The 72,089-nt window shown below is 33.4% G+C and overlaps 3 protein-coding genes across 11 annotated transcripts; all 3 read left to right on the top strand.

The window, feature by feature from the left end:
- The first annotated feature begins 4,524 nt into the window (after positions 1-4,524).
- Positions 4,525-11,189, top strand: LOC143247062 (uncharacterized). The gene is made up of 6 exons (XM_076494443.1): positions 4,525-4,721; positions 5,525-5,577; positions 8,985-9,098; positions 9,349-9,390; positions 9,801-9,827; positions 11,040-11,189. Exons 1-6 carry the CDS (start codon positions 4,616-4,618, stop codon positions 11,079-11,081), a joined length of 384 nt encoding a protein of 127 aa, XP_076350558.1. The 5' UTR covers positions 4,525-4,615; the 3' UTR covers positions 11,082-11,189.
- Positions 11,190-26,261: 15,072 nt separating this feature from the next.
- LOC143247063 (queuosine 5'-phosphate N-glycosylase/hydrolase) lies at positions 26,262-49,343 on the top strand. Of its 8 annotated transcripts, none has more exons than XM_076494450.1 (10): positions 26,279-26,401; positions 26,614-26,651; positions 28,609-28,714; positions 29,491-29,718; positions 36,771-36,920; positions 38,247-38,370; positions 42,418-42,532; positions 43,380-43,450; positions 48,002-48,069; positions 49,048-49,343. In XM_076494450.1, the coding sequence occupies exons 3-10, from the start codon at positions 28,655-28,657 to the stop codon at positions 49,210-49,212; spliced, it is 981 nt and encodes a 326-aa protein (XP_076350565.1). In that variant the 5' UTR covers positions 26,279-26,401; positions 26,614-26,651; positions 28,609-28,654; the 3' UTR covers positions 49,213-49,343. The 8 variants fall into 8 exon arrangements, with proteins under 8 accessions (XP_076350564.1, XP_076350561.1, XP_076350567.1 ...); XM_076494445.1 differs by having other exon boundaries at positions 26,280-26,401; positions 28,609-28,707; XM_076494449.1 differs by lacking the exon at positions 26,614-26,651 and having other exon boundaries at positions 26,262-26,401.
- Positions 49,344-64,538: 15,195 nt separating this feature from the next.
- On the top strand, positions 64,539-68,866 carry LOC143246091 (serine/threonine-protein kinase pak-1-like). 2 transcript variants are annotated; one of them, XM_076492307.1, is made up of 3 exons: positions 64,539-64,689; positions 64,931-65,120; positions 68,305-68,866. In XM_076492307.1, exons 1-3 carry the CDS (start codon positions 64,686-64,688, stop codon positions 68,321-68,323), a joined length of 213 nt encoding a protein of 70 aa, XP_076348422.1. In that variant the 5' UTR covers positions 64,539-64,685; the 3' UTR covers positions 68,324-68,866. The 2 variants fall into 2 exon arrangements, 1 of the variants encoding a protein (XP_076348422.1); XR_013025780.1 differs by having other exon boundaries at positions 64,574-64,750.
- The last annotated feature ends 3,223 nt before the right edge of the window (positions 68,867-72,089 follow it).

A 72,089-nucleotide genomic window follows, 5' to 3' on the forward strand; every position in this document is an offset into this window, starting at 1 on the left:
TCGTTTCTTGTATGGTGTTGTTGTTTTCATCTGGCTTTTGTGTTTGTGTTAAAGTGTTCTTATTCTGAGTAATAGTGTTCTGTTCTTGCTGTTTGTGGGGTTCTTTTCCTTTTAACATTTTTGCATATGTGGTTTTTGTTGTTTTATTGAATTATGTTGATATGTCTGTTTTTGGTAGGCTGTTTGTATTAGGCTGATTCTGTTCTGATGGTGTTCTTATCTGATAAATACGTTGTTTTATTTGTTTGTATTTATCACATCCTTTATAATTGGCTGTGTGGGTTTGACCACAGTTACAACATTTAGGCGTTTCCTTATCTTTTTTACATTGATTGATATGGTGTTCCCCGCCACAGCCGCAGCACCTCGGTGTTGCTAAGCAGGCTGCAGAAACATGTCCATATCTTTGGCAATTGTAACATTGTGTTACTACAATTGCCGGAGTTTTTAATTGTTCTACTTGGTATTTTTTATACAAAAGCGTTATTCCGTTATTTATTAATTTTAGTGTGTTGTAACTGTCGTCTATGTCAATATGTATAAGATTCGTGGGTGCCTGTGTTTTCTTTGAGATTATACGTTCTATATTATTATGTGGAATGCCTTGTTCGTTTAAAGCTTGTGTGATTAGTTCTAGGCTTATGGTCTGGTGAACCCCTCTTACAACAATGGCTTTAGGCTGCGGCTTACTTCCTGGAAGGTGTATTTTAATTTTTCTTTTTACTTTTCTTCTTTTTCTTACATTATTTTCGTTTGTTTTTTCAGCTGTACTAAGTTCCTTTTTTGCTATAGTACATAACGCTAACAATGGATAATTTGTTAAATTATTTTTTAATTTGCCACCAACAAGACTTGACTTACTTGACTTCTGTATTTCCTGATCGGTATCACTTTGTTTTTCGTCAGCCATGGCTTGTCCTTGTCTGATTCCGGTTTCCAAGTGAGATCTGGGCCGCGGTTTCCCGCTCTGTTGTCGTTGATTTCTTCAGGTGGTCTGTGTGGTCTATCGCACTTGTAATAAGATATATATTATTGAACTGTACTGGTTGGGGAAGCCTATCTATTCAAACTTTTTCCTTTTTTTTGCGTGGAGAGAGCACGTCTTATTTGTCTCACACTCGCCAACCTTCGATTCATCGCAATCATCCGCGAGAGGAGAGTTTCGAGTTTCACCGTGTGGGTATTTGGGTATTAATGTTAAATACCCAGGAGGGTCAGGTACATTAGACCTCTTCCTCCGAGAGGAGAGGGATTGTTTGTTTGTTTGTTTTGAATTTCACGCCGAGCTACGCGAGGGCTATCTCATTAGCCGTCGCTAATTTAGAAGTGTAAGACTAGAGGGAAGGCAGCTAGTCATCACCACCCATCGCCAACTCTTGGACTACTATTTTACAAACGAATAGTGAGATTGACCGTTCCATTATAATACCCCCACAGCTGAAAGGGCAAACATGTTTGGTGCGACGGGGACGTTTACGCAGTGTATCTATTTTAATACAGTTTAGGTGATGTTGTTTGCTAAGTACTATACTTTATTTTGGAAGAGTATCTGATTTATTATGTTTCGCACGTTACATATTATGACACAAATACACGGACATTTTAGTTTTAATTTAGAATCTAATTAAATGTTAATATGTATCAAACTTATGATATTTGTCAACAAGATTGATACACACATTTATCTTTCTTAACAAAATATATTTGAATATACAAATAATAATAATATAGTTAATAATAACGCTTACTATAAACAGTTATTACAAATATTGGTTTATATACAAGGGTTTCACAAACTTACAAATTATATTGAGTTTTCTATCTGGTCTGGAACCAAATATTTTATCGACGATCCAGGTTCACGAAGAGCAAATTAATTCTGATTTGATACTGTTACACCACTTTTATGCTAGCTAGCTCGATTGGCCTCAAACCGCTTATAAGTTGACTTTTAACAGGCGAAGATGTGTAATGTCCTCTTAGAAATACCAATGTCCGAATTTAATTCAGTGAAGTTTATCGGTTTCTAATGTTTCAAATCTATAAATCCTCCTGACCAATTATCTGTAGTTTTTCGATTAATAAGCGTTAATCACAATTCCGAAACTTATAGTGTACTGGCTGTAGCTAATCAGCAATATAGAATTGTCTCTTGGCGTCTTGTGATGGCTTGCTTTTATATACGAATAACGCGAGATTCTCGAACGTTCATCAATGTTCGAAGACACTCCAGTATTTTCGTAAATAACATTATTAATTCTTCCTCTCGAGAATATTCTATGAACAGGCGGTACTTGCTCAATACACATTCAACAATATACGTGACATGCATAAAAAACTATACTGAAACAAACATAGGTATTAAAGTAAATGTATAGCAGCAAATTTGTTACAGGTCTTATGATAGTTAGAAATCTATTGTGTTAATCTCAGGCATATAAGGAATTTTCTGAGGCTTGATACCGATTTCAGTAAATTTAACTCCCCTCTTTCATATGATAAACTTTATTTATATTTTTTAGCTTTATCTACATTGCATGTTTCTTTTAATAGGCCTTTTAAAGTCACTTCATATTTTACACGACTTCAATCTTTTTTTCCAATTAATGTACCCACACCACGTAAAACAGTTACACTTCATCAATATCTTTATTTGGCACCTCGTATTCATAATTTTATTCCTTATAGTATAAGATCTTCTATTAATCGTGTTAATCAAAAGAAATACTTAAAACAATGGATCTTAAATACTGATGATAATATTCTGGGAACTTTATATTGATTTTGTAAGTTTTGATTTTACATTATTATGTGTTTAACCATCACAGGACGAGTTAACTCTTTGTTGATGGTTTTATATTGATATTTGATTTTTTGTGTCTAATTTATTGCTTAATAAATTTATTATTATTATTATTATTATATTAAAATTTGGCATGCCTTGTAATCGAAATTACCTCAGAATGACTAAATCGATTAACTTAAGAATTAGTCGTATAAAAAAGCGATGCGCAAGTCTTTGAGGTACAATATACTGCTAAACATACAAGTCTCATATTTATGTTGTGAGATTAACTCCATTTGGCATTGTTTTACAAAATCATAACTGAAAAAGTTTTATGCATCATACACAATGTCATTCTTCCTTATAAAGCAAAGATATTAGCATATTTACTTTAGAGATGTATCAGGTCATCCCATAAGACGATTTAGACTGATTTCACTGCATATGGTAAACCTTCTTCTGTCAAAAGTGAAAAGAAGTCTTTTTTTCATTTTCTTTATTCATGGCATCCTATTTATTTGATTCAAAACAGAACACGTCTGCTCTATTTAATCACCTGGAAAACTGAAATCACTTTAAATAATGGCGTTTAATTACTCTAAAGTCTGAAGATAAGTCATCAGATATCATCTAGGCTAGATAGAGGATCAATTTTTGAATAAAATTGTTGAGTTACCCAATAAGTAAAATCTAAGTTCTAGTGGTTGAAGAGAAATCATGAGCCACATGTTGTATATGCCACAGAGAATCTTCCTAGGAATGGCCAAAATGCCGTCTGCAACTTAGTCTTAAAGAGAACCACACTCACTTGAAATATGAGCATTTATCATGACTTTGTTAAAAAAAATACGTTTTATTTAGTGCTTTTATGTCCATCCCAGATTTGTACTATCCACAGGGATCCTGGATTCACTTTGATGCAGTTCAAAATACAAGAGGCAAAAAACATCAACACAGTTTCCTGTACATTGATGATGAACGAAGTGTACATCTAAAACCATGTTCAATGGGATGTTACAAAGTATCGAAACTATGTGGACATAGGAAATGACAATTTTGATAATGTCACACTAGCTGTCAGATGGGTTTTTGTTTTAATGGCAGTAGCTACCGTTGATTAGTTGAAGGCTTCCCCTCTATATTCTTTTTTATGGATTGATTAGACAATGCAAAAAGTAAAATTGGTGAAAGAATGTTTTTAATGCCTTTGGGAGACTGAAATACAAATTGATATGTGATGAAACTTCTTGCCAATTTATTAAAATGAAACCTCTGGGAGTCATTCTCACCGTGAATAACATTAACACGTCACTTTCCAACCACCAAAAACATGATACTCTATAACCAGAGCGCTTTCGAAGGGTGAACACTTCTTTTTGAGGGGAAAATTGTTTGCTGATGAAAGCGCTTGATTTATACAGTATCGTGTTTTCAAATTGAATTAAATAAGTTCAATTATTTTCTGGGAAACTAGGTTTAGTTAAAATTTCAGGTCACAACTTCAAACAACTTCATTTTGTTTGTTTGAACAGCTGATGTACTGTGGCTTAGTCATTAATTCTCTGTGTTTCCAGTAACCATCAAGTAATTTTCCCAAATAACGGAACTTAAGCAGCTGTGACTACAAACAGTTATGTTTGTTTTCCTGAATAAACTTCCTGTTCACAACGAAATAAAACCACAATGTTCTAAAATACATGATGATTTTTGATTGGGTATGTTGATTCTATTCGCATAAAAGTATTTAAAAAGCTTAACTTTGTTTTCTATGTGATTCAGAGTGTACAAGTACTCGTACAGTGCATCAAGATTTGCTCACAAACTATCACCATGAATATAAACTTGGTTGGTCTTTTTTTAGCTAGTCTTATGCTAGAGATTGCTACTTCTACTGAAGAGGACGAACGAGCAGCTACTTGTATGCTATATACAAGTGGTAAGTTTAAGTTTTAGGATATGCATACTGGCTTGCTTGGTGAGAGCTAACTTAAATTTCATGTCACATACTTCAAGCAGCTAGAGAATGAAACAGGCATCCATACTATTCCAAACGAAGAAATATTAAGTGTCACAAGATGCAGCACTTATGAATTTCTGTGCAATCTGACTGTTGAAAAACTGTCATTATCTTAGACTAGGAGAAATCTGACAAATAAGCAGTGAGGAAAGGCTTACTTTGAACATAAGGATAGAAATATTGTTGCAATAATACTAGATAGAGCATGAATTGTTGAAATGACGTTTCAAAGTAGTTTTAATACAGTGCACTCACACTTTGTATATGTGCGTAACTATTCAAATTAAAAATTTTTACCGGTTAATTCGTGTCTAACTACATGTATTTCTATTTTTTCGTGTCGATCAGAAACATATGTTTCACTACGTCTTTCAATACATTAAATCGATAGCAGAAAATTGATTCTCCGGATTTTTTGTGGTGTAAGTCGTTTAACTTATTTCTGGCCAATCGAAGAATTAATTTCAAAAAGCCACACCTCATTGAAAACATTCTTTACAGACAAAGGTTTTAAGAAAGAAAAAATCATGGGATTTATTTGTGTGTTTTTTTTAGTTTATAGAAATTTGGCTTGGATGCAAGATTATCTTCAAATGACTTTATAAATTAATATTTATATAACCATTAATTTCTTTCGAAATGGGAAGGTTCGCATATACCGTGTTTAGCTCAAATTTTTCATACCGGAAATGAAATGCCAACCTCTATTGTTTTATTTTCAGAAAATGAAGCTGTTAAGAAGGAGATAAAAAGATGTGAGAGTCTTATACCAAAGGTAAGTGTATATACATTATTGTAACGAGACCAATATTCTGGTGAGGTTAAACTTAAGTTCGAAGCTATAACTCCCAATTATATACATATATTTGTGCGTGTTTATGTAAGAGAGAGATACTGTAAAGGAAAGACTATTCTTGGCTGAAACCATGCAGAAACTCTTCATTTCTAGGGCCCGGCATGGCCAAGCGTGTTAAGGCGTGCGATTCGTAATCTCAGGGTCGCGGGTTCGCATCCCCCTCGCGCCAAACATGCTCGCCCTCCCAGCCGTGGGGGCGTTATAATGTTATGGTCAATCCCACTGTTGGTAAAAGAGTAGCCCAAGAGTTGGCGGTGGGTGGTGATGACTAGCTGCCTTCCTTCTAGTCTTACACTGCTAAATTAGGGACGGCTAGCACAGATAACCCTCGAGTAGCTTTGTGTGAAGTTCAAAAAACAAACAAAACAAACAAACAAACCCATAAGTAATGTCCGAAAATTTAATACAGAAAGTGCATCATCATTTCTGTCGTTGTAGAAGGCTTTAACGACTAAAATACGTAGTAGGACGTGTATAAAAATGTTCAGACAAATGAAAGAAACTAACCCAACTCCACTTTTTCAGATCATTAATTAAATAAACCCTTATGAAGATGGATGTGTCTGAGAAGCACATGAGGCATATAATGCTTTATGAGTTTAAAAAAGGCAATAGTGCAGAAGAAACTACACGAAACATTCAAGGTGTTTATGATGTAGTGTCTCTCAATGAAAGAAAATGTCGAAGGCGGTTTCAGAAGTTCAGATCAGGTGACTACAGCTTAAGTGATGCGCCACTTTCAGGTCGTCCTGTTAAGTTTAATGATGACTTGCTGCTGGCTGCACTTGATGAAGATTGTGCTGTAACAGTTGAAGAACTAGCACATAATCTTAATTCAACCCATTCAACAGTTCACTGTCATCTGCAACAGCTTGGAAAGATATCAAACTTTGGAAAATGGGTCCCATGATTTGACAGAAGTCAATCTTGGAGCAAGAGTGGACATTTGCACTTTTCTGCACTATTGTGAACGTAACTCACCTTTTTTGGACAGGTTAGTGACTGGAGATGAAAAATGGATATATTATAAAAAATGTTAAGCGCCGCAGACAATGGCTCAGTGCAGGTAAACTAGCTAAAGCAAAGCCCAGAATGGATCTCCACCCTAGGAAAGTCTTGTATAGCGTTTAGTGGGATATTGTTGAGTTGATCCACATTGAGTTACTGCCACGCAATGAAACGATTATACCGCAAGGATCACATCTGCAAAAACAAACTTCATTTCTAGCTGCATAGAAGTCCAAGTGATTTGATTAACCACTGTTGCCTGAGAGATAGCTAAAGATCGGTATTTACTTAAATGAAATCCAGGAACGTTTTAACATTTTTTGCTCATTTTATACACTATATGGCCAAAAGTATGTGGACTCAGGCAGGTAGCATTCTCCTGACATCCGCCAAACCCAGATTCGTCAGTCAGACTGCCAGAGAACGCGTCTCCACTGATCCAGAGTCAAATGGCGATATGTTTTACACCACTCAAGCCGATGCTTGGCATTGCGCATGGTGATATGAGGCTTGCGTGTGGTTACTCGGCCACGAAAACCCATTTCTTGAAGCTTCCGACGAACAGTTCTTGTGCTGACGTTGCTCCAAGAGGCATTTTGGACTCGGTAGTGAGAGTTGAAACTGTGGATAAACGATTTTTACGCGCTTCAGCACTTGGCAGTCCTGCTCTGTGAGCTTGTATGGCCTACCGCTTCGTGGCTGAGTTGTTGTTGCTCCTAGACGTTTCCACTTCACGATAACAACACTTACAGTCTACCGGAGTAGCTCTAGCAAGGCAGAAATTTGACGAAATGAGTTGTTGGAAAGATGACGTCCTATGACAGTGCCACGTTGAAAGTCACTGAGCTCTTCAGTACGACCCATTCTACTGATAATGTTTGTCTATAGAGATTGCATGGCTGTATGCTTGAGTTTATGCACCTGTTAGCAATGGGTATGACTGAAATAGCCGAACCCACTAATTAAAAGGGGTGTCCAGATAATTTTGGCTATGTAATGTATATATATCTTCTATGTGTGAAAGTGGGTTTTTTGTGAGTCAAACCAACTCACTGAAAAGTTAAAATTTTACTTCGAATTTAATCTGAACAATTCATTTTCTACGACTTATGATCATACCGCATGGTATTTTTAAATATTCAGGTATAATAAACACTGTCGTTTCTTTAATTCGTTCGCTTGCGGTGTACATGGTGGAAGTATGGTTACATTTGACGTAATCGATTTTGATAGGCTTGTTTACAGAATGAAACATATAAAATCAGTGCTATGTTTGGAAGTCAAGAGTTACACTTACGATCCTAGCGTTATATGGAGGAACTTGTGAACTTGAATAATAATAATAATTTAATTATTTTCTCTAGTGCGGAAATATCAGACGCGTTACTTTGAGGGTAAATTCATAAAGAGCTTATGTAAATTGATTTAAGTTAATACCAATTTAGTATCGATGTTATTCCTTTCAATATTAATGTTGTACAGTTATTTGTTTTACAGTGTATGTTTAATACGTCATCTACACGTCTAAGCAAATTATAGGAAGCTATTCATGCTTTCTGTTGTCTTGTAAATAAAAAAAATAACTGTAAATTATAAAGTAGCTCACTGCATAATAAAGTTCCAAATCTCACCTATCATATGTATGTGGTGAGTTCACACGATTATTTAGTGAGGTCTGGCGATTGTGAATACCATCCAAATACTATAATTAAATGTTTGACAAACCAATCTGCTACAAACTTTTATCGTGAGAAAATGTTGCCGTGCCTTTTAGTTTTAATAAAAGGCTTATAAAAACAGAACCACGTAGCTGGAACAAAGTGATCTGGCTCTGTAGGCTGTATTCACCCATTCATCTGTTGTGGTTAAGAGTTGTTTCATTTGAACACATACCCGAGTTTTCATTTTCAAATGCAGTTCATGAAGTATGAACACTGTTAGAGTTTCCAATAGTTTTTCAACCCTGAGCATATTATGGGTTAAGTTTTATTTTAAAGATGGATGTACTTATTGCATCAATAATCTATACAGTTTTCGTTATAGGTGTCCTACAAGGTGTCCACTTCTGAAATCTGTTACATATTTTCTAAAATACATTTGGAAATAAGTCTAATTTTTTATCACACTTTAGCCATCTGATAATGAAATTACACGAGGTTTGCACACTCAGTGTGAACGCTCTTATGAGAACTTTAAAACACCCACTAAACGTGATAGATGTTTCAGTTTTGTCTTCATTTATGCTTTTTGTTATGTGTGTAACCAAAGAGAGAGAGACAAATAACGTTACGTTATCCCTGCTTTTTTTCCTTAAACAGCCTCAGTTCGACGAATGGGACAACTGCAAAAAGAAACATTTATCTGGCAATAAGGATGACGCACTGGCTTTTAAAGAGATGTGTGCAGACACTCCAACTGAAATTGGCAATTTGGTATGTGTTTCATAGATACCTTACATAGCGGCAGTGTAGTTCTTTATACTTTGATTGGCTTATTTTAATAAAATGTATATATTTAAATTATGTGTAATAAAAATCGTTATACAGGATATAGAATTTAGAAAATCATTTAACAGTGTAAGACTGTCCGAATAACCCATGTAAATCTTTTTAACTAATCATGATGATTCGAAATTAGAAGAAGGTGTTCTCAGTGTGTTTTTTTTGTTTTCATTTAAACCAGCTGTGGTATTGTGTAGAAAGTAAAGGAGATAAGTCATTTCAGGTAAGAGCATTCTGTTATTTTTGCACATTAATATATATATATATATATATTTGTATATTATTCACTAAATCATTTTAGAAGTTCGTTTTTTCAATGTTTTAGGAGTTTAATGTTGAGAGGAAAATGTCTGCAAATATGTTATGCACGTCTAAACGTATCTTTAGTATCCTAAAACTGATTATGGTAAAGAAGGAGAAATATATTTATTATAATTTTTATGATGTTACATGAATACACTATTTTGAGTATGTATATTCTAGGTAAACAATGACATGTAGAAATGTCTCTACTTGTTTGCATTTAGGACATTTATGTCTGGTGATTATTTTCTGTCCAATGTTTTCAGTTATTCTAAAAAAATGAAATGCAGTTTTACAACTTTGTAACATTACGTTTTTATCTGTACACAGACTGAAGAAAGTGTTAAACAGGAAATAGTAAGTACACATCTTTTTAAAAGCTTAAAAGATTTTAAGGTGATAGTATGAGAGAATTCTATAAATTTAACATCACATAACCTTTAGTAGATTCTTTTTTATAAGACAATATCACAGTTTTGTATTCTGATGTTCTATTTATAGAGATACATGCATAAGTTAATTTTAGAATCTGAAGAAACTCGCAGGATTTGATTTATAAGCACGTGTGCTAGTTAAAAAGTTATTTCTGTGACTAGACAATTGGAAATGCATGGCCTTTAGTTTACGTTAATTTACTTTGTGAGCTTTTATTAAGGCCAACTTGGCCCGGCATGGCCAAGCGTGTTAAGGCGTGCGACTCGTAATTTGAGGGTCGCGGGTTCGCATCCCGCTCGCATTAAACATGCTCTCCCTTTCAACCGTGAGGGCGTTATAATGTAACGGTCAATCCCACTATTCGTTGGTAAAAGAGTAGCCCAAGAGTTGGCGGTGGGTGGTGATGACTAGCTGCCTTCCCTCTAGTCTTACACTGCTAAATTAGGGACGGCTAGCACAGATAGCCCTCGAGTAGCTTTGTGCGAAATTCAAAAAAACAAACAAACAAAATAAACAATTAAGGCCAACTTAACATTTGCACCCATTCATGTGTATGGGCATTTTTTTGTGAATTCACATCACCTGAAAGGTCGAAACACCTTGATCTGCTTTGTTTATGATGAGTAAATTAGATAGTAGCTTGTCTACATAATAGTTTTTGTTGTTGTTGATTTTGTAAAGAAAGTAAGATACGCTGTCTTAAAAAGAAAACACGTTTTTAAAACCATCACTTTACTGCATGTTGACTCTTTTCATAAAACTACGCTACTTCATCGACACAGCCCCCCAGTGGCACAGCGGACGCACACGTTAAAAGTCGGGTTTCGATGTCCTCGATTGGCAGAGCACAGATAACTCATTATGTAGCTTCGTGCTGAATTATTAACAAACAAACAAATCATTGAAACAATGTTAGCAGTGATTGAATAAGAGAAAGGTAGAACTCAGAGATAGACCATTGCAAACTTGGTGGTTCTTTGAAAGTTCTGAAAATTCGTGCTTATAGTTTAATAGGATTAAACTGTACGTTACTGATATGAAGATGACAAAACTACATTAAAGTGGTAACCGTTTCTCTCTCTTTTTCTATATATTTGTATAGATACATATCTTATGGTGATTTGTTTTCAACAGGAACAATGTTACGGTGAAGCCTTTAAAATGTTATTTCAATAGATGAAGAATGGCCTTGGTATTCATTAGACGTACACGTTTCCTCTACAATGGTTTGCATTTGTGTATCTTTTTCTTTTATTTCATAAATAAAATACTTCACCTAAGCAATACTCTCTGAGTGTTTTTCATTTTTATGTTCATTGTAATGCCTCTAAATCAAAACATTGGTGAATACCTCCCGTTTAATCGTCATAAAGAGGTGATGGAGAATGAAACATATTCCATATGATGAAACACAGTCAGTTAAGTTAATATAATGATACTTAAGAGATTCCATAACAAGAACAATGCAGAACTTATGTTTACTAAAGAATCGGGCTTGAAATATCTTATTATTTTTGTATTTCATTATAACATTACAATTATTCATATATTCAATCTATAATGAGTAAGGTAAAGCTTGCTGCTGAGTATTCTTCTGTCTCCATCATTATCCATTGAACACAAACGCGGGATCATATTTGTAACATTGAAACTGACAAAAATATCTGAGGGTTGAATAAAGAAGGTTTAGAAATTTATACAAACACTTCTGTATTGTTGCTTCTCATTTGTGAGTTAACTTCTAAATCTAGAGGTTTCACAAGAAACTCGGCTGTATTTTTCCAAAGTGAGTTTACGGCACTGATAACATAATGGGTCTAAGAGGAACGTCAAGTTTATGTATCTTGAGTAAACAGTACGATTGAGATGAAATCTGAGGCAGAGAGAGTTTTCAGGATCCAATCTATAATTTTATTCATTTGGTCAGTAAGATCGTTTTTCAATTCTTTGTATAGTACTATTCGTATAATAAACTGAAGTTCAACCTTACAGGTCACCTTGTTGAGTAGACTGTCCTTACATAATATAATGACATCATTCAGCTATTGGACCACATAAACCAAAAATAGCTCTATTAAATATAGTATCTTTCTGAAGATACAGGCCAGACTTTCTTAAATGTCCATTTTACAATTGGAAAATGTTGAAAGAAATATTCTCCTATAAGTATCATTGATACATATCTTTAAAATATAACTATTGAAAAACCTTGGGTCAAAAACCTTTGGCATTTAGTTCAAATAATTGATCACTGTATATCCGACTAATCGCACACTAATGAAACACTAGTTCAGTAAAATTAAACTGTTTAAAGTATACAAAAACAGGGATTTAGACATAAAGACTGAATCGTGCAGGTGAGATGTATTCTAGCTACTGTCCAAATTCTATCTTCTTGTATTTACTACAAGATTAAGGCTGACTATCGATAGTGTTTAAATTTTATTTATCGTGTTGCCTGAACTGTATATGCACTGGCATACGGAGAAACAGAGGCGGAGTCTGTTTTGACTTTGTGTTCTGAACAGTGTCGAGTAGCACCATATCAATTCGAACCTACTCTGAACGAACCTAGAACAGTTACTTTTGACACAGATCTGACAAGTTCTGGTGATGAGGACAGTTCCACGAGCAAGAGTGGAAGAATGGTAAACCTAAGTCATGACAACAAATATGGTCTGTATTATTTCACGTGCAATTTTAAGCATCTCGAAACCTGTCTGGTGTTTATAAATTATTGGTATCACAGACCGGGTTTTATTTGTTTATACTTTGTCGACTATGGTAACTAATACTCAGCCCTTCCACAATCATTGTACCGGGTATTTATGACTCGTAACAAAATGAATTTATATTATACTTCATAATTCTGTCTATAAAATCAAACTACATGTAGCAGTATGAATAGTAAATTTAATATTTACCATAAATGTATAACTTATATTACATATTTTGCATGTTTGTGCAAGGTATAGGCGTGGTTTATGCAAGCAGATGCCAACCAGGAGAGAGTGCGTTTGTTGTCGCTCATACGACAAGGTATCAAACCGACTAAAAAATGAAGAGTGCATTACTCAGACTTGAGGTTTTGATGTAAATTGCCTGAATATCGATGTCTTGGAAGCATTTTTGTTGTTTTTTTTTAAATTTCGCACAAAACTACTCGAGGGCAATCTGTGCTAGCCGTGCCTAATTTAGCAGTGTAAGACTAGAGGGAAGGCAGCTAGTCATCACCACCCACCGCCAACTCTTGGGCTACTCTTTTACCAACGAATAGTGAGATTGACCGTCACATTATAACGCCCCCACGGCTGAAAGGGCGAGCATGTTTGGCGCGAGGGGGATGCGAACCCGCGACTCTCAGATTACGAGTCGCACGCCTTAACGCGCTTGGCCATGTCTTGGAAGCATCATACTATGAATTTGTTGACTTGAATAATGATGAGCCAAGTCACGAGTGTGTGTTTTTCAAGATGCAGTTAAACCTAAAATAGTATATTTGAGTTTGCCTCCGGAGTTACAACGCTAAAATCAGGGGTTCGATTCTCCGCGGTGGGCTGAGCAGATAGCCCGATGTGGCTTTGCTATAAGAAAAACACACACACACACACACATATTTGAGTTTAACCTACAATTAACGATACTGTTATCCAAAACTATGGTCCTACTTGAAACCCACGGAATCCAAAACGGTGGGATCCGACACAAAACATGAGCGTTCAAAGTGATCTTGACAAAGCTTTGCATGGTGTGAAGGAGTCCAGTTCTTCCTATTGACCATCTGCACCCACAGTCGCCACCTTGCCAGTTCCTTCTCCTTGAACAGAAACGAAAAGAAGCTTTTGCCCTAAGGCCCGGCATGGCCTAGCGCGTAAGGCGTGCGACTCGTAATCCGAGGGTCGCGGGTTCGCGCCCGCGTCGCGCTAAACATGCTCGCCCTCCCAGCCGTGGGGGTGTATAATGTGACGGTCAATCCCACTATTCGTTGGTAAAAGAGTAGCCCAAGAGTTGACGGTGGGTGGTGATGACTAGCTGCCTTCCCTCTAGTCTTACACTGCTAAATTAGGGACGGCTAGCACAGATAGCCCTCGAGTAGCTTTGTGCGAAATTTCCAAACAAAACAAAGCTTTTGCCCAATGTAGAACCGTTTTTTACAACCATAAGCAACGCAGTAAACCATATTATCATAAAACAAACATAAAGTAGCAATATCAAGACAAAAATAGTCTCATAAATTATGTAATCCGAAAAAAGCACCGATAGATTTACATAAAACACCAGTACTGAAACGAATAAAATGGTCGGTGCGCAACGAAGCGTATTTGGCAACTATTACGTTATAGTTGTAAAAAGTCACGGAAACAGCCGAGCGACCGAGAGGAACTTGAGTTCAAGGACCCGCATATTTTGTTTAATTTTTTACCCAAAAACTAAAGTGTTTAAAAATATGGCAACCACACAGGAATTATGTCTAACCAAAGTACAGTTTCTAAGGCAATTATTAAATTTGTTGGAAATTCACCTTTAAGACACAAACAACACTTTATAAAGATTATTTCAGTTTTGAAATTAGTTAAAATGGGCGAGTTTATAGGAATTTGGCCAGATTGTACACGTAGCAACCGTCCAAATTTCATAACCACCACTAGTAGTCTAACGCTTATTAATACTAGAAACAAGGAACCTTATAACAAAATATTGTTTTTATTTAATCGTTTAAGTTGAGTTGGGTGTACATATTTATTATACTATGTAACACAAATTTTGTTCCTGGATAGTATGTGTTATTTCTTAATTGCTTATGTTGTAAAAATACAGAAAATGGCTATTATTCCCTTCAGACTGGCCCGGCATGGCCAAGCGTGTTAAGGCGTGCGACTCGTAATCATGCTCGCCCTTTCAGCCGTGGGGGCGTTATAAAGTTACGGTCAATCCCACTATTCGTTGGTAAAATGGCCAAGAGATGGCGGGGGGTGGTGATGACTAGCTGCCTTTCCTCTAGTCTTACACTGCTAAATTAGGGACAGCTAGCGCAGATAGCCCTCGAGTAGCTTTGTGCGAAATTCAAAAACAAACAAACAAACCCTTCAGACTTTGCTTTTGTGAGCTGGATAATGAAATTTAGAAATTAACCTATTTTCTATGTAAAAACGGGAACATTTGCACATTTTCATTTACATAAGGTCTGAATAAAACAACATATGAATCAAGACTTACATGTATTTATACTAAAGTTATACAGAAAGGAATAAAAATGCTTAGAAGTGAGTAGTTTTTCGAGATTTGCGACTGCAATGTAAATCATTTTAAAGTATTAGCTCCCAAATATAGTCTCCCATCATGTTTTTGTTATACTCTCCCAGGTCACAAAAGCAAAGTTTGAAAAAAAAAAGGTCTCTTCCATTTACTTTAGGCACAAGTAATTGGGAAATAATACTTTTTGCCCAGGAACAAGAAAAAGTAAACATTTTGTTACATAGTGTTATAAGTTTGATATATGTTAAAGGCACGTTAAAATTTCAGTATATTGTAGAATAGGCTTACTCGGTTGAGCCACATTACCAGTACAAGAAATGCTGTTATTAAAATTAAATTTGGCATGTATATTATTTTCTTCATTATGAATAATTTGCTCTGAATGCTTTTTAGATTTCGCCATACAATTTTTGTCATGTACAAAACATTGTGAATTTGTAAACTTAGATGTACAGTTGTTTGCTTATAGTTTAGGATAAATGAATATGGTTACTTTTTATCATTTTTATTTCCTTACGTTTGAAATTAAATAAAAATGTGAAAAATGTACAGATTCCTGACTGCAAAATGGGGCTCGGCATGGCCGGTGGGTTAAGGCGTTCGACTCGTAATCTGAGGGTCTCGGGTTCGAATCCCGGTCGCACCAAACATACTCGCCCTTTCAGCCGTGGGGGCGTTGTAATGTGACGGTAAATCCCGCTATTCGTTGGTAAAAAAGAAGCCAAAGAGTTGGCGGTGGGTGATGATGACTAGCTGCCTTCCCTCTGGTCTTGCACTACTAAATTAGGGACGGCTAGCGCAGATAGCTCTTGAGTAGCTTTGTGCGAAATTCAAAACAAACCAAACCAAACTGCAAAATGGAACGTGTTGGACTCTGCTGTTAGGGGTTGTAGTGGTTGCCAAACAGGTATAATACACATCTTATCATGCGTATGTAAGCCTTTTAGTAGATATGGATATAACTACAAATTTAAGAATAAATAGCTAAATACTGGCTAAAATTTTGTCACCTTAGAAGTATTTTTATAGCGACTTCAATCACACAACTTTTGGTGTCATTTGATATGATATGAAGTTGTGTAATTTATTTTTATAAATCTTTATAAAAATTAATATTTTCACTGTTATACTTATCCCCTAACGATTTTTATGGCGAAAACGTGATGACTACTGTTGACCTTTTTAAGTTAATACCTCAGCTATAGAAACGGCAACACATATGCAATTTTTTTACAGTTACTTATAAAATTATATTTACAACAAACATTGAGTGTAATTAATTCTGCAATTCAAGAAATAAAGAAAGTCCTTGTAACTGATTGGATGTGTATAATAAGAAACAAAATATTGAGTAACGATGTTTGCGGTCTTGATCTTTCAAAGACTAGTTTGTCCCAACAAATTCACATCACACAATTCTGTCAACTTTCTTTTTTTAATCCTCTCTAAGGATATGCATAAAATCTACCCATTTGCAGACTTACTTACCAGCATTTTAAAATTACAAACCTCCTTTTATTTACTTCCTTTTGTATGACACGTGCTAGCTAATGGTCCCAAACCAGTGCGGCATAAAACATTCTCTAACAATAATATGGTTCATAACGATGCACTTCTAACACACCCACTGGGTCAAATGCATGTCTAATTTAAACTTAATCTGAGTATATTTAATGTGTACCATTTATTGAATACAGAGACTAAAATTTATTAAAAGTGATAGTATATTTAATTACAAACATTATTCATGTAAATGACAACACTGAAGCAGAAGAACAATGGTTCAAACAATTACAGGTAACAAAAAATGTAACTATGAATGTATAAACATGTAAGTCCTGTATTCAGTGATATGTAAATATTAGACAAATGATGACTAACATTTCATGAAAGTATGTAATTTGTATTACATACTTTATCAATTGAAGTCAATACATACGTATTTGAAAATGTACTGCTTACACCTTTGTTAATTTAGATAGCTAATCTTTTCAATTTGTATGAACCTCAGTCCTGTTAACAATACTCTTCTTGTAAGAAAGGAGTCCACAGTTAATGATAACCTTGTCTTTAGGACTTTTCTTTCCACAGAGGCACATGTGGCATGCAAACAATTAAAGAAGAAAAAATAATACTCCGCTTTGTTATATATTTTTGTACATTTTGTAGAAATACTATATACATATATTTTCATAAAATGCTCTGCATATTTCCAATGTATTTTAACAATTTGTCTATCGATTATACGTATATAGCTTCCAAATGGATTTTCTAAAGTTGTAATATTCACATGAATTATGACATTGCGTAAACAATATTTAGGATTAAAGTAGACCTATTTCAAATGTAGCGGTTTTGGAAATTGTAATTTATCATCAAAACTGAATGAAATAATTATTTTGTAAGTTTTTGGTCCTCAAATTGGCTTTACTCTCAGTTACCATATAAGTTAAGATATATCCTTAGATTCCTGTAAATAAACATTGACTGACAAATGTGCTTTTGTAAATAAACAATACATGTTTATAAAGATAAGTTATTTTCTATCTAAGCCTAAATAGATAGTATATGGAGCCTATGGTTTTGGCGGTTACATTTACATATACTATGCCTATAACTTTATTTCACTTAGAGACAAGGGACACTTGTTTAGGGACACGACAGCCATGCCAACTTTGAAAATCAACCTTTCTTCATAAAAATTTTATAAATGAAAAAATACTTCTAAATGTACTAGAAACCTTAGGTCACAGCCTTAAGTGAAGAGTTTTCTAGAATATTTAAGTTTGTTACTTAAACCTTTCCATCTTAATGCTACCATTATAAAAGCTGGTCAACATTTCTTATAACTATACTGTACTGTACGGGCATCAACCTAACACCAACAACTCTAGATGATAATTGTCTAGTTTTCATATTGAATATCTGGTTTACGTGACATTAACATTCTTGCCTGTATATTACATCAAACTCATTAAACATAACCCTCAATTCATCTGAAGAAAAATAGTGAATTATTCGAAAACTCTCGAGTTTTGAGTCTCTTCTGAAAACCATTACAACCTTTCTACGCGATTTTCTGTGATAACTTATTAACCAGAATTTATATTCTATTCATGGACCACGGACCCAGTTTACTGAAGATATGCTACCTCTTCTTTCACCTCATATTGCCATATTTAGAGATTCAGTTATTACAGTTGTAACGGATTTACTATTATACATGTATTTTAATATGTACATTTGTTACAGTGTAATACATGTAACGTATATTGTTAAGTCTGCATTGCGTTAAGTCCCGCCTGTTGTTTAAGTTTGTATAAGATTCTCGAGTGTGAGAATCGACAATGTATATATTTACGTAAATACTAGTAGTGTTAAGGTCACCGAAATTTCTAGAACCTCGCCATAAAGTTTATAAATCGCAACATGCGGAGAGACAGTTTAGTGATATTGTTGGTTCGCTACTTTCAATATACTGTAAACCTTGGAAATTATAATTGTGATTAACACTTATTAATCAGAAAATTACAGATATTTGGCCAGAAAAGTTTATACATTTCTAACATCACAAACTTCAATGAATTAATTTTGGGTGTTAGTATTTCTACGAGGAAATTAGATGTTGTCGTCGGCAAAACCTCGCGTATGAAGAATAGAGCTAGCTAGCTTTCTTCTCAAGAGAAGTGTACAATGTATTAATTTAAAGTTAATTCACTCATCGTGAACCTGGACTGTCCATAAAATATTCAGTTACAGACCAGACAAAAGACTGAATATTGTCTGCAAGTTTCTAAAACTTTTGTGGATAAGTCATTATTTGTAATAACCGTTGTTATAAAATGCATTTTTGTTTGTATATTGAAATATATTTGTGTTAAGAAAGGAAACTGTGTGTATCAGCCTTGTTGGCAAATATAAATTTGATACGTATTGAAATTCAGTTAGCTTCTATATTCATATTCAAATTTCCGGTTATTTGAAATCGTAATAAGTAACGTACGTAACACAAATTGGAAACTTGTCCAAGATAAATTACAATACGTAACACAGACCTCTGTCAAAGACTTTCTTACATTAACGACAACTATATTTTAAACAAATTAATTAGTGGAGCCACCTTACTTGATCAGTTATGCACTAACTTTATTGCTACAGTCTGTAAAATATTCAATCCCTCACGTCGGAACTAACGACATAAAACGATATGAGACGATGGCTTATGACTGTTTTAATTACTTACAAACCTTATTACTTCATATTTTGACTCGCCGTACTGACCTTCGTGTCTGTTTCTCTAGCGTCATCTACCGCCATGGCAACAAACATACTGATTTACTCTTTAAATAAGTAAACAGACAAACTTAATACCCTCACACATGACCTCTGCCAAGCTTATCTCACGTTTATCCTCCCTCTACTTCACCAACTTTAAACTTTAAAACAGTTTGTTTATTTTTAATTTCGCGTAAAGCTACACGAGAGCTATCTGCGTTAACGGTCCCTAATTTAGCATTGTAAGACTAGAAGGAAGACAGCTGGTCATCACCACTCATCATCTACTTTTGACGTCAGATTAAGAGTAGAGCGTCCTAACTACCCTTTAAAACAGAGCTCATTTGATAGCAAAGGCTGGTTTATATATTCTCTCTAAACAAATCACTTCCCTATCCTATAATTTGCTATTATTTATCCATAATGATATTCTCTCTCGTCTTCAAACAACTACTGAATAATCCACTCTTGCTCCCCAAGCATTCCTAGTAATATATATATTCCCAAACCTATTATATTCCCCATACCCAATTCACAACGCCTTCTCATGTCTAATACACTTCAAAATCTCATTTCTATAACTGCTTGTCTCGGTACTAGATGTGTCCATCCTTCTAAACGTTGCACTTATGCAGAAGTTACAGCTTCTACTCCTGTTTTTAAACTTTAAATATGACAAACGACCCAAGAATCCTGCTCTATAGATCACACTTCTACACTTATAAACTTTTTTCTTCCACTACTTTCTATTTTCCGAAATGCAGTAGTTATGGAGATTTTAAGGCTTTCACTTTCATTCCTAGCAACTTTCTCTAAACTCTTGTTTTGACAACCTTCTAAACTTCACAACCTCTGAGGTTTTTCTTCTTCTGTGTATAGAATCTTCTACAACCTTTCAAGGAAGCCAACTTTAAGAAGTCTCCACACCTGAAAACTTTCTAAACCTAACAGACTCTGAGTTTTCTTCCTGTCACGAAGCCAAATTCTGTATAATCCTTAAAGTAAACACTCCCATTAACGCAGCTACCCAACTGCACTCTGATTTAAACTCTTTCAACCTACTCAGAAAAATGAACGAAGAAACCAAAAAATTGAGGTACATGCACCATGCTGATTTGTTAGTATAGTATTTAAGAAATCAAACTATACCTAAATTCCCTTAATTTGAATCCACTATTTGCCATCTACTGAAAAATGTTTTATTCGAAATGGAAGCAAATCCTTCATTCCATCTCATTTACACTTTCAAAACTCATACAAGACATCTGCAGATACATAACAGAACAAGAAAAAGTAAAGATTTTGTTACATAGTGTTATTCTCGTGTTACACTGACTATCACCCAAAACTGAAACACCTTTCTGGATACCAAAAAAATGAAAAAATAAAAACACTTTTATCCCTGTCGACTTAATGATCGACTAAATCTCTCTTTACAGAAATTCCTGTCGTTTTTGTCAGAAAAAATAAAACTTTGCATTTACGTCTAGTTCACTGCAATAACAAGTGAGCCAAATATGCAAGTTCACACAAGAAACAAACAAACGTTCCCATAAAGACAACCAGAAGCACAAAATCACCCATAACATTCTCTACTTCCCGTCACACCAAACATGTTGGCCCTTTCAGCCGTAGGGACGTTATATGTGACAGTCAACCCCGCTATTCAGTCAACCCCAAGAGTTGGCGGTGGGTGGTGATGAGTAGTTGCCTCCCTTGTAGTCTTACACTGCAAAATTAGGAACGGCTAACACAGATAGCCCTCGAGTAGCTTTGCGCGAAATTCACAAACAAACAATTTATTTTTATATTTCAAAAATTAGTATTTTTTTAAGATTAATTCAAGCATACTTTAGTATCATTTCCAAATGCTTCGTTCACATTTACAGGACTTCTGGTATCTACAAAATATATCTCCACCCTCGTTTTATTTACACAACTTCTGAAATACATGTTTTTTGTGTTATAGTGTTTTAAGGAATTTATAATATATGTTATTCGAGTATAAATAAACATATTTGAAATAAAATTAAATGCAAAAGCAGCTGTAGATTCCTTTTTAGAAATTCGTGAATTTTTTTTTGGAGGGAACAGTTGCACAAATGAATAAACAGACCTTCTAGAAAAGGGAAACGTTTACCAAAACAAAACACAGCTCATTTTAATTTATATGGTTAAGCCTAGAAGTTAGTATACTGCTATGAGACTACATTACTAACTCTAAAATGTGTTTGTTTTTGATTAAGCACAAAGCTACACAGCAGGCTATCTGTGCTCTGCCCACCACAGGTGTCGAAACCCGGTCCACAGACATACACTATCCTACTGGAAAGACCCTCGCTGGTACAGCGGTATGTCTTCGGATTTATAACACTAAAATCAGGGGTTTGATTCCCCTCGGTGGGCTCAGCAGATAGCCCGATATGGCTTTGCTGTAAGAAAACACACACACACACTGGAAAGCACCTCTTGCAAGGCATAACGTCTGGTAAAATAAATAATGAAGTTCAGCTGTACAGTTTGTTAAATCCTAAGACATTAAACTCAACACATATATTTGAATAACACGTTAAAGAATGTAATGTTTAAAAATGTAATAAGTATAGGCTTAAGACAAGTATACTTGTAATCATTTTCAATAAAGTTGACAAACAACTTCATATAAGTGTTTATTTATTCAACCCGAGGTTTTGGTTCGGCTTTCGCCTTTTTCAAAGATTTATAAACGTCACAGGCTACGAAAATGATATTAAATTATAGTAACCGAAAATAATATAAAATTAAAACATTATAATTTAACGGTGCACGGTGAAGTATTATTCAAGAGCTTGAGTTATAAATTATAAAAAAAATATTAATCGCACTATAGTATTATTATTACAATGTTATAGGGTATTCTATCTTTCTTTATGCCATGGTTACTACGGTATGTTACAAACTATGTGTTAAAAGCATTATTCTACATTATGACTCACGCCATGTATTAACGACCAAACGGGATGTCATTGTCACTTAAGATTGGAAAAATCTCTGACATCGTGGACGGAAATATGCAAGCCAGAAGGAAACTTCAAAAGCTGCTGTTGTCTAGCTATTAATTCAGCTGTAAGGGAAATTTTAAACTAGAACTAGACAGTGTGAGAGCCAGGAAAACATGCAAAAAATAAAAGTTTAGTATAGAAAATTAGTATTGAAGTAGTGTGGGATCCCGGGAAGTTGTCCAGTTTGCCTAATAGGTAGAATCGCCTATGTCTATGTCTATCTGGTTAGTTACATTACTAAGACATTCCATAACTTTGACACCCAAGGTTTTAACAAACAGCAAGGAAAGAAATAATCCACTACATTACAACACTGTATCACGGATTATGCCCTTCATGGATTTACCTTTAACTACTCGTCTTCGTCAAGCGCTTAGATTGGTTTGATTATCCATATAACAGAAAAACCAGGTTAAAAACTAAAGGACAAATTCATTCGTTCACCCTTCGATAAAAAAATTCATGCAACTCCAAAAAGTGCTTCGTAACGTCCAATGGCTTAGAGAAATTCTGCGCACTTAGAAACACCTTATATAAAATGAAACGTATACTATATCCAGTAACATACCTAAGTTAAGCCAATTGTCCTATACATGAACATACGCGACTAAAGAGGGAGGGAAGTTAAGCTTTTATAGATTTCTGAAAGTTATTTATTATCAATATTGTAATTTTTAGAAATTTGGATTAAATAATTAGATAAAGTAAGATTGACAAATAAAATTAAGACGGCCAAACTTCTAACTTTGAATTTAGTGTTGAAAATTAAAAGAGACTTAAGTGTATTTTAACTTACTGGTAAATCGTAAAAGGAGATAAACGCATTAATTCATTGAATAAATACGATCTACTAACTAGTTTATTGTCTCATTGTGGTTTGAGAATTACCTTGTTTACTTGAACTTAGGTCCATTAGTTTAAATTTTATTGTTAACGTTATTTATCATCGTCATCTACCACTCGATTCCGTCAAGGAACATATAGCCGCAATCACTTGCGGTTTCATGAACAGGTATTTAAGTGAGTAGGTTGTTAGCCCACTGCACCGAGCCGTCTCTAATTTAGTAGTGTAGAGTTAGTGTGACTAGAGGGAAGGCAGCTAGTCATCACCACCCACCGCCAACTCTTGGGCTACTCTTTTACCAGCGAAAAGTGGGATTGACCATCACATTATAACGCCCCCACGGCTGGGAGGGCGAGCATGTTTAGCGCGACTCGGGCGCGAACCCGCGACCCTCAGATTACGAAGTGCACGCCTTAACGCGTTAGGCCATGCCAGGCCATAACGTTATGACATATTGTTCTAATATGTCATTACGTTCTATATAGTTAATGATAACCTCATTACTTTAGTGTGAAGATTAAGTAATTATAACATAATTAGTTCTTAAACGTTAGGCTTCACAAAACAGTAGTAAGGATAGGCTACAAGTAATTGTTATTTGATATTTATTTTCAGGCTATACGTATAAATAAAATGGTTAAAATCAGTGTAGGAGTCAAGTGTTCACAGTTTTTTAGGTGTAGTGGGTACAATAAATGTCTTTTATTTAGGAACTCGGGACTGGCATGTACTTTTAAGGAAGCAAGTAATAATGATGTGTAATTTGTATGTTGAATTTATAGGTTGGAATGCGAATGATAAGATAGACATATTCCTCACAGGGTAGCTACAGATAAAAAAATATGGTTGGCTTACAAAGAAAATAAGAGATAAAATTATAAAGAACATGATAAATTTTTAAAACGTACATTGACTGGTATGACAGATTTGGGAGATCAGAAAGTTAGTCAAACAGAAAATGAGGACATCCATAATGTTATATTAGAAAAGTTTGGCTGAAAATGCAAAAAATTAACAATAAGGCTTTTTAAAAATACATTAAGCATAAACAGAATGTTAGGATGGGGATAGGATCCTTGAGAGATTATAAAGGAATATAATATCTGACGATTATGATAATTCTGAGGGAGATTAGTCACTAACTTATGTGCCCCGGTGGAAGATGGAACATGCAGCTGGCTATCTTTTACTCCTCTCTTGAAATTTGATTTTGCTGTTATTAGTTTTTATACTCTTAATAGCTGAATGGATGCAGTAACAGATTTTATTGTCCAAGTAGTTGTTCGATCCTAAAAACCTCGACAGATTTACCATTGTATCTTCAATTATGGTGGAACCCTGACTACCGCTGGAAATAGAAGCCTCAGAAATGTGACTTCTAAGCTTGTTTAAAGTTCTGTTCAAGAGATACCTAGTCTTAAATCTAATTCTGCATCAAGCTATTTCCTTCTGTAAATATTTTAATAAATTAGAAATAAATTCAAGTATTAGTAGGAACTGTGAAATAAGGAAAGTAAAAATTACACCATTATGAAAATTTTCTCGTGAAATCCTAGGGGTTCATGTACAACTTGTACAATAGGTACAAGTTTCTACCTATTATCTTACTACTTAAACATTGAAATTGTGTTTAAGTAGAAATATATTTATTTGAAAATTTTATTTCTTACTGTGTGTGTTTATAATTACATTGTTTTATGGAAATAATGTTGTTGTAGTTACAACATAGCTAACTAAATAATTTGAACTTGTCTCAGTAAAATTTTACTTTGCTATAGAAATGCTGTATTTTAGTTGATTGTGTACATGAAAATAGAAAAACTCGTAAAAGCGTGTGATAGTACTATTCATTTTAGATGTTAAAAAACTTGTGATTCGGTGTGGTATAATGCCAATAGATACCATCTATATTTCATGAATGTTAACAACAAAATAATCAAAATGATATCCAACCTTTTAACTAATCGAACTGCGACGCCTGAAATAGATAACACTCCATTCAAAACATTTAACAGTACTGCAGGAATACAACAAGTGTTTTATCACCACCACTTTATACACTGTAAATAACATATCTTTCTCGACCTGACATACACTTAACTTTTCCCAGTCGCAAGCAATACAGCCGTATGGAGTGTATCACGTAACCAACTCATAGCAACCAATAGAGTTAAAAAATGCTTGGACGCAATTTTAAACTGACGTAATAACTGGTGAATCCTCCTGAACTTCACAGAAGCCATTGGAGATGCATTTAAACACAGCCTAAACGAACACTATAAAAACATCACAAAAGTAAAACTTAAACTAGGTAACAACGAAATAAAGCTATGCCCCCATGTGAAATTTCTACGTATAATATTTGGCACACGACTCAACTGGACGCAACACTTCTAAAACATTAATAACTCCATTAGCAAAAGTATGAACTATTTGAAACTCATAAGAATGCAGATTTAATACCATCATAAGAATCTAAAGAGCATATATACGCCCTTTAATGGAATACAGGTCTCAAATTACCTACAATGTATAAAAAAAAAACTATCGCTAAATTATTAAAACTCCATCAAAACAGAGATTTAAGATTAGCCTTCATAGTGCTAAAATTTACCCCGATCAATTTACGCAAAGAACCAGCAAAATCCCATTACTCAAAGACAGACTAACAACGTTAGTCCACAAATATTACCAGTCAACAGAAACAAAAAAACTATTACTACCAAGGTATACAACGTGACTAGTGACCTTCACAAAACAATATCGACGTACAACACATATGTGGCCTCCAAAACACCCTAGATATAGACAACAATATCTGATGAAGACGTAATACTAAATTCTCTATAAAAATTAATCATTTCTTGTGTTTATCTTTCTTCAGCACAGGTTGTTTTTGAATTAAGCACAAAGCTACACAATGGGCTGTCTGTCTACCGGTTTTTAGCGTTGTAAGTCCGCAGACATACCCAGTGGCTCCACTGGGGAACCTGGGCACAGGACAAGTAGAACATTCTGCACCCGTCTTGTGAAATTGAGTTTTCGCGAGGTATTTCCCTCTCCGCTCAGCAAATTCAAAGGTAATAATCTCAGCTGTGGCTGAGATTTACAGATTAACCCGGGATATCACTAGACAATGTTGAACCAACCTCTCCAGCAAAATTTTAAAATTCTAAGATAATTAACATTATCGTGAACGGAGTTAATAATGTTTCTAAACCTGAGTAAAAACTTCTTTCCTTTAAAAACTAAATTCCTTTAAGGAAATTTTCGTTTTTATTTTTTTTCATAGGATTACAAGAACGAGAGCACTGAAAGGAGGCAAGGAAGGTGAAAATGTTGGATATGAAATGAAAAAAAAAAACTAAATAATTTTAAGAATATTTATTTGAATTAAGGAAATCGTACGGGAATTTTTTAATCTTAACAAATTGTAATTTTTGATAATATTGGAAAAAGAGAATCAGTTTTATACGGTGAAACATATTTTCATGCAGGCTATGTAGAAGTAGGGTTAATGGACCAAACGTAATCTTTATGAATAATCTTTATAAACTAAACTAAATTTATAACAACATATCGTTTTACCGTATGAGGATTATAATTTTAACATATTTCTCTGACAGTCGGTTTCTCCCCTTCGCTCACTAAGCGTTGTTGTTTTCGTTGTACCCTGAATGCTGAATTACATACACATTATACACATAACGTATATGTGTATATATGTATATGAAGAATGCTGTCTTCATTCGTTGCATTTTAAAGAAGGAGCACAACTGTTGGTGCAACATAAGATTTTTAAAGAACTTTATTTTTTGTAAAGGGTTTAAAATTGCCAAAGTGGTCACATAACTTTACATCACTAATAAGCATACCTTTCACTTTAAAGAATGTTAGGCATGACAATAACTCATCAAATTTTGGGTCTTTTTGGCTTTTGGAAACCATGCAATCAAAACATCTATACTCTTCAAAAGGTTTTACACACATCTCCAAGTAACCAATGCAATTTTAGTACACCATTTGAGCCTCATCATAAAAATTATGACATATTTTATCCATAACATTTCCTTGATGTAGATTGTTTGTTTTGGAATTTTGCACAAAGCTACTCGAGGGCTATCTGTGCTAGCCGTCCCAAATTTAGCAGTGTAAGACTAGAGGGAAGGCAGTTAGTCATCACCACCCACCGCCAACTCTTGGGCTACTCTTTTACCAATGAATAGTGGGATTGACCGTCACATTATAACGCCCCCACAGCTGGGAGGGCGAGCATGTTTGGCGCAACTCGAGCGCAAACCCAAGACCCTTAGATTACGAAGCGCACACCTTAACGCGCTAGGCCATGCCAGGCTCTTGATGTAGATATTTCACAATTTTTGTAACTTTCATTGGGAAAAAAAAATCACCTAATTCAGCTTTCAAAGATGCCAGCATTGATTAGAGTAAGTTTATAATTTCTAAGAAAGAATTTTCTCACTGTGTGGCTTCGATTTTGAACTGGGAAACAGACATTGGTCAATGCATAAACCAGAGATACATTTCTGCAAAGTCAGTTTCAAGAAAGATTTTGATCATGGTATTTCTTTAAGTGATAAAAATATTCCTTCAGAACAGTAAGCAATTTTAAAATTCTTTCTATTGTTGGAAACAAGTCATCTGGTTCTGCTTTGGTTCAGCAGCTATTGATAGTTACTGTCTGTATGTTTGCAAATACCTTCGTAAAACTTCATTCTTATGTTTCTAAGGAAAATGTTGGTTAATATCAACATGTTTAAAATGCCTGACTGACATAGGACATAAGATTAAAAAGGAGGTTATATCATGTCTGTTTTTGTCAGATGTTTGGTCATCCTAGTGTGTCATGGCAAATAAATACTATTACTGTTCACTAAAATATTAAAACATTTGCAAATAGTAAGAGTCTAAAACTGTTACCTAAACTTTGTTATAATCTTTTATTGTTAAACAAATATTAAATCAGTGTCATGAATTTTACCAAATGAATTTGAATTTGGTGCAAAGAGTGAAAATCTGTATAATGAATACTAAACATTTTATAGTTTTGTGAGTTTCTTTAATATATTTTTTTATTTGAGTGCATGACATATTTTATCTCCATTTTGATAGCTCAATTCATTTTTTAGTATAGATTATACGTGTTAAATTCTTTCTGTAGTGATATTTGTGTTACGTATAGAAATTTTGTAATTTATTGAAATACATTCTTGTTCTCTGAGTAACATGATAGTGTCTTTATGTATATCTGAACTTTTTGTGTATACAGATGTTACAGCTTTCACCTCGAGAATCAGCTGAGTTTATTACCAAACATGCACGAGATGTTAAAGTATCAACAGTGGGAGTCAAAAAATTGGCAGATAAGGTTTCATGTAATATTCTATTATAAATGAAAGAATTCTAGCATATTTATGCAAGTATGTGTACATACAATTTTAAATAATGCTTTGTTATAAAACTATATACAAACAAAATTGTTAAAATTCACTATTTCAGTATTGTGAAAACAATAGCTCAGTATTCAAATCAAACAAACATAAATGTTCAAAGTTGTTAGTATGAACAATATCAAAATAATAATATTAAATCAGGCAAAAATATGTACTAAAAAACATTACTTAAATTATTCACAATAAAAGTATTAGACATTCTCCAAAAACATATTTAAATGACAAATATGGTTAAACATGTATTTACAATAATATCTTAACAAACTGTATGACTTAATCATTGTAGATTAACAACACAACTTCTCTTTACACTTTTAACTTCATATATTAAGACTTTCATTTCAAAACTCTCCTTCCAAATCTAGACAGTAAATATTCTTCACTAAATGTAAACTCATTTTTAATTACATATTTCAGTTATGCCATGTTTTCACTTTTTTGAGTTATGTTCAGATTTGTTTACTCCTATGTATATATTTCTGTTGTAATTACAAATACTGTTTGTTTATTTTGTACCTCTAGGTTTCTGATGATGAAATTGCGAGGATTTGTATTATCATGTTCATGTATTGTTTTATCAAGTTATGCTTTCTGAAAAATTAGTCAATTACTAATTGTAGTTTTGTTTCATATGATTTTTCCATTATTGATCAGTAATATGTAATAATTATAACTTTGATTAACTTAAATTTTTTAAGATTCAAGAAGTCTTTAGTAAACAGGAATTCACCATCAAAAGTTGGAAGGAACATGAACTCAATCCGAAAACAATGGATAATAAAGCCATTGACTGGATCTTTTTTACTGATTCTTTGAACTTTTCATTTTGGGGAGAAGATGAAAACAAACAGTGTAAAATAACCTTTAACAACAAGTCATATTCTGGTTGGTGGGCATTTTGTGCTGCTGTGAACAGAGCACTAAAGGCAAGCAACATGTTTTAATTTTCTTATTACCTAGGTTTGAAATTAAACATCAAATCTTAAATATAAGTTTGTTTTAGAAACTAATGTAAAACTTTCAAATGTTCATGCTAAGTAGAAAAATATCTCAAACTTCAGATTACTTGTTTACATGCCTTTCACTACCTGTAGGTTCCATGTATTACACCATATTCAATAGTTTTGTTTTGCCTGTTATAACAAGTGTAAAGAACTGACTTAAAACATTTTGTGTGTGAAATCCATAGAAAATACCAGCAGTTACTCATGGAAATAGGTGTGGTGTTAATAATAATTTTTTGCATTTTTTTTGTGTGACTCGTACATTACTTTGGGAATCTGCAACTAATAAAGTCATACACCCATAAATAGTTCAGAAAGATGTATTTAAAAGTCATTGGAGTTCATATAGTCTTCATTGTTTGTAATTCTTACATAACACCAGCTGTTATTTAAATTAGATATTTTAAAACAGAAAGAAATTTCTATTATGAACATTCATTGAAATCTGTCAATTTTCAGCACATTTTATATAAACCTCTGAATAGCAGAATAGAAATTACACTATCTAAATTAAAGGTCCCTGATATACTACATTGAAAACCGTAGTGATGACCTGCCAGATGTAATCCTTATTGTCTTCTCTTTCTTCAGTTTATATGAAACTTCTTGTTACAGCTTTCTTTTGCATTCCTCTGTTTAATTTATAATATTCTTGTACACATATTTTAACTCTTCTAACTGTTTTAGTTTCAAACCTTAATTTTCTTTCTTCCTCACATTTATCTCTCTTCCTATCTGTTTTTCTTGCTCTGTTAGCTCTTAACTTTGCTGTTTTTTTTCCTCTTGTGATTCATTTCTCCTTTCTGATTTTCTGGCAGCCTCTGAACAATTTTTTGAAGGATATTGTGATGTACCTTTGTATTTTAAAGGTAACCCTAAATGGTTTATAATCAAATGTGAGCTAAAGGTCATTTACATTGAATTTTATACCAAGGGAAGTAATCACTTCTTTATACCAGCTTTCTGCACAGTATTCTGCAAGAGAAGTGACTACTATAATTAAGTATGGACTATCAGTTCATCAACTACCCTTGTTTAAAACAAATAACAAGTGCTTTTTAAATGTACTGTGTTCAGTGCAGTTACACTTTTAAAAATAGAGCAACAGTATTCCACTGCATTTTATTTCACAATGAAGTTTTTAAGGGTGAATGTCTCTTTAATTCCTAAAACAAAGTCATTTTCAATAGTTCAATAATTTTAAACTTGGCAATTGTTAACACAATACCACTGAAAGTTAAAACACACAAAATGCTCTCAGATACTTCTAAGACACTACTCTAAGACTGTGGTAAAATTCAATCCATCAGACTTTTCTAAAACTCAGAGCCTAACTCAGATATATATAGATGAAGTTTGAGTGAAGACAAATGCCTTACTCATTCTGTGGTTAAACAAAAAATAGCTTCCAATTTTTATTAATGATAGATTTAACTTAAAATTTAAAGATCACTTGAGTTGTTTTATTTCTAGACATATATACCAGTAAAATGTAGTGTTATATGAAGTGTATTTTTTTTGGTATATTATACACCTTCATTTTAGGATGTAAGCTCTGGGTATGCACTCCTTGATCATGATTCTATTTTAATTTTCTCACCTCAGGCTTGGTAAATTTGACTGACCACATGACCTCTTTATACTCATTTACAACACATTGAACACATTTAACATTACTAACTTTCAGTATAGTGTATACATCTACACAAAACTGACAGCTTTCAGTTAACATTATAAATCTTTCACATATAAAAAAAAAGTCATTTTTAAAGATGTATTTTTAATCAACTAAAATAAAATTGTTTCCATGAATATATTGAATATTTGTTTTGAACTATCTGTGTGAAAAGTATATTTCATCTTAAAAATCTCAAATTCCCTTTGTATAATCCCTAAAAACCTCCTAAATACATTTAATTATTGACTTTCTCATGAGAATGAAGCTCGTAGTCTGATTGTAACTGACAGTTACCTGTCCAGAATACAACACTTTTGACAGATGAAATCCTTGACTTTCAACTGGTTATACGTAATATATAATTAAACTTAAGAGAGAACTGTTAAAAAACCTTGAAGGAGAGGATATGACAGGTGAGTTTGGCAGAAAGGGTCTGATTTTCTATTTGATAGCTTTAGTCACCAAACGAAATTGAAGAGTATAAAAATTATGGTCAATGATTATTTTATAGTGAGTGATTTAGGTTTAAGTTGGGACATTTTGCAAGTTTGATGGATAAAATAGAAAAGAGAAGATGCCTAGAACAGATGTGTTTTATGTCACATCTAGGGGAAATTAAAGATTTATTAATATTGTATATAGCATTAAAATATGGATTTTAATTTGTATATCACAAACACTAACACTAACAGTATTGACCTTAGTAAATTTTACTAATACAGTAGTCAAATAACAAAATACTAAATAAGATGAAATTACTGAAAAAAATCTAAAGTGTGAACCTTATTAAAACTTTGAAGATAGTATAGGAATTTGCTGAATGTCTAAAATTGGCAGTTTGGAGCAAAGAAGTTCACATGTTAAACAGAAGTGAGGATTGAGAATTTTATTTAACCCTTTTGCTACAGCAGGTTAAAATGTACATCATAACCTTTTACAGAGTTACATTCAAACTTCAATTAAATTACTTTATCAATTTATATAAATAAACTTGTATCAAAGCACAGCTGCTAATTCAATTTTAATATCATATAACATTTAATTTCTTAATTTTAAAAAGATATATTTAAATAAATCCTCAAACTCCCCATGCATAAGAATTGTGATATATGTTTAGGTCTTGTTATTCTCTAATTTACTTACCACTTCTCTCTGAAGTATGGAGTTTGATGTAAATTTGTCATTATGACATAGGTATACTAATGTGAAGTGTTATTTTTATAGCCTTCACCTTTTGCTAATGAAAACAGAAACTAGAAAACCATAACCACTTGTATAATTTACAAATTGTCAATAATGTCTCTGATGTATATATATATATATATATATCATTCATAATTAGTACAAAGAGATTTCTAATCTATATCAGTTTTATGGGGTAGCTGAATGTTTTACGGTTGGTACCTGTGACTTACTGGCAATAAATTTCAACAATAAATGGACAGCACACAATACACATGTTTTAAAATAATTTATTCAAAACAATTCAAACATAAGTGCCAAAAAACAGAATTGTTACACTATTGGTTATTACAGTTGTTTTCAGAGCTTTAAAATAATATTTTTTTATGTCAAAAGGCCTCAGAGGCTGGTTTAATTTATTTAGAATTTAAATGACCAAGAAGAATTATTCCTTCTTATCTTTTATCTTAATACAATCAATGATAAATTCACTTACATTAACCCTATGAAATATTGCATTTATATTGAGTGCTTTAAATAATCTTCTTTTATGTCAAAAGGCCACACAATGTGGTTCAATTACTTTAGAACCCATATAATAAAAGGAATTTTTTATTTCTGTTTTGTCACTTACAATACAATTTATGCCGATAACACTTTAAAAGTAACCACCATACATTGTTTATAGCTATACTTACAAACACACAGTTTGTCTTCAATTTTATTTTCTCTAACTTACTATAACTTCTGTATCTGCACGTATTTATAATGTTACAGAAAAATCTAGAAATATCTAATGCTCTAGTAAAACTAGTATCAAACATAAGGAGAAAAACTTGTAAGCTTCAACTAATACAATGTCAGTTATCTAACAGGTGCATAAAACAATAATTAAACTCCCTTCACAGTAGATGACTCGTACAGAGTTACATAAGAAACTTGTCATGACTATTACTTTTAAAATAATTAACTTTCAACACACTTGTTATGAAATCTAAATAATTATTACATATTAAATCAGTAACTAAATTAAATAATAACTCTTAATTCAAACAGTATTGTTTATTCAAGAGTCTGTCAGATGAGGTACAATGTTTCTTTCAGTATCGAGTGTTGTCAAGTTTTACTTCAGTTTGAAAGTTTCATGGTGTTCAGATCAGGCAACCAAAGGAATTATTTTAATTTATTAAAACCAAGTGGATATAACATCTGCCTAAAATCCCAATTTACTCATTGGATGGTGACATTGTCCATTAGCATTCAAGTCTCTTTGGCTGAAAACTAATTCTAACAGTGGTATTATTCACTTTTTATAAATAGACCAGAAATTTTATAATGCATGGTGATAATTATTAGAACCTAATGAAGATAATTTCATCAGAATGGACATAAAATTATGGATTTAAACAGTTATGATCCTTATATCTTTCCCTCCACTAGTACAGTAGTACGTCTATGAATCAGAGTTTTGATTCTTCTCTGTGGGCTCGGCAGATAGACTGATGTGGCTTTGCTATAAGAAAACACACTCTTATATCTTCTTCTGTTCTTGTTCTGCACTCTTAGATGCATTCTTTAAATAAATAATTATTTGATATACTAGCACCATTATTACAAAAAAGTAAATTTCATTGGCATAGGACAGCAAAAAAACAAGACCTCAAATGTAAGTACTGTACTTCTAATTTTTTCGTCTATATTTACTGCTATGAAAACAACTCTAATGTAAAAACGAGAATCTTAAATTAGATTGTGTTATATTTAGCAATGTGATGAAAAATAGCTATAATAATTATCTATGAGGTAAGCTCATGAGTAGCTTATGAGTTGCATCATTTTAGTACATAACTGAAATGTGTTTCATGTGTAATTTAGGTGTTGCATGGCAATAGGAGGCAGAAATGTAAGTGGCTTTAACAGAAAACTCATTAATTATATGGAGGATAAGGGCTAGCGTTAGGCTTTTTCTTCTTATTTATTTATTGATTAATAGTTTTAGTTTAGTTGAGGCTGGAACAGTCAAGATAGACCAGTAAGTCCCATGTTGCTCCAAAACATTATATTACATTATAATATTATATATTACAGTAAACTATTGCAAAGTATCTCAGTGTGTGACCTTATGCAAATGATTATATTAATCCTTTTTAGTTCACGTACATCTCTGGTGTTCTCCCTTACACAGATTCCTCCCTCCCAGTGTCTTCTTTTGCAGTGCACTCTCCCAGTATTAAGCTGCTGGAATTGTCAGTGAGGAGTTTTCCTTTTATTCAGTGTAATTTCACTGTATTCAAGTCAGGACTGTAACTTAGCCACACCAGGATATTCACCTTTTTCTTTTGAAATCATCCCAGTGTTGCTTTGGCCTTCTGCTTCTAATGAGTGTCTTGCTGAAATATGAATTCTTGACCCTGTTTAAGATTCTTTGTTCACTCAAGTAGGTTTTCCTCTAAGGTTCACCTGTACTTTGCACCATCCATTGTCTCCTCAATCCTTATAAGATTCCCAGTCCATGCTGATGAGAATAATCCCTATAATATGATGCTGCCACCACCATGTTTGACAGTTGGGATAGTGCTGATTGGGCGAAGTGTTCTCTTGAGCTTGTGACAGATGTAACACCTTTTAATTTAGATAAAAAATCTCAATTTTTGTCTCATCTGACTACAAAACCTTTTGCCACATTTTTTCATAAACTCCATGATTCAAGATGATTTTTTTTTTCCAGCAATGACTTCTTTCGTGCTCTTTCCCACACAGGCCAAATTTGTGTAGGGACCAGAACATTGTCAGTGTATAAACTTTGACTCTCATCTCGGACAAGTAACTTTCCAGATGTTTTCAAAGTCACTATTAGCTTCACATTGACATTCTTAACCAGTTTTTGCTTCTCTGGCTGCTCAGTTTGGAAGAGCAGTCTGATCTGGGTAGTGATTGGGTTGTATGAATCACATTCCACTTCTTAATGATTGACTTCACTGTACTCAAAGGTATAATCAGTGACTCTGAAATTCTGTGGTAATATTTTCCTGATCAATACTTCTCCACCACTTTAATTATCCTTAACTTGGTTGATTTGTTATATCACTCTGTATGTCACTTATGGGTTGAATGGATGCATTTACTCTGAAGTCAAATGAAACCACTTTGATTACACACAGAGAGAGACCATTACTCTGAGTTTGTGATATTTCAAACACTAATCTTTTGCACCTAAACTGATTTAGGATTATCATAGGAAAGGGGTTGAACACTAATTGGATTGGTAATATTTTAATTTTCTTAGAAAATCTACTTTACTTATTAATATTTGCATTTTTTTAGCTTTCTTGGTTTGGAGTAGCTTGTCTAGGTTCCAAATATAAGTGTTCCATTTGAATATCTTGTGATGGTAAGTTTAAGTGGCAACAAAATGTGGAAGCTTTGCAGGGAGGTTAATATTTTTGCAATGCACTGTACGTGTAGGACTGAAAGTTTCATTCAAAGGCCTGACACCTGGACAAAATACTTTTTTGTCGATGCTCCAAAGTGTTAAGAATATACTTATTATGTATGAAGCCTACAAGTGTATTTTGTTCTTTGTCCTCTGAAATACAGCAACTTGGGTGGGATAAGACAGATGGTAAGAAACTTAAAACATAGCATAATACACGAGTTGATGGAGCAATTTAACTAAATTACATATTTACAAGAATTCTTCATTGAACAATAAATGTATAAAAATTTATTTAAACCAGGGTTTCAGTTTCATTCATTGAGGAGGTTATTTGCAAAATGAAAGAAAAAATGTTTTTTTTACATGAGATTATAACGTCAAAGGTTTGAGACCTTAGACTTTAAACACTGCTGTTACTATTAAAGATAGTGAGGGAAGAAAGGACCATTTTGTCAATTTATTTATAGAAATGCTTGTGTGTAAAAACTCAGGGTTTTCAAAGACATTTTTTACTGAGAAAGAAAATTGAAGTGTTGGTTGCAAAAACGTTTTTTAGAACAAAGTTTCATTATGCTAGGTTTCAAATGTTTTAATTACCAATTTCCAGCATTTTGTTATTTTCCAGGAAGGTTTACCACTGTCTAATCCCAAGTATTACAGTGTTATGTTATTTTCCAGGAAGGAATACCATCGTGTGATCCCAAGTATTACAGTGCTATGACAGAGGAACAGTTAAAATATATCCTCCGATCAGATACAGAGATTGAAATGCCTTTACTTGAAAAAAGACTTTATGTAGCACATGAAGTTGGTAATGTATTAATTAAGGTTGGTAAATGATAAATAGTTTTATTAAAAGGACAAACTAATATTGAAAAGAAAATTGTTAGTTATACAGACAAAAATGGGTTATTTTTATGTTTGTAGAAACACTATTGCAAGTTTATGACAGAAATATAAACACTTATGATTAACAACAGTTTATAACAACTTTTATGGTATTAGTAATATTGAAGATTTATATGCACTATAATAAAAACTAGAAAACTCATTAAACATTTTAGTAAAAAGTTCAAATTTTAGGTCTGTGTTGCAAAAGGACTAAAATTTATTAATTAAAGACATTAACCTAAAAAACATATATTTGTAAAACTGACACAAAGGCTTAGATACTGTTTCCTTCATTTCTTTGTGAGACACTTTAACCAACAAAAGTGTGTAAAAATGTCAAAATTAGTATTGAAGTCTTTGTGCAAGAGTTCTTCCAGCAAAGTGTGGATTTAGTTTAATTTTAGCTAATATTCATCCTATTGTGTATTTTTCTTCAACAGGTTCATGTTAGTGACGTTGAGGGCCTCTTTTCTTTCCATTTACAATAGCAAGGGTATTACTGATAATTAATTATAACAAATAGATGCATTGTTTATAAAATATATTATTATAATAGCAGTAATTAGAATGATGATTTGTGATAATGATAATACAAAGATGAATTTCATTAAAGGAAGAGATGCTTTTGTTGATGACATATTTGTCAAGTTTTTGCTTTGACATATGTAGTTACAATAAATTATCTACACAATAAAGCAGCTATTGTCTGTTTGCCCAGAACAAAAATAAAATTCATCTTCCTGACTTCTTATCAACACGAAATATTTGGAAATTCTTGGGTGTACCTCAGGGGATTATGAAAACCTCTTAATTTATTCATTTTGGGGATTTGATAGCCGTTTACATTTTGCCCTTTCCTACAGTATTAGTGTCAATTTCTTGAGTCCTTATTGACTGTGATTAGTGTGCTGGACAGTTGCTTGTGGTTTGCATCCTGCTGCAAAAATTGTACTTTTCATTTTACTTCTTTTCTCAGTTTTATGAGCTCAGTAGCGTTTTTATTTATCCTTTGTTACTGACTTGGTGTCCGTTTTTAAAAATTGTCCGTTATGTGTTCATGAAGTTGAAAAGTGTTTGAGAAGAAAAGAAATGTAAATTATACCTCTTATGTAATTGTATTTACTTAAAAGTGAAACTAATTTTCATACATTTTTCAAAACCAATGAACTGAGTGATGCACACTATAAGAGTTTTCTGCTGAATAACCTATGAAGTTAAAACTGTATGTTTAATGACCATTACTTCTGACTTCTTATTTTACAGAGGTTTGGAGGCTCTTTTGTTAATTGTATTACTCAGTGTGAGGAAAGTGCTCAGAAACTTTTGAAAATGATAACAGAAAATTTTCCTTCATTTAGAGATGAAGCAGATTTTATGGAAACTAGAGGTAAGAAGGACCACTAAGAATAATATCCATACTTCTGTAGTTTGGATGAAGCCACTTGCACATTTTGGTTTTTTTCTAGAAAATATGTGTGATACTGAATGCCATCGATATTACGAACTCATGATTTAATATTGAAGCGAAATATAACATCTGGAAAATAGAAATTAATGGGTTTTTTTTCCTAAAGATTCCTGTTAGCTTGTAACGAGGATTAGATTGATGTATGTATTCCTACTACAATCTTAGTAACTTTTAAGAAATATTCCATTAATTCCAGAAAAGAAAAAAATTATGAACTTGGTACTGAAGGTTGTACTTCTGTTTTTATGGTCAAGGATTATCTTACTCGTCATCCTGAGTTTCAAAATGTCCATAATATTGGACTTTATATAGCTGCCATCTAGGATTTAAAATGGCCAATATTTTTTTTAATGATTTTGATGGTAATTTTATACTAGTAAATGTCTGGAAACCATATTCTAATACCTTCATTATCAAGGTTTAAGTGAAATTTCACATGATATCTATTACCACTTTTAAAATAGCAATTTGTAAGATACTTTGTCAGATATTTCTACCTAACATTTCTAAATTTAGTGTCATAAAGCTGCTGAAACAGTAACACAAAATGCATTCTAGACTTCAGGACTCAGAAAATGGAGGCTGTCAAATATCATATTTTTTATGAATTTACCATTTACTTCATTATATAAAAATTCACTTCCAGAAATGCTGCTTCTGGGTGACAGGTTGTCTGAGGAATATTTGATATTGATTGAAAGAAAGTTTCTTTAGTATCATCACTAAACACATGCTGATATGAGTGGTAAATTTATGAGATTTTACTGGGTTACTGAAATAACTGAAGAAAAAGATAGCATGTTTTCCAAACCAAGTAGATGTAAGCAAAGATTCAGATTAAAACCCTTTAACCTTTAGTAGGTCACGGAGAACATATCACAATCTTTTAGAGAGTTACCTTCAAAAGTAAACTATTTTATTATCAATATATACAAATAAACTTGGCTTCAAAACATAGTTAATAAATCAAATTTTAACACTATATAAATTTAAGCCTTTATTTTGTAAGGGAATATTAAAATTCTTTCATTTCCACTAGTTTGAAAGTTGTGGGATTTGCTTTCTATGTCTTTCAAGAAGTATGGTGGTTAATATAAATAATGTATTACAACACAGGTGTTACTCAGGCAAAGCATAATTGTTATAGCATTCAGTCTTATTTGTTTCCACAGTCATTAATTAAAAAATAAGACACACTTGTCATATTCTCTTTTTTACAAATTGTTAGTTCTATCTGATACATTGTACTATATTATTTATAACCAACAGAAATCCAAGGTTTTAATCTATCAAATAATTTTTTTATGTTACATTACTTTCAGTACAGGGTATTGTCTGCTTTGTCAGGGGAATTACATCAGTAAGCTGAGTTGAATCTTTGATGCTCTAATTGCATAATTAGAAAGCCAGAAAGTTCCGATAATCATAAGACATTGTTTTCTGAAATGGTATCTTACCTCCCCTCACGAAATAGCTTTTTCCAACTAACACTACCCTCTTTTTATCACAAATTTTCAATGCACACTATCAACCTTCTACCTGTGGGTGTTGCATATCCACATGTAAATGAACATGCAGCAGCTCTCCACTAGTAGGAACAGAACACCACTCCTGTTGTAAACAGTGCCCTCTTCACATCTGCAGTTGTTAACATCTTCTCGATTGGCAGTTGTACTGTAGACACGTCCTGGTTTTTGCTTACATATTTGTTGATTTGTGTTATACTACTGACTTTGTAGATCGTTTTTTACTATTTAAGTTTCAGTGTTTTGGTATTGAAAAGAGTTTTCTTTTTCAAACTCTTCTTACCTTCCCATGGGGGTTTTGCTGATGTTTTATGAATCCCACTCTATGGCAAGTGGTGCCTGACAAGTTATTTTTTTTAAATCACTGACCATCCTGTTACCATGCTTGATGTCAATTACGTTGTAACCCTTCCTACTGCAGACCATGTGTACAATTTCAGATGTTGCCAGAATTTGGTTGATCAGCTCCATCAATGTGGTAGCTCTGCCTTTCAAAATAGGGTGTTATGGTTGTCTGTTGCACTTACTTGTCTCACGTTTCCCACAATCTCCCCATTTTCAATGATGAATGGTGTAGGTCTTCTACACAGTCTCGAAGTGATTAACAAGGGCAGATGTGAAGAGGGTGCTGTTTATGGTAGGAGTGATGTTGTGTTTCTATTGGTGGAGACCTGCTGCATGATCATTTGCATAAGCAGTAAGTGGAAGGCTAGTTGTGAGCATTATAAATGTGTGCTGATAGAGGGTAGTGCTGGCTGATAAAAAATGTTTTGTGAGTTAAGTATCTATCAAACAGTCATTTTCAGTGTAAGAAAATGCTTATTTTTATATTATTATTATGTGTTCTTAGGTATATCACTTCATTAAATAATAAATTATTAATGTATTAGTACCATTAGTTCGAAAAAGAAGGCCTAAATTTTGCCTACAGGTGGCATTAAAAACAAAGAAGACCCAGGTAGTGGTATTTTTATTTTTCACATCTATTCTTTATTTATTTGTTTAAAAGTAACTAAAATGTTCAAAGTAGAAAGTAACTAGATCAGATTAGGTAAGATAGTTAAAAAAGAAAGTAAATATTCTTCACAAGGTGTATTTGTAAACAGCATGTACATTACATAATTTGATTTAGTAATGTGAAGCACATATTTGAAAAGTAATTTATAATTTTGGTAGTAAGATTATTGGTTCCATTCAAAGGCCAATAAAACAATAAAGTTAAGTATAAACAGATGTATACTGTTACAAGATTAAAGATGTTTAGGAGAAATGATAAACAGATGTATACTGTTACAAGATTTAAGCTGTTTAGGAGAAATGATGGACAGATGTATACTGTTACAAGATTAAAGCTGTTTAGGAGAAATGATAAACAAATGTATACTGTTACAAGATTTAAGCTGTTTAGGAGAAATGATTGTGGTGCCTGTTTCAATTTGCAGTCATCATAAAAAGAAATTGGGGTCTTTTAGGTTTTTTCTATTTTTATATTATGGTTATCAGATTGTTTAAATTGACTGACTGAGAAAATAACAGGTTAAATATGAATTGTTTCTGAAAAAAAGGTCTGATATTCATGTTGGAAACTTGAAATTTTGGAAATTTAAAAATTTTCAGATAAAGAAAAATATTTTTAATTTTAAAATGAAAATTACTTTGCACTTGGAGCAGGCAACATTCTTACTCCCTATATTTACAAACTGTGTTTAGTTAAAAGTCTGAATTTGTTTCAACAAAAGGCTTGTAATGTTAACTGAATCCTTGTCAAGTTACAGATTCATAAAATAGAAAATCAGACCCCTCTTGCAATTGCCTACCTGTCACTTTTCAGAAATTGTAAATTACTTTGTTTAATTGTTTGATATGAAAACAAATCATGTACTTCAAGTGGTACAAAACCTGTTACATAAATAACTAAATAACACACAATTAGAATCATTTTAAATTCACAACAGTTTGTTTCGTCGTTTTCACGTCCTGATGAAACCTGTGGAGTAAACATTTAAAGGCCATAGATTGCCTGAACTCAATATGTTTTAATTGTGTATGTATTTTAATGTTGTATCCAATTTATTTACTTATTTTTTAACATGTGTACAAATTTCAAAAAAACGATACCAAAACCTGAAACAACAAGAAAATACAATTAATAGCATTCCCTGGGTCTGCTCAACCTTTCATTTTTCTCTTTTGCCACTATAAGCACAATGTTCTTTCAAACTCCAAATGTTATGATAGTATAAAATGTTTTTTGGTTTTTATTTTTGTTATGTTTCTATAACAGAAGCATTAGGTGTACCTGTGAGTGTTAAATTTCCAACTTGGTGTCAACAACTTCACTTCAGTAGTTAACACAAAGTTAGAAACTAATATTTCACAAGTGTTACTAAGTTTTACATTGCATGCTTTATATACAGTAACAGTATAATTTCTATTTCAGTGTCATTTTATAAAAGAGCACAGATTTTGATAGGTGACATTTGGGGATGTTTTGAAGGAAAAGGGTTAGGTACCTTTACTGATATCAGTTCAATCACTATGTTTGCTGACTATAGGTAAGTAGTAACCATGTTTTTATGTAAAAGTTGTATTATTATTATCATTGTTGTTGTTAATATTCATGCATAACTTTCAAGTGAAGTTTCACTTTAATTTGAGAGAATATGGTATTTGCCTCTGATACATTAAGTTGATTGAAGTTTGTAGATGTTATTAAAATATTCAACATTTGTCTGCCTGTTTTACCAGTATAAATTTCTTCACAAAATATTTTTTTAGGGCTAACTGGAATATTGTACACATTCATAAATAGATTACATATAAAAAGGGAAGTGGTACTTCAGGAAAAATTTATTTATTCAAAGCTATACTTCATTGTTACAGCTTCACCAGGGCTCTTACAGAAAATATTTGATATGTTTAATTATGAATTAAATGTTTGTTTTGTATGGCATTAATCTCTATATTATCCAGCAATGTTAGAAGTAATGCTATTACATAAACTTATAAGTGGTGCTATTGTGGGGTCATTATAATGTGACAGTCAATCTCACTATTTGTTGAAGAAATGGTAGCCCAACAGTTGGCATAGGTGGTGATGACTTGCTACCTTCCCTTTAGTCTTACACTTGTACATTAGGTACAGCTAGAACAGATAGCCCTCATGTAGCTTTGTGCAAAATTAAAGAAACAAATAAGCCTGCCAACAAAATGTCTGGTACAAAGATATTACAGTTAAATTATTATTTACCTTTTTGAATAATATTTACTGAAAAATTTTGCCATTTGTTGTTGATTTCAAAAGCAGTTACTGTGCATGTTAATAGCATTGTATAGTTCAGCTAACTAGTTTTTAATAAGGTGTTAAGACTAATAATAAACATTAGTATTGTGTTCCTTCAGAATTCCTCAAGTTTTAGTGTATTTCGGTGCACTGGAATATTCAGAAGAGTTATTGCATCGACTTGAATCAGGTAGGTGAGAAATAGTTATATATAGTTGTTTCATTCTTCAAACTACTGAGGCTAATTCCTGTTCAGATGCTTCATGTAATTGTGCAGTGAGGGGAAAAATGTAATTCTTAACAAAACATGTAAAATAATTTCATAAATAGGTTCAATGAATAGTGATGTGATTGAACTTTGCTTTGTGTCACGTTTTTATTTACGAGTGAACTGGATTCTTTACAATAGGTGTCTGTGACTTGTTGGTTACAACATTTAACAATAAGCAAACAACACACTGTTCAACTGTATACACAAGTATTTGCTACACAGTTAATTACAATAATTGTTTCAGGAGCTTTAAGTTATCATCTGTTTTCTTCAAAATCCACACAGACTGGCTCACTTGCATTAGAACACAATTGAGAAGATGGGTTATTATACTTTATTCTGTAGTTACAATACCAGTAGCGATAATTTTACTTTAGAAAAAGTGACAACATATTCATTTTATTCATAACCACACAGTCTAGATTTATGTACCTAGTTGTCTTTCTTCATCTTACTTCATTTTTTACATGCATTTATAGACAGACAGAGGCCTAGAACATTCTACACACTATGCAATAATATCCAGTTGAAACAAAGAGAAAAGCATAAATGTGTCTTGTAATGTGATACAAGTGTTGATTCACAACAGTTAACTGTGTATGATTTGTAGGCTGTTATGTAAACAAACCTCTGATAAATTATTGATTCTAACAATAACTAAAGTCAACAGTCTTGTATATTTAACAGTAATCTCTTGTTCAGGAAAAATATTGTAAATATTTCTTTAAAACTGCATACAAAGATTGTTTACATTTCATGCACAAAGCCTACTCATACAGTCTGCACTAACATTTGCAGTCCCCTTGATGGATTCAGTGTGGAACCTGTAGTTCTGGAGGTACATCTCATGAATTTTACACCTCTTTATGAATGAAAGAGGCTGGTGGTCCATCTGGATGATGAACTCTTTCCTTTAGAAGTATTTCTGAAATTTCTGCATGGCAAATATGATGACTAAACACACCTATTTAATCACAGAATAGTAGTTTTCACTCATCAATCTCTTTTTACTGAAGTACATTATGTGAAATAGTCTGTCATGCTCTTTCAAAGTACTATTCCATTTCCAGTGTTTGATGCATCTGTATGAATAGTAACTGGTTTGTTTTGACAAGCTTCCTAACATGTTCTCCAACTTCTTGCTTGTTCCTGTATTTCATTATATAAGACATCTGGTAGGTAGGGCTTCATCTTGACTGTATTCTAGAAATATAGTCTTGATCTTTTGTTGCACAAGGTCTGTCTTGCCTGGTCTATCTGTGAAAACTTTTATATACTAGTACAGTAGATCTTGTAGCTCTTTCTTCTATTTATCAGTTAGTTCTTCAGTGATGTTGATATCTTTGTACATCTCCATCCAGTGGCCGTAGGTCCAATAGGTCTTCATCTTCTATGACAAAATTACTATCTATAGGTTCTGCAATTTTCATCTGTGGTTCGATAACTGCACCTATTAGGTCTTCCCTCTTGAAGTACTTCTTCAATAGGTTGGCACAGAGATCTTGGTTTTCTCATCCACTTTCACCTTATAGTCTATTCTGTTGACCACTTCATGTACTTCAACAAGTTTTTTCCACTGCAGGGTTAATTTGTGAGCACCAGGACCTTTTGACTGCTTTGAGTGGCATACAGACTTTCCTGAGCAAGTTGACAGGTACTAGTTTATGTACTTCACTTCTGACACTTTTTCTCTTGTATGCAGTTTTTACAGTATCTGCATTGCATCTTGTACTGTTCTTCTGGCCAGTAACTCAAAAGATGGAAACTTTGCACTTACTTGTGAGACTTTTTGATAAGCAAATAACACTGCCTGCAGCTACCTGTCCTGGTCACATGTTCTCTCTTGGCACATGTTCTCTCTTTAGCTTATTCTTTAACACTATTAACTTTCTCATACACTCAATTACATCTTGGGTGGATGCACCCCTTATCAGATATAAGTGCTAGTTGTCCAATCAAGTCCACAGCTACTCTGTTGAATAGTTTTTCTGTGAGAAGCATCTCACCTATTGGCATCTTGGCTTCGTTCTCTGAAGGTATTGTTTTTTGTAGCTTTCACATGACCTGCAGAATCTGGTTACATCTGAGATGACCTCCAGCCAATGAAAATTGGTGGTGATTTTATCTTTTATCTTCTTTGCACCTAGGTGTCCTCTCACAATGAACTCTTTAGCAAACTTCATCAATTTGGTAGGGTATTCTGGTATTAGTTTAACTTCCCCAATGTAACTGCCTTGATAGGTCCAGTACAGCACTCCCTTCTGGTCCTCTGTTCTGTAAGTACCTTTCCCCTTGGTCTTATTCTCAACTTTCTCCTTGGCACTGTTCCTTCTGTATTGAAGGGATTTTCTTCTGTTCCCATACAGCTACGTTCAAGATGTCAACTTTGGAGACTTGCAGAAGTGCTCGTTAGTTCTTGTTCTGATTGCAGATATTACATCAGTCTTATTTATGTATGGTTCCTCCAACTTCCTATGCCTTGTCTAATAACTAAGTTATATATGGGTGCCTTCATACACATGGCTCCAAAGTATTTCTTGCAATGGGAAAAACTGTCACTGTCACTGTCTGTTTTCTTGTTTCAGGTGTGACTTCTCTGAACTTCTGAAAAAAGTCTTCCTTGGTAAGTACATAGGCTTTCTGCAAGGCTACTTTTAACTTGTTATAGTTTCTTGCATCTTCTGATGTTAGGTCAGCATACACTTCAATGTAAAAAGAGGCTGAGACAGAGTGCCCAATCACAATTGTTCCAGAAAATCATTCATATTGTCTCTCTGTTCAACAAATTTGGGGTCAGCTTAACTCCATTATCATTTTTGAGTCTTTCATATTTCTGTTGGTTGAGCTTCGTGATCTGTTTTGCTCACTACTTCCAGACTTTTCTCTCTTTCCTTCACTTCTTATGCTCTTATTCTGTCTCTCTGTGTTTGCACTCCCTTCTTTCTCACTTTTTATAATTATTATTTCTTCCTCTTTGTTCATACTCTCTTCTCTCTAGGTCTTGTTGTTTTTAAACAAACTCTCATGGACCACGATCTTCAAGCCCAAGTCACTCACCCATCTTTATTCATTTATCAAAGTCAGTTGACATGGTTATATGGCATGGTTGTGACCTCTACAATATTTTTGCCACCACTACAGTTGTACATATATATATAGGCCTATTTCTGATGTTTTTGATACATTGTCTGCTTCTTTAAGAATGGAAGCTTTCTTACTGTACTACTTGATTATGCTAGTTGTCACTTTCATTGGGAAGTCATTCTTACTTGAATAACATCTAATTTTAGTTATATCTTTTATTACATAATTTTATTTTACCTGCAAGTTTATGAGCTCTGTATACCAAAATTCTAACTGGAATTTATCTAAAACCTATATTTTTAGTTTATATTTTAATGTAGTAGTTTTATGTCAAAGGAACTTAAAACTGATTATAATTTTGGTATAGAAATCATAAACTTGTCAATAATACAGAAACATTTAAATAAGAGATAACACTAAGTGTTATTTAAATAAGAATGATTTCTAATGAAAGTAAGAACTGGTATAATCAATGAGCACATTAAGGAAGCGTCCACCTCTGTACCAAGGGTATATAATGTATAAAAGACAAATTGGTATAATATTACTGTTCACTGATAAACATTCCTTGAAGATAAACAGATAAAGGCTTTATTATGAAATGTTTATCCACGTGTAGAACTTTGATACATTATTAAACCCAGCATAAGAATAAGGAACTATTTTATTTTAAAGACAAAATAAATAGACCAAAATGCTTCAATGTCATCTACCTGTGTAAATGTTCTGAGTGTGCTAGAGTGTGTGTAGATAAAGTTAATAGCTTACCGTGGTATGTGGAAGCATCAAACATTTTGAAATGTGCTAGTAAGTAGTGAAAATTCTCTAACTGTTGCAGAGTTTCAAATAATTGGAATTAAAGAAAATGATTATTATGAATTAAAGAGGCATTGGTCATTACAAATCTAAATAGATAGTCATGTACTGGAGAACTTTTATTGAATGTGTAATTAAACTACTAAATATATGTCAAAATAAGAGATTAGTACAAACTATATAATTGATTATAATCACACTTCATCAGGAAAAGGCATTTATGCTGTAATTATAATACATTTTCCAACTTTAAAATGTATTTGAGAAAGCTGTTATTATACATATAAAATCACTGTTGGATTATAGGTGACTGCCTTCATAGTTAATCCAGTCCTGATTACTTTATAATTAAAGTATTATACTGCTGTGTTTGAAGGTTTAATCAAGTGTTTGGAATGACAAAAAATACCTGAACTTTTCTAGTGCAGGAAAAACATTTTGTGTATGGTAAATTGGTTACAGGAACAAAACTTATGCACTTCTCTCATCCCCTGAAAAAAGAACATAAAATATTTTTCTATAATAAGTCTGATAATTGACTTATATAATTCATTACTTACATATTTTTAGATGACATACTTGAAAGTGGTGAGAGATACGAAGTAGAAATCCGTGGATGTACCATATGGGCTGTAGAGGTAAAAGAAAAACAAATTGAAAGTTTGGGCTTTAATGAAAGATAATAAAGCATATTCTACGAATGTTAAAAGTAACCAGAATAAACTATAAGCACTTTAATTCTTTCTTAGGGAAAAATAAGTATTTAATTTTGTTCTTAAATTTTATATATAAAAGTGAGAATCAACCAAAGGGTATATAAGGAAACTACCATTTGGTTTGCAGTTGGAAACTTGGAGTCATAGTATTTTATAATGTCATAACATATGCTTCTGTCTTAAGTTCATAAGTTTTCATATAAACGTGGTAACTCTTTGTAACTCACTGCTAAGTGAGCTAATGATATTGTAGGGGTACATGACCTCTTTACAATTTTCAGTATTTTACATTGACCATGTAAAATGGTAAATGTACTTGAGACGTTTTTTTGTCTTTCTTGTCACAACATCCCAAATCAGACTCTTACACTTATTAATCGTGTGTTTGTTGTGGGTTTTGAGTTGATGAAAATATTAATTTACTACTTCATAATTTTTACATTATTATTAAGTGCTGTTGTATATTTTGAAAAGAGGATGGAAAATTGTTCAGTTTTACCTTCTGGTTAATTAATACATTAATGCTAGAGTATTTGAGAATGACTGCAGTAGTGATTGAAAAGTTGTACCTTCTGCAAAAAAAATATTCCTCACTATAATAGGTTTAATTTGTCATAGAATAATCAGTAATTAACTTCAAAACTATTTCTTTGTTATTAGAATGTACATTTACAATGTTGTGAGTACGTTAAGGAAAAACGTTTTTAGCAGTTGTTTCAGTAAACAAATGCTGTAAGTAGTACTGAATTTGAAAGAAGCACCTATCAACATTTTTGTATTAATACCAGCTGTTAAATACAAAACACTTCTATAAAGTTTGTAAGTTAAAAAAAATAATAGGTTTATAAAGTCATTTTGTCAAAACATTTTTCAACGTTTTACACTTTTCCTTTATTTCAGCTTGTTTGTAAAGAATTAGAAGAACGAATCAAAGATGGCACAAGTATCCAAGTATTTCAAGTCAATCCCATTTTAGTGGATCATTTCCTATGGGATTACTGCAGAGGTCACAATGACAAAATGAAAACCATTCCATTCCACAAAACACGTAGCATTTACTATTGAAATATTATTGAAAGGATGATTTACAGCTTTGCTTGTCACAGTGGAATATACTTAACCCTGAGTTGTTTTATGGAAGTAATGCTGATATGTTTCTATTTGATATAAAAATAAATGCATTTTTTAAACCATTCAGATTTTCTGTATTGAGACAGAATAATATCACAACCTTTGTTTAAGTTTGACAAGTCACATTTAGTTCAAAGTTTCTAACTTTTGTTGTTTTTAAAGTGGTAGTTATCAAGTGAAGACATTTCAAACGTGTAATTCATTAAAGTGTCATCATATCTGAAAAGTACAGGTAAACATCGATATAAAACGCATCGATAAAGCGCGATAATCAGTTGGGCGCGATGGGGTCTTAGGCCCCAAATTTTTGGGGTTTTCTACAGAGGCCGCCGCTTAATATTACCACTGCTTAATGTAATCAGCCGGTTAATGTGTTCAAAAACCAAATCCACTTCAATCTTTTTGTATGGTTTTCACGCCGCATATTGTGATCAAACCCCGGCCTGCATGTAATAATTCCTGGCGCTGTCAACTGCAGTAAAGTACATAATCTGCCAGTCATAGGATAGCTCTCAGTGCGTAGGCAAGAAGTATCAAAACTTTATTTTCATTAAAACCACAAGTCATCCTTGATCGACCGATGGATGACGAAGGATGAGTCATATACACTCATACACCAGTGACAGTGGCATGAAGTGCTGCAAACGATAGCGTCAATGTTGAAACCATATAAATTTCTAAGAAACAGCTCGCTCCCCAGAAGCTTTCAGACGAAATAGTTTCTTGGAAATCTGTGACGTCAGCTATTCCCTTTTATTCTAATATCGCCGAATAACTGAAAGGTCTTGTAACACCAGCTCGTATGCAGAACTTCGTCGACCGAATCAATTTTGTCGTGAGTGAATGGGATAGTGACCATCCGGTGGCGACAGACTGCGATTTTCATATTTTTTTCAACATACAGCGTATTTATACCCATGGAGAAGAGAGGCACCAAAAGGAATGCTTACACAGTACAAGAGAAAATACAGATTGTGCAGCGAATCCGGAACGGGGAAGCAAGGACCAAGATTATGAAAGAAATAGGAGTTCCAGAGTCTACACTTCGAGGTTGGCTGAAGAATAAAGATCAACTGAGAGAATTCTGCAACCAGGTAGACAGAATGACAGGACTACAGAGGAAGAAAGCCAAGACAGCAGCAGACCCAGCAGTGGACATGGAAGTTTATGATTGGTTTGTGATACTTCGAGCAGACAACATTCCCATCTCAGGACCCATGGCCCTTGTAAAGGCAGAGAAGACCTACCAGCAACTATACGAGAAAGAAGATTGGCAGCCCACCCATGGATGGCTACAGAGATTCAAGGAGCGGCACGGCATCAACCAGATCAAGATTTGTGGAGAGGCAAAGTCGGCAGATATAGCAGCAGCAGTGGAATTCATCCCTCAACTACAGGATTACATCAAGGAGAATAACTTGGAACTGAACCAGATCTACAATGTGATGAGACAGCACTTTACTACAAGGCTATGCCAGATAGGACATTCGCACTTCGGACAGAGACCCAGACATCAGGATATAAGCAAGTCAAAGACAGAGCAACTTTACTTTTCACCTGTAACTGGAGCGGCACCCACAAGATTCGACCACTACTCATTGGCAAGTTTCGACAACCAAGATGTTTCCATCACCTCAACATGAAGACACTACCACTTGACTACAACAGCAGCAAAAACGCATGGATGACAGCAACAATCTTTGAAGAATGGTTTCATCAGGAATTCGTCCCAGCGGTCAGGAAGCACCTCAGAACACAGAAGAAAGAAGAGAAGGCTGTACTACTATTGGATAATTGCCCAGCACACCCGCCGGCAGAGAACCTCACCAGCAGAGATGGAAAGATTACCGTACTCTACTTACCCAAAAACACCACCAGCAAGATTCAACCACTTGACCAAGGGATCATCGCCAGCTTCAAGAGAGAATACAGAGTTCAACTGGTCAAGGCCATAGTCGATGATATCAGCAACGTACCAGAGTTCTTGAAGAAGATGACCATCAAGGACGCCATCTACATGAGCAGCATAGCATGGAACAAGATAAGCCAGAGCACCATCATCAATTGTTGGAATAAAGGACTCAAAGAAGCAGCACCAGAACCACAACCAGAACCAATAGAAGAAAAAGATTACATTTTCCATGGATTTACAGCAGAAGAAGTAGCAGAGGCAGAAAGGAAGTTTGTAGACTACCAGGATGGACTCCCCTTGACAGCCCTTGTGAAGCAGTGGGCGAGATTGACGAAGTAGCACCAGTTACCCAGCCACCCCTCACAGATGAAGAGATCCAGAAAGCAATAGAGAACCCAGCGGCAGCACCCACAGATTTTACCACTCCAGATGAAGAAGAAGAAGATGACCCCATTCCAGAAGAACTCAGGAATTGCATCACCTCAACTCAGGCAGTACAGTACACAGAACAACTTCTATATTGGGCAGAACACCACAATCTAGGAATTTGCAAGATACTACAGATCCAGGACCTAATGAGAACTGCGAAGAGGATGCGGAACCAAGGAGGAAGACAACAGACACTTTTGGAGGCTTTTGAAAGAAAGAAGACTACTGAGTAACTATAAATTTGTGCATTTCAACTTGTTTTATGTGCTTACTATATTTTATTGTTATTAAATTTTTTGAAAAATCCGTTTTTGTTTCAGTACTGAATTCGTATTTTAAACTTTGCCATGACATTTTTTTATCTGGTAATTATTTGACTTCAGTTTGTACTTAGATTTTAATAATTAGTAAATAAATTATCAAAATTAATTACTATATGTATTAACTTTTAAAATTGAACTAATTTTAATCAGCGTCTAATCGTAAAAACGATCACATGATTGCTCTGAGGGAACTACTTTTAGAATATCAGCCCCCATCAAAATAATGAATTCGATAAATTTCTTTAGAATTCTGCCTTTTACATTTAATTTCAGTCTTAAAATTGAGTTTAATAAATAAAAAAATGCTATATCATTGATGTAAGTAGTTTTGTTTGTTTTTCTTTATTTCACTACAAAACGCGTGAATTTTGCATTATCGCTCACCTCGAGGGTCAAAAAATATATAATCAAATCGGTATAAGGCGCAATCAGATACAACGCGGTCGAATTTTTTAGACCCCAACTAGCGCCTTATATCGATGTTTGACTGTATTTTTGTTTGTAATTAATCACAACTCTACACAGTATCCTATCTGAGCTCTGCCCACAACAAATATTGAAACTGTTTCTTGTGGTGTAAGTCTGCAGACATGCCATTGCCAAACTGTTAGGGAGGGGTTGTAGAGAAAGAAATGTTTGTTTGTTTTTAATTTTATAAAAAATAATGAATATTAGTGATTATCACGTATTCACTTCTTTTACTGTTATATCTAACAGTAAAACTAGTACAGCAGTAAGTCTACGGATTTTTACAAACTAAAATCAGGGGTTCAGTTCTCCTCGGTGGGCTCAGCTGATAGCCAGATGTAGCTTTGCTATAAGAAAACACGTATATCTTAAAAACAAGCAAACAAAGAGACATACTACTAGAGGAAATATTTTTGCTAATTATGTGTCAAGTCATGTTTTGCTTCCCAGAAATGTGCATTAAAATTCTTGTTGAATTCTACAAAAACACATAACAAATTAACCAGGTATCACCAGAGTGAAAAAGTAAAATGTGAATCTATTTTTTGCTTCATAAGCTTTGACAAATTGAAATGAACCTTTGCAGTACAAATTTCTACATTCACAAAGAAAAATGATCCATTGGCTATAGTAGTTGTTCTTCTCGAAAATATAATTTAAATTTTTTTTAGAGCTAGACAAAAATAGTTTCAGTAAAAGAAAGTGAATCATTACCTAAATTTTGTAACGGTAATTTAGACTTTTAAAACATGAATATAAAATCAAAAGGTAAACACATTTGATGTCGCTACTACAATTTCAATAAGTCACAAGAATAAATTAAACTTATGGTAGTAACATGTTGCATAATTATTTTCAGAGAAGAAAGTTTTGTATACTTATCAAATGTCACCGGGTTTTCTACTTTGGTGTTTTAAAAAAGTTCAAGTGAGTACAAAGAAATGTTTGTACTTCAAATAACAGTAGTTCACATTATTTCACTGAAGTGCATTATTAGTGATAATAAAACGAAAGACGAAAATATTAATGTAAAGAGGATTTCTGCTCTCTAGCAAACGTATAGATTAAAATGCTATTAAGAATAAAACGTGCCATGGGCGAGTTATGACAAGATAATAAGATGGTCAGGTTTGAATGACCTTGTATGAAACGTTATAAATAATTAACTTAAAGATGTGTAGTCCAACTCCAAGTTACGCTGACTCACACATACACGCTTTATGCAGGGTGACCAATGTGTTTCAACATACTGATAACCTGCTTCGTGTATACAGGATAGAGTAGTTGTTGGAGTCTTTAAAGACGTGATAAGAGAAAGTTTGGTAGATTAAAATGAAGAATAAAGTGACAAGTGTAAATGAAAACTTTTAGTTTATTAAGGCAACATTAAGAGTGGACGCTTTTCATTGTGCAATGCAAACCCATAGAGATAAAAATAAAGTGGACAACGTAATTTGTTAAACCTATTGCGAGCATCCCAGTCCAGCCGCCATCTTACATGGAAAAACGTTTTTAGGTAAGCAATGAAAACAATGGTCTGTAAATTCCTTGATGATCTGAAGCTGAACAAGTCATTTTCTTTTCCAAAACCCACCCAATCATCAACTTTGCATCATCATCCTGTTTCATTCCAGCTCATTAACTTTTTTTATTGAAATTTTCTGCCACTGGTGTCATGTTTGAGATTATGTATACTTAATTTTATTTATTTCTTCATTTTTACACCCATCGTCTAACCACATTCTATGAAAGACTTTTTTTTTTTTTTACATTTTGGAATCAGGGTGAAATATTACACCTACTTTAAGCTGGACGGGAAAAGAACTCGCACTGATAATCATCGTTTCAAAACCCAGGCCCAGCATGGCCAGGTAGTTAGGGCGTTCGACTCGTAATATGAGGGTCGCGGGTTCGAAATCCTGTCACATCAAGCATGCTCGCTCTTTCAGCCGTGGGATCGTTATATTGCGTGGTAAATCCCACTATTCATTGGTTCAAGAGTTGGCGGTGAGTGATGATGAGTAGCTGCCTTTGCACTGCTAAATTAGGAACGGCTGGTGCAGATATAACCCTCGTGTAGCTTTGCGCAAAATTCAAAAACAAAATTGTTTGAAATATATTGGTACTTGTTGAACGTACCATTTCATTCCAAACCATTTAAAATATTTTTCTGTGGATAAAATATTTTATACCACACAGAATTCTCAAAATAAGATACTTGTAATGTTGATCACATACTGCTACAAATTAAGGTAGAAGTAATTACAATGATAAGGAACAAAGATCTTAACATACCGAAGCAACAAACATCAGCTTACTTGTGAACTGTACGTACTTTAGATCACACACATTTTGTAAATGCTGTGGTAAGTTGAAGTTTGATACTTCGACATCGTAACGTAGTTTGATCAGTTATGTCAAAATCAGCAGGAGTATTGTAGGCACTGCAAACCAAGTCCTCATCTTCAGGCTTTCAACACTCATGTCTTCTCGTAAGAAAAGTCCACATTACCTTCTTCTCCCCCAGTGAATATATTAGGCAAGCTGTATGTTACTTTGTTATTAATGAGTGTGTGTTTTTTTTCTTATAGCAATGCCACACCGAGCTATCTGCTGTATTCACTGACGGGAATAGAACCCTAGATTTTAACGTTGTAAATCAGAAGATTTACCGCTGTTCCAGCGGGATATCTTTGCCGTAAGATACGCACGCATTTCATTTCTTTATTTCAGAATTTGTGGGAGAACTTAGCGAATAGTTGAGACAGAAAATTAAAAATGCCCGGTGTAAGTGATTTTGGATGTTTTTGAAATTTCGCGCAAAGCTGCACGAGGGCTATCTGCTTTAGCAATCCCTAATTTAATAATAAAGGGCAGAGATGGATTACCTGCCAACTTTTTCTAAAAGCTGTATATTTATTTTTAGATTTAAAAGGTTAAATTGTTTTGGGTCACTTCTTTCTTTGATATTGTTGAAGAGAAACATTCCTCCTAGAGAAATCAATATCCTTATCCTAGTCCAAAGTGGTTTTCATAGGTGAAGCAAAGGGCATAAAAGGCGCGCATGCCAAATCTTTTCTGAAAGCTATATATTTATTGTGACGGTCAATCCCACTATTCGTTAGTAAAAGAGTAGCCCAATAGTTGGCAGTGGGTGGTGATGACTAGCTGCCTTCCCTCTAGTCTTAGGGACGGCTAGCGCAGATAGCCCTCGAGTAGCTTTGCGCGAAATTCAAAATAAACAAAGAAACCTATCTCTTTCAATTCTTCATCTCATTTCTCCTATCATAAAAGAACACCACTCACTGTCATCTTTCAGGCGAGTGGAAACATACAAAATATGCTTCAGTGTTATAATTTGTGCTCACTGCCTTATAATACCTTCATTAACAAAAACTGAAGCTTTTTTTTTTCGTATAGCAAAGCCACGAAGGGATATTTGCTCAGCCCACCGAGGGGAATCGAACCCCTGATTTTAGCGTTGTAAATCCGGAGACATACCGCTGTACTAGCGGGGGGCAGAACTGAAGCATGCAAGACATTATTAACAACAGAAAATTTTTTGAAGAAATTAGCTTAATCTACGATTTTTAAAAAATAATTATTGCGTATTTTCTAAAATATATATATTTTAAAAAAACACACAAGACCAAACAAAAATAAATGTTGCATAAATTTAAAGGATCTCCAATGTAAGACTGTAATGCGGGATATAAACGAACTTCAGGTTTGGAGGTGACTGGAAGTGGAAAGTAGGACCCACATAACAATAATTAAAAATTGTAATTTACTAAACATTTTACAAAATCTAAATAATTGTGAAGTTACAATATTTATAACAGAAGAGTATACATTGGAAAAGCAAAATATTTTATTTTATCAAAGATATTTATATTAATATAATTTTCAATTGTTTTAGTTTCTAAATCTAAATGATGCGCCTCTATATTAGGTACTTTTTCAATTTATAATGCTACTGGACAAAGATTGCTCATAACATTATTTATTTCAGGAATATTTATACTAATTAAATGATCTATATATCTGTAAGTTAAAGCAAAACTGTCTGGGTTTATTTCATTTTCAATAAATCTGCTTTCATTAAAATAAAGTTTTGGTTTTAGTTTTGAATATAAATCTATCTCGTAATTATGTATACCTGGGACAAGCTCTATAGCTGACTGACATTCTGACTAATTGTTATTTATCTGACCCTACATTTACAATCCAGATATTATGGTTATATTCCTGATTGTTTTGCTATATTATTATTTAATTTGCCAGAATTTTATTTTATTGTGTACTGAAGCAAGTAATGAAGTAGCTACAACAATGACCACTACACTCCACAAAGAAACTGATTTCGTTATTAACCCAAAGACGTTTGGAACCTCACCACTTGGTGGTGCAACCCACCACATCTAAACCAATCGGGTTTAGCTTAAAAGTTGCTTAGCTGCTGGCCTGGCATGGCCTAGCGCGTGCGCTTCGTAATCTGAGGGTCGCGAGTTCGCGCCCGAGTCGCGTCAAACATGCTCGCCCTCCCAGTCGTGGGGGCGTTATAATGTGACGATCAATCCCACTTTTCGTTGGTAAAAGAGTAGCCCAAGAGTTGGCGGTGGGTGGTGATGACTTCCCTCTAGTCTTACACTGCTAAATTTGGGACGGCTAGCACAAATAGTCCTCGAGTAGCTTTGTGCGAAATTCCAAAACAAACAAACAAGTTTAGCTGCAGACTCCGATGGAAGCAGTTTCCCTAAGAAGGAATACAAACAGACATTGTTTATTATAAATATATATGAATATTCGTGTTTTATTTTCATTAATTTATTACAACTACAAATGTATTCACATTATATATAATGTGTTAAAATATATAATTTGTTTTCATTTTGGTTTTATATCTTAAAAGTACTTGTTTTGTACATTATTATGTCTTTACATAGGTTATTATCTACAAAGCGTGCTTCATTGGTGGTTCATTTGCTTGTGATGTGTTGAGATGCTTTTCCATGTTTCATTGTAATTTTAATTACAAGAGGCTGTGCTGAAACGTATTTGTTTTCGTTTGTAAATTATTAGATTTTCTACTTTCAAGTGTTTAAAGAATGACTGAATGTTTTTATGTGTATTTGTAAAAATATGTTTCATTTTCCTTTATTTTATAAATATTGATATTTGATTTTGTACCAGTTATCACATTAAATTGTTAAAGCACTTGTATGATTTCATCATTAAGTGTATTTATTGTGTACTAATGAGACGGGTTCTATGAATATAATGAATGATTTATTAGAACAGCAAAGAGTTTTATCAGAGACCTGTAGAAAAATGCGCAATTGAGAATTTCATCTATCACAACAATAGCTTTTCAGGTCATATATAACATTACGTAACAAAATTTTCACTTTTTCTTGTTCCTGAGCAGAAAGTGTTATTTCCCAATTGCTTATGCCTAAAGTAAATGGAAAAGACCTATTTTTCTCTTCAAACCTTGCTTTTGTGTCCTGGGTAATGAAATTTTCAAATTTTTCCATTTTTCAGAACATTGCCTGTAGATTCAGTGCTAAGTAACTGATAGAGAATTTTCTCGAACTTTCAAGTTTAGTTCTAGTTGCCTAAGTAAACACATAGATCTATGATTTTATCAGAGATGAGATCAAGTAGTTGCAAGCATTCTCTTGACGCATTCTGCTATGTATGTGGACAAACTTATCAAGACAAGAGTAAGAAAAGTACTCTATGACAGCATAGAGTAATGTGTGAAGCCTACAGGGCATATTTCGGCATGCCAATGTGGGGAGGCACATTGTCAAGTGTGAGCTACTAGTGGATCTCCAGAAGGTGTTGTTCCCACCATTGCACATAAGATTGGGTATTATGAAACAATTTGTCACAGATCTTGATAAGGAGTCTACAGCCTTCAAGTACCTTCGAGACTTCTTTCATAAGCTGTCTGAAGCAAAGGTAAAACTGGTATCTTCATTGGACCACAAATAAAGAAGATCGTAGAGTGCACAGAATTCCCCAAAAAGCTCAGTAGGAAAAAAGAAAAGCTTGGTCAGCTTTGTCGCAATAGTTCGGGGCTTCTTGGGCAATCACAAGGCCGAATATTATGTGGAACTGGTTCTTGTGAAGAACTATGGAAAAATGGGCTGCAGGATGCAGGATGTCCCTGAAAGTTCATATCCTTGATGCTCATCTTGATAAATTCAAGGAGAACATGGGACCATACTCAGAGGAGCAAAGCAGGCACTTCCACAAAGATATACTGGACTTTGAACGCCGTTACTAAAGAGCGTATAACGAAAACGTGATGGGAAACTATATTTGGAAGTTGATACGTGAAAATGTTTTACAGTACAGTCACAAATCTCAAAAAACTACTCACTTCTAAATATTTTTGTTCATTTTTGTATAACTTTAGCATAAGTACATGTAAATCTTGATTCATGTGTTATTCAGACCTTATGTAAATGAAAATGTGCAAATTTGTCCACTTTTATATAGAAAATAGGTCCACTTCTAAATTTTATTATCCAGGTCACAAAAGCAAAGTTTGAAGGGAATAATGGCCATTTTTTGTAATTTTACAACATAAGCAATTAAGAAATAACACATACTATCCAGGAACAAAATTTGTGTTACAAAGTGTAATTTAAAAATTATTATTACGTTATTATAGTAGCATCTGTAGCCTTATATTGGTTCATATTAAACATTCAGTACCTCATCGTGCCGCAAGGTAAAGTGGCATGCTGTTAATAGATTATTGAACCATACACTCGGATTTAATCTCAACTCATCACTAGATAGCGCTTTAAGCCAGTTACAACAGCTGGTGTAGAATCGAGGTGAGCAATTTCCCGGCTGAGTTCTCATTGGAATTATAATATGGAGCCTATAATGGCCATGGAATTACTGTATAAAACGCACACTGTGAGGAGTGGCATTCTGATTTTGGGATGTAGGACGCGTTATTGACATTTTCATGGAGGATATGAAGTGTAATTTTTCCACCATGGTGAATAGCTGCCCAGACATGCATTGTAACACCTTCTATGTGTGTTCCTTTGACAGTCTTCCCCATCTGTTCTCCAGGCACACGACAACACAAATCCTACAATCATCTTTAACAAACTGGAAACAGGGCTCATTTGAAAAAATTAAATGATACCAGTGTCGTAGCTCTAAGTTCCCATGATCAAGTAACGGTTATAGCAGTAATTTATGGTTAATACTGATTTGCAGATAACTCTTCTTGCAAAATGACTTTGTTTGACCGGTCCTCTTTTCACTGTTCTTATGGATACAGAAGGCTCGTATAATGTGACGTCATATTACAAGAATTGAACCACACACAGAACATAGGACATTCACCAAGTTTTGTAAGAAAATTAGTCAATACTGTCGCTTTAAAAATGAAAACTAAATAATCATTTAACACATAGGCGTGCGAATTTAAACTTCATAAAAGTTATGGTTTTAAAAACGATTTTGTCATAATGCAGATTTTGAAAATAATGTTATTTTTTCAATTACCTAAGAATCTTTTACAAATCAGGAAGAAAAACTCCTTTTCAGATCAAATTGTAATTTTGTTTACCTCAAGGAATATATTTTTATTATTATGAATTTGTTTTTGTTTCTTTGTTTTTGAATTTCGCACAAAGCTACTCGAGGGCTAACTGTGCTAGCCGTCCCTAATTTAGCAGTGTAAGACTAGAGGGAAGGCAGCTAGTCACCACCACCCACCGCCAACTCTTGGGCTACTCTTTTACCAACAAATAGTGGGATTGATCGTCACATTATAACGCCCCCACGGCTGGGAGGGCGAGCATGTTTGGCGCGACTCGGGCGCGAAATTATTATGAATGTTAATGGAAGCACAAACAAACTGAAGTAAAGTGAACAACAGTAATGTCAAACGAATATGCATTCTCATTCATCCTGATTTTTTATGTGCAAAATATTTTAGTCTCAAACTACATGCTGTGGTTTTTCTTTTATGTATTATGTTTGAAGTATCTTGTGTCAATGACCAGCAGTAACCAATCATCACGCCGATGTTTTACCTTCTCTAATATCTCCTCTCCATTTTCCTGATGTCTTGATGAAGTTTTTGCCCTTGTTCTTCGCTAACAGCACCGAGATTTTCAGAAAAATAAAAATCATCAATTTGAAGATCATATTACAACCCAACTCTCTGAAGTTATTTAGTATGTTATTGACTATAATTTAGTAGCTTGACTTCTAGTTTTTTCTGAAAAATTTGTCAATAACATCTTTAAAGTGAGTCCACGCTTCTTTTTTAATTTTCCTCATTGTCCTTTCGAAGTAAAATTCCTAATCTGAGATCGAACCAAAATCCTTACTTTAAGGTTTGCTTCTGAAATAAATGGAAATTGCCAACATAGATATCTGAAACAATCGCTATCATTATCTGAGGTCTTAACAAACTGCTTTATCAAGTCCAGTTTTTATGTGAATTAGAAGTGATAGGACTTTATTTGTGTCAACCAAACTTTCATATTTAATATTTCTCGATCCTGGTATTAGGATAACTCTGTGTGGCTATTGCGTCTATATCCAGTGCTGAATTAGTGCTCTGCTGTCCCATTCACAGAAAAACATGGAAACTAAATTGGATTGTTGACCCAAAAACATACAAAGGACTTTTACGTCTCAACAAAGTAGCCAACCTCACTCTGAAGAAGTTCGAAATTTTCTTACGGTTCATTAAAGTGAACTAAATGAAGAATAAGAAAAGATGCATATCTGTTACCATTGTAAAGGAAAAAACATTTTAGACTTCTTTTGGAGAAATCAATGAACAGTTGACACTCACTCACAGACTACAACATTTAGCATTGGTATTAATTCAGCAATATTATTGCAACAAACCAGTGAACTTTTTTGTAAAAAGTATGATATTAACTCTTTCTCACGATTTCTGTACCAGTAAAACGACATTCCTGGAAAAAATAAGTTATTAGTCCGAAATTCAAAATCTCCGAAGAATCATTTAGAAAACCCACATCTCTCACCAACTTATTGAATTCACCTTCTGTGAAAAATTGTGATTCACCATACATTTCAAGTTGAAAGCAATACCTATAGTTACTTCTTTTGACATCAGGTTCAAAATCAGATGAAACTGTATCAGGAGTCCCCAGTGGAGTAGATACAGATACATCATGTTCACGAGCTACAGGTCTTATAACAGACCGAAGGTTCAGATAGGAAATTACTTTCCTATTTTGAACATTGTAGCCATGCACGTTACATAAGCGAAACTGGAAGACATCAGCACGGTTTCTTGACTCATACCAGACGACTGGAATTTCAAAAGACCAAGACTTTTCTTACCTTCAGTTATCTCAACTCTTTCACACAAATGGAGCAAACTTTGTGCAAAGATCATGGTTTGTCTTGGACCCCAAGCTTTATTTCAGTATACAAGGAGTGATGTCGAGAAAACCCACTTGTAGAGAAAAATATTTATGTAAAAACGGCTCGTTTGGGTTGAGAAATGTGAACCTGACGATGACGAAAGAAGGTCGAAACGTTGTTCGCTCCTCTACGTAAAAAAATTTCTCAACCCAAATGAGCCGTTTTTACATAAGTGTACAAAGAATGTGTTTTATCGGCGAATTCTGTAATCTTTTGCCTTTGTTTCATTACAACAAATTTACAAATATAACAGAATATGTTTGGGTAATTTACGTAACCTCTTGTTGGCATAGCGACTAATAAACAATACTGAAAATAAAACATAATGTCAAAGTGCATACCATAACAAATACTATCCAAATATGACACGTCATGCGAGCTGTTAACCATTTATATACTAGTAATGTTTCTCGTTGGTTAAAGGATGATCGATAAGATTCTCACGTCGCTATTGGCCTAAAGAAATCTATAGCCGATAGTTATCAACATTTTAAGCATAACAAAATGTGTTTTGTTTTTAATGAAAATTATTCACTTACGTAAACGTAGATATAACGTTTTGTGAAGCATTTTTACATGGTGGAAAAATGGATATCATTTTCAGATACTCTGTACAGGAAGTACAAGACACATCAAGATATTAATTCCATTGCAGGTCTGTAATATTAAATCAACAAAGAATTAATTCACTCTCCGTGAACGTCGCTTAAAGATTCAGTTCCAAACCAGATTCCCACCAGCAATCAGAGTCATATGTGACCTATGATTTTCATACAAGGAAGCCCATGTGCCTTGCCACAATGGCCAGTCCACCTCCGTCACACAGAATATATCGATTTGAAAACAAGACAGTTGCTCGGTACATTCGTTCGTATAACATACAATATATAGAAAAACCAATGTGTTTTGGTAATCGTACTTTCCTGAAGTGGCTTTTGTCATGTTGCTTAACAACAAAAGTATAGTTTAATGTTAATATAAAATAAAATGTATAAATAACAAAAAAGGAAAATAATAAAAACTTCATTTTTCATTAAAAACATTGGTGACATAACAGCAAATACCTTAATTCAGAAATGATTTAATTTTAAAGTTATCGAGGGGTTGTCACTCAAGGTAGTGGGTGTCAACCTACAAAGCCCACTCTTTACTCATGGCCAGCTTGATGTTCGATGTTAGTATTAGTAAGAACCTTTACCTCTTGACAACAGATGTTAAAACAACTAATATATCAACCTAATAACACGATGAAAGTAATTCTGGTAGTTATTAATGTACAGAAATTTTGATATTTTTGTTTTAATTAATTTTTGTGTTGTTGTCTCCAACTATCACAATATATACATACATATATAAAGTATTGAATACAACAAGCACACTGAATTAAAATTACACTTCTCTCTTAAAACATTTAATTTTGAAATAAATTCATATTTCATTTAGATACTCCAGGCAATACAATTTCTTCATTTCAACAACATAGTTCATAGAGATATTAAAAAAGTGACAACATTTTACTTGAGAAGGATTGGACCATAAAACTAGGTAAGTGTTTAGACATATAATGCCTTAGTGAACACAAGCATTTCTAAGTATTTTAGCTTGTTTGTAACAATTTCATGTTAACATAGATTACTTGACAATGTATATCAATTAGGAAGATGTTGAAACATCACATGGTACCAGTGGGTTACTTGATTATATAAAAAGTAACTTACTTATCAACATAAAATACATACCCGTAAGTACGAATGTTTCCAGTTCTCACGTTCAGTACAAATTATGTACATTTTATAACTTGATACATCTTCTGAATTATTTCTAAGAGAATATATCCATGTTTTTATTTTATTATTTTAAATAGTTGCTGTTATATTTCATAGTTTTATTTTACACTCTGGTTTTTTATTTTTTCATTTTAACTTCAATATCAAATTCGAAAAATATTATTGAGAAAGAATTTCCAACTAAATATAGACTTTTTCTAGCTCTATAAAGCACTGAATATTTTTAAACTTTAATTCGATTTTTTTCTGTAAACTTCCAACGTATAATGAAATAAATCCAACAATGTAACGCAGCTACTTATTGTGCTGTTAATTAATTGGATTATAACTTGACATAAAAGGCAGATTTTATGTACACTTACCAACAACAGTAGAATCTATGTTAAATGAACTCCTCGCCCACATTGTTGCAAGAAATTATCATAAATTATTTTCTGATTTAATACCTAAACGTTTATAAATATATGATCCATGTGAATAAAGAAAAGAAATCTGTGGCAAATCGATTACAAAAATAGAAATAATTTCACTTTCAGACTGTATTTTTAGTGTTGGATTTAGGTATTTGGTAATTATAAAACAAATTGTATATTTAGTTGGATTTGACATTTTTTAAGGCCAGCAACTTCAAAAAATACATCATTAAATACTAATTGTTCTGTAACTAAGCATGAAACGTATATATAAATAGAGGATTTCTACCGTGTTTCTCCGAAAATAAGACAGGGCTTATATTAATTTTCACTCCAAAATATGACACTAGGGCTTATTTTCGGGAGATGTCTTATTTTGATATATTAAAAAAAAAAGAAGTTACAAAGTAAAACTATTAAACTAACCATTTAAAATAAACTATTATTAAACTATTAAACTAACTGATTAATACTTAAACAAACTAATTAACTAACTATTAAACTAATTAATAAATTAATTTTTTTTATTTCTTTCCTCTTCCTGCCACTCTTAACTAGGGCTTATTTTAAGGGTAGGGCTTATATTAAAACTATCCCCAAAAATCACACTAGGCCTTATTTTATGGGTAGGTCTTATTATCGGATATAATACCATTACAGGCTACGGTATCAACTTTTTGTATGCTGGCAAGTTTTATTTGTGCATTTGGATGATTACATATTTCTATTTTACAATTAGAATTTGCAATAAGAACAGAAGAAACCTGAATTAGAGTTAAGCTAGTTTTGTAAGCCTGACTACAAGTTATTTATGTTTTCTTCTTCTCTCACATGGTAACTTTATTTTTGTTTCTTTCCATCACGTAGCTGATTTTGGAACAAGCGCTCAGCTCTCCCCAGAACAAAATAAGCGAACATCATTGGTTGGAACTCGTCGCTGGATGGCTCCAGAATTAGTAAGAAGGATAGAGTATGGACCTGAGGTTGACATCTGGTCCCTTGGTATAACAGCCATTGAAATGGTCAACCTCCTTATCATCAGAAAAATAGTGACATGGTAAATGTTGGTAACCAGTAATTACAACCAGTACCCAAATTCTTAAAAGCTAGATATTTGTAGTTTAAAACCCAATCATATGCTTTGTCAAGAATGTCTTTCACCAACTATGGAGAATAGCTATAATAAAGACAACACTGTTCACATTATTCAAACATGAAGATGTATTGAAGATAATGATGACAGCAACAATGAACATTTGACAAAACTGTATACAGTAACAAACAGTTAATTATTGAATGTTGTGGAATGTACGTTATATTATTATCTTTCAACTTCATAAATTATAGTATTTTCTGCAATAGTATCACTACCATTTTGTTAACCCCCCTATAAATGAACACTAACACTACGGTATTTAACTACTTTTAAGGTATACCTTTAGTGAAATTTAGACATTATTAGAAAGGATTATCCAAAGATTTGTACACACTGTTAAGTTAGGTTATTGATTAAGTCATCAAGTCACACTCTTTTTCAGGTATTTGATTTAATATCAAAAAATGGGAAACCAAACACTGAGAATAAAGATAAACTGTCTCCAGTGTTTCGAGACTTCCTGGACAGGTGGACATGAATAAATAATACACTGCTTCTGAACTCTTAGAGGTGTGGCATAAATTACTGTTATCTTACGAGGCTATGTTTGTTTGCTTTGAACCTATTATCCTTATAACATACACCAAAAAGTAATAGGAATTAGTTGTTTTTTTCTGGCTGTTCGTCTTATGTTGTGAAAACTTCAGTTTACTATATCACCATCTCATAGTGTGATATTTATTTATTTTGTAATATTCATAATTCCATAAGACATTAATTTTTACTCTGTAAAAATGTTTAGTTTCATTTAAGTCCATCTTATAGTACTGTGCAAATGTGTTAGAACAAAGTCAAAAATCAGATTTCAGGCAACTTTCAAAGAACAGCTGAAGGTAAATCACAGATAAAACATTAATATTTTATTATTATTCACATTTAGTGCAAGAGAAATGTAGTGAGAGTGCTTGAGTTCAACAAACAATGAATATTTTTTGTGTCCCCCTTTTACTTTAATAACCATGGAAAGTCTTTCAGGCATTGTTGAAAGACATTTAATCACAGTTTTCTTTAGGATTTTACTTGAAATATGTCGAATACACTCCTATACATGGGAAGTAACTTTTGATTTGTCAAGTTTTATATCTATTAAGTCCCAGATCTGCTCAATCATATTGAAATTGGGGCTCTGTGGGGACCACTATATCATTTGAATGACTCCAGCAGCGTATCGTATCTCTCAGTTAATTAATTTCTGCATAGGTTGGATGACTGTTTGGGGTCATTATCTTCGTGGTAGTAGAATTCATTACCAATAATTAGCAAAGCACTTAGTCAACCATGATGGATCAAAATCTGGTGGTACTTGCATTGGTCCATTATTCCATATAATTTGCAAGAAACTTCCGTCACCTCAGCAGTAAAACACCTCCCATCACACACTCTCTGCTCTATCACAGATGCTATGCATTGAAGTATCCTTTGCATTTCTTTCACGGGACGTACAACGTGCACTGTGAACAAACTATTTCAAACAAGGACTCATCCATCCATATCACTTCTTTCCAATTATCAACATCACAGTGTTCTGACAATATTTGGAGAACAAAGTAAAGATTATACGATCAAATATTTCATTATCATCAAATCTTCTTGATACTGTAGATCTGGACACTTTTCTATCATTTGGTATTTATGTCATACTTGAGACCAGTGGCAGTCAGCCTTCTGGGACCACTACAGATAAATTTAATGGAGAGACCAACTAGTATCACATAAAGCTTTTATGCAAACTCTCTGCTCTACTGACAATTATTGGACTGTGGAATGACAAGATAACATTGTATATATGTCATTACTGTTTTTATCAAGATTTATTTGTGGATTGCTATTAAATTGATTTCTTCTACTATATACTGGTACAATACTGGTACAGTTAAAACATTGTGTGTAGTACCATGACATTTATTTCAGGCCCTGAATTTTATCACTATGCTCATTCAAACAGAACCATTATGACAAGTCCAAGTGTAGGGAATTCTAAAAATAATAAGTATTCTCACCTTGGCTCATTTAATTGTTAAAAGCAATCAGTGAATCACTACCATTACTACAATCAGTAATAACATGGAAGAATTAGCTCATAAAATGGAAAGAATGAACCATTACTGCAATCAGTAATAACATGGAAGAATTAGTCTATAAAATGGAAAGAATGAACCATTAACTACAATCAGTAATAACATGGAAGAATTAGTCCATAAAATGGAAAGAATTAACCATTACTACAATCAGTATTAACATGGAAGAATTAGCCCATAAAATGGAAAGAATGAACCATTACTACAATCATCAGTGATGACGAGAAACCCACTTGTTGAGAAATTTATATGCAAAAACGGCTCGTTTGGGCTGAGAAAACACTTTACATAGAAGAGCGAACAACGTTTCGACCTTCTATGTAAAGTGTTTTCTCAGCCCAAACGAGCCGTTTTTGCATATAAATTACTACAATCAGTAATAACATGGAAGAATTAGCCCATTAAATGGAAAGAATGAACCATTACTACAATCAGTAATAACATGGAAGAATTAGCCCATAAAATGGAAAGAATGAACCATTAACTACAATCAGTAATAACATGGAAGAATTAGTCCATAAAATAGAAAGAATGAACCATTACTACAATCAGTAATAACATGGAAGAATTAGCCCATAAAATGGAAAGAATGAACCATTACTACAATCAGTAATATCATGGAAGAATTAGCCCATAAAATGGAAAGAATGAACCATGACTACAATCAGTAATAACATGGAAGAATTCGCCCATAAAATGGAAAGAATGAACCATGACTACAATCAGTAATAACATGGAAGAATTAGCCCATAAAATGGAAAGAATGAACCATTACTACAATCAGTAATAACATGGAAGAATTAGCCCATAAAATGGAAAGAATGAACCATTACTACAATCAGTAATAACATGGAAGAAGTAGTCCATAAAATGGAAAGAATAACAAAATATTCTTCTGTCCTAACATTTTCACACAGTACTGTATAAAGAGACTAATTAAACAAACTGTATGTGATGTATAATAAGCACTTTTGTAAAACAAATGTTTTTTTTTATTTTTCTCACAGCATCCGTTCAAGGAAGTAGCTGACCAGTGAAAACAATACAGTCCACTACAGTGATAACTAGATATACATTAATAGGTCAAAAACCAAATATCCCAATATACATGTGGAAATATGTTGGCTATGAAGACTGGCATCATTCTAGGACAAGAAAATTAACAGATTGTGTTTGTTAGATTTCCAAGAGCAGTAGTATATTGGGTGCTTTGATTTCCTATAATTCAGTTTCATAGATTTTGAAAATAATATCCATTTTCTCTACCGAATATATAGCTTTGTTCTTACTTCCAAACAAACTGCCCGGCATGGCCAAGCGTGTTAAGGCGTCCGACTCGTAATCCGAGGGTCGTGGGTTCACATCTCCGTCACGTTAAACATGCTCGTCCTTTCAGCCGTGGGGGCGTCATAAAGTGACGGTCAATCCCACTATTCGTTGGTAAAAAAGTAGCCCAAGAGTTGGCGGTGGGTGGTGATGACTAGCTGCCTTCCCTCTGGTCTTACATTGCTAAATTAGGGACGGCTAGCACAGATAGCCCTCGAGTAGCTTTGCGCGAAATTAAAAAACAAACAATAAAACCAAACAAGCTAACTAAATTATGGAAATTATCTTATCAATTAGTAAATTTGAAACCATATTAAATATTTCATAGTTTAAAACAGTGAATTTGAAACATATATAAACCTTTTGCATGAAAAATCTTGGAATATGCTTTCATTGTTAAGGAACTTATCAAAGAGTGCCTAATTGTGGAAACTCAAGAGTATCGTTTAAGATACGAAACCAGTATTTTTTATTTATATTTGAGTGTTTTATGTAATATTTTTAAGTTAACAAGAATAAATCAATGTAAAATACATAAAAAAATATATTTTTCACATATATATATTTCTACTTAAATATTATTTCAAGTTGCTCTTTACTCTTTTATCTTCGTTCCATGTATCTGATGATTCTTTTGGGAAATATAGCTCATACAGAAAACTTATAAACACTATAAAATATTTATCTATAAAACTAAATGTTTAAGAGCTTGTGTTGATTCTGTTACACGATTGAATTTGCTTGTTTTGTCAACTTTTTGGTGTGTAAGATTTGGATAAATATATAAGTTAAAAATTATTCCTTTCTTTAAGTTATATGCCCTCCTGGACAGTTCAGCAGTAAAAAACAAGAAGAATGTGTCCCCTGTCCCAAGGACCATTACAGTGATTATTTTGGATCCTACAAATTTTCGGCTTGTCCAGAAAAACGATTCACAAACCCTGGAGCCTCTTCACAGGATGCATGTAAACGTAAGTTTTCTCAGATACTAGGAACGACTTTATCTCAGTTATATTTAGAAACTATATTGCTGCAAGTACTCAACTCTCAAATAGCTTCAGAACTTCTAGTCAGTATCATTAACAAGTAATGTTATTTATGTAGTTTAATACTATCCACTTCTTATACAGAGAGTAAAGCAACTTATACTATGAACTTTATACTAAGTTCAGACAAATGACCTGTTTATATTATTTAGACAAATTATTTTGCTATAATTTTATTCTTTGGTATCCCTAATTTTTTTATTTTTTTTCAAACAGAGGTTTGACTGGTTTTTGTTTAGATGTTGTTTATCAGAAACAGAGGTTTGACTGGTTTTTGTTTAGATGTTGTTTATCAGAAACAGAGGTTTGACTGGTTTTTGTTTAGATGTTTATCAGAAACAGAGGTTTGACTGGTTTTTGTTTAGATGTTCTTTATCAGAAACAGAGGTTTGACCGGTTTTTGTTTAGATGTTCTTTATCAATTACCTATGAGATTTTATCTTCTCTTTTTTATCTTATTGTCACTTCTGTTATTTTTATTATCACCGTTTGTTCCTAATTTTGTCTGACTTTTCTGTTTGATGTTTAAAAATACATTTATATTTCCTAGCGACCTGAATTATACGTTCTGAATGTAAAATACAGCAGAATTTGCTTGTATAACTTGTATTTGCAACTTATGACACATTAGGCCACATGCTTAGTATCTTATATCCGAATAAATACAAAAAAGTTTCAAAATAAAAATATTATTGTATCATGGTTGATAAATACATAGAAGTGAGGATAATGTTTTCAAAGGGGGCTCAGTTTTCCAATAAATCAGAAAAGATTTGAGAATTCAACAAGTTAGGATTGTAAGGGGCTCTTATAACACATTCATAGACGGAAAATCTAGAGAGTAAATTCACAATAACGGAATTCGAACTGGAAGCCCACTTTATCTGCTGAGGCACATTGGACAAGTGATTGCATCAAATTGACCTAAACAACAATCTAGATATGTACCTAATTAAACAGTAAATCTACTAACACAAAATATACATTGACTACAGAGTGAATACCGGAAAAGACGTACTTTATAATTATTGCACTCACACTTGAATAAATATTCAATTTATACTCTAATTTAAATTACGGGAATTTAAATAGAGATGTTGTTGGTATTGTTTTTTCAGTCAACGTTGTACGAGTATTGATGACAAAGTTACGTATGGACAATTCCACAGAAACCGCGCATGTCAGGCAGATATTAGTGGTTGTCTGATTTAATAACAAGCTAAGCGATGGTAAAAATTATTTTGAAAGTTGAAGAAAAATAAACACGAGTATCATTAAAAATATAGGAAAATACCAGCATATTTAGTGAAGTATTTGTTGTATTTTTTTACTTTATAAGCAATTCTATCTTTTTAAGAGTAGTAACATAGAAATTCAAAAATGTTCCAGTGTTTGTCCTGTTTGGAATTATTTAGATTTTTATTGATTACTTCAATTACCACTCCTCAACATATTTCACACTTGAACATTGATGATAAAACTGTAAACAGGTTCAGGTTTGTTTTGTTTTCTTTTAATTAACAGCTTAATATTTGAATGTATTCCTAAACATCAGAAACCCCGGATGTTGAGAGACTTATAGAACGGTGTGTTCTTAAAAAAACACATTAACTCATTACAATAAAATTTATGTCAGGCTGTGACTGTTATATAAAATTAAATATTAAAATAAATAGATAGAGCTTAAAGGATTTATCGGTGTTTTCAAAATCTATAAAATAAAAATCAGTCGTAGCTTCAGAATCACTAGAAATAAAAATCCACGAAACGTATAAGGGATTTTATTGGAAAGAAACGTAAACAGCTTTCCAAAGGAAAATAAATGTCAGAATAGAATAGATAACTGTTTTTATAGGAAAGTCATCAAAGCTACTGCGCTTCCTTTCCATTCACTCGGAATCACTTCTCTTCTGCATCAGTCCTCATGACGATACTCACCTAGAGAGGGAGTACATGGTCACTAACGCCTTGTTGCAGTCCTCCAAGTAAGTCTTTCAAGTCTAATTTTATATGAACGGGGAAAGCAAAAAATGTGGGTATAGTTCTTACTATACCAGTTCTTACTGGTCATAAATCTGTTATTTTCACATCGCTTCCAAGTCCTTGACAGTGCTGGATATTAAACCTTACGGTCCGTCCAGTTACCATTATTTCTGTATCTTACACAGTTCGTAAGTTTTTGTGTGTGTTTTTTTATAGCAGAGCCACATCGGGGTATCTGCTGAGCCCGCTGAGGGGAATCGAATTCCTGATTTTAGCGTTGTAAATCCTAGAATTACCGCTGTACCAGTATAAGACAAGTTCTATTCGCCTGTCGCATAGGGAAGTGAAATAAAATAGCGCATTGGGGTGACAACTTGCGAAAAAAAGTTTCCGATTCTGTGTGTGCGTGTGTGTGTTTGCTTAACAACAAATAACAA

The sequence above is a fragment of the Tachypleus tridentatus genome, chromosome 3, assembly GCF_004210375.1.
Source record: "Tachypleus tridentatus isolate NWPU-2018 chromosome 3, ASM421037v1, whole genome shotgun sequence".
Taxonomy (NCBI): domain Eukaryota; kingdom Metazoa; phylum Arthropoda; class Merostomata; order Xiphosura; family Limulidae; genus Tachypleus; species Tachypleus tridentatus.

What these genes read in the sequence shown, in the direction of transcription:
- LOC143247063 (XM_076494446.1), top strand. Translation starts at nt 28,609, where the DNA reads ATGTTACAGCTTTCACCTCGAGAATCAGCTGAGTTTATTACCAAACAT. An exon ending in TTGGTAATGTATTAATTAAG is followed by an intron (nt 36,921 to 38,246) that starts GTTGGTAAATGA and finishes CTTATTTTACAG; the next exon opens with AGGTTTGGAGGCTCTTTTGT. An exon ending in GTACCATATGGGCTGTAGAG is followed by an intron (nt 48,070 to 49,047) that starts GTAAAAGAAAAA and finishes CCTTTATTTCAG; the next exon opens with CTTGTTTGTAAAGAATTAGA.
- LOC143247062 (XM_076494443.1), top strand. Translation starts at nt 4,616, where the DNA reads ATGAATATAAACTTGGTTGGTCTTTTTTTAGCTAGTCTTATGCTAGAG. An exon ending in TTGTATGCTATATACAAGTG is followed by an intron (nt 4,722 to 5,524) that starts GTAAGTTTAAGT and finishes TTTTATTTTCAG; the next exon opens with AAAATGAAGCTGTTAAGAAG. An exon ending in AAGGAGATAAGTCATTTCAG is followed by an intron (nt 9,391 to 9,800) that starts GTAAGAGCATTC and finishes ATCTGTACACAG; the next exon opens with ACTGAAGAAAGTGTTAAACA.